Source organism: Struthio camelus, chromosome 8 (assembly GCF_040807025.1).
Source record: "Struthio camelus isolate bStrCam1 chromosome 8, bStrCam1.hap1, whole genome shotgun sequence".
NCBI classification, from domain to species: Eukaryota; Metazoa; Chordata; class Aves; order Struthioniformes; family Struthionidae; genus Struthio; species Struthio camelus.
The window spans coordinates 8,519,977-8,588,516 of record NC_090949.1 but is presented as its reverse complement, the minus strand read 5'-3'; the positions used below and the strand labels follow the sequence as shown (position 1 = coordinate 8,588,516).

The following is a 68,540-nucleotide window of genomic DNA, read 5'->3' as shown; positions in this document are numbered from 1 at the left end:
ACTCCAACCTCAAGCATTGATCTAGCCTACCTTGCATTTGTTCTCCATATAACAGTTGTGTTTGTCCCAGACAGCTTCCCACTGATGACCAAAATAAATATGGATACATGCTTAAAGAAACAGTACCCTGTATGTCTGCTGCCAAACTCAAACAGTAATGACTGACAGGCTAGTAGAGCGGGCTTACAATTCTTTTTAGAGCAAAACATAATTTAGGTTGGGGCACAACAAAACAGCAGTGGAAAAGCAATCTTGTATTCTTATTGATAAATGGATAAAAAGCTTCCAGGTCCTGAAAAGACTACAATTCATATTATATGAGAGGAATACAGTTACCGGACTAAAATTCCACCAGTGGGGTAGAGCAACCACATAAAACATACTATGGCCTTCATTAGTATTACAAGTTTCTAGTTTACTTATTTTTTTCTACATAAACCAGACTAGTGGAAAGACGAACTTAATACAATCACCACAGACATAAAAATGACAAAGATTTATTAGCAATTACTAATTACTGTACTGTATTATCAGAAGTACCCCTTAAAGTATCAGCACATTTTCAAGTTATCAAAACACGTTTAAATAGCTTCTTTGCTAGGGAGGATTTTTCAAGTGATTCCAGTAAAAGAATGGCAGTGCATGCCACACACATTAGAACTAGCACACCTTACGCTCACGCACTAACACAACACAGCTATTCTTGCCACATTCTGATAATCCTAAAAAATAAGTTAGAATAATTTAAATGTCATTTGCAAGACTACTGAATATATTTTACAAAAAAAAAAAAAAGATATGAAATTTCTTTGCCGCTCGCTTTTAAGGCAAGCTATTTTATTCCTAATTAGCCTGACAATTTCTTTCGAGTCTTTCTTTGTCACTAAATATTAAATTTTTTGCAGGACAGGTTTTTGCTTTTCCAGTTTCAAGTGGATGATTAAGAAACTTTTTAACATTGTCAATTTTTAATTGTGGCAGGAGTTTTAAAGTGCTGGAATGAAGCCAGGACCGGTAAACAAAAAAACAACCCTCCCCCCCAACACAACAGCTTCTATACAATTAAAAAGAACATCATAATGAGATACATTCTCATTACTTCAGGGAGCAGAACAACGTTAAGTGCTTTTCAACTTGCAGATGCCAAAGAGATTTTTATTTTCAAGATTTGCAAAAGAGTTTATTAAAGAAATTTCCATTATTTAGAAAAATGAGAAAAACTTCAAACCTCTCAGAACTGAAGCAGTTTTAGAGAAGGGGGGAAAAAAAAAACCTTTTTTCCTGCAAGTTCCTGCAGAAACAAGCCATATACCTGCTATCAAAGAACAGTACTGTATTACCAACTGTAGGCTGGTAGGCAGCACTTTTTCTCTGAATACAGAATCTAATGTGGCCTGTCACATCTATCAGAGCTCCTTAATAAAAAAAATAAAGTTAAACTATTTACTAGGCTTTTCACAAATTAAAGTCAGCTCGTTTATCCTGACTGCCATTGCTCTCTATAAAGGCATCTGTTAACGTCTAAGGCAGCAAACACTTCCTTAAGAAAACAAACAAAAAGAAAAACAAAAGCACTTTGCATGCTGTCACGAATACTACTTTATGTTTCTTGCTCGGCTGCATCATACCATCCAGCAGAAGCAAAGGCAAAGATTAGCATATACCCACTATCCACAAGAACACAGAAAGCTACCTGGAAAGCCTCCTGCTTAGTGCTATCCCGAGCAGTGGTTGCTGTGTCAGCCCTGTTCCTGAGCTGGGAATGGCATGCCTGAGAAGAGAGGTACAAAAGGGAAGTCCACAGCGGGGCCGGTGAAGAAGCTAGGCAACTGATGACATACAGATGTCCCCACATCCATTCAAATGAGCATGCTAAAAGTACTGAAAGGCTGGCATGTCTTTTCGCTTGCAAAGTTTAGACTTGAAAGCACCAAAAACTAGAAAGGATAAGCAGAACTGGTGACACTGGCAGGTGTGAGTACTAGTTTGGAAGAAAGGAAAAATAAAAAACAAAAAAACCAATTTCTTTTACCCTACAGTAAAAAGCAAGAAGTCTCCACATACTACTAGATTCTTTCATGTTTCTAAACATGCAGAAGTAACAGTGAGCAGTGGTTCCATTCCAGCTGCAGTCAGAAAGATCTGACTTCAGATGCAGGCTTAACAGCACTCCAGATCTGTTACTCTTCAGTAGGCTGTGTTCTGTAAGCTACCAGAAACAGCAGCGGGCCTGAACAAGACAGAGTCACACTGTTAGGTATAAAACACTTGTTTTTAGGAAGCTGAGGAAAGATAATCAATAGGTACATGAAAATGGATCAGTTTCCAGAGTCAGAAGAGTAGCAAAAGTAGCAGCAGCTCTAAGTTACCCATCCCTCCACCGTTTTATTTTTTTCTTTCATTTCAATACTCCTAACAGCAAAAGTCCTTGCACTTTATCACAGGCTCTGAAACACCATTACTTAATCTGGTGGTACACTTGGCCTCTCCGGTCTCTCACAACCATTTGTTAGGCTGAAAAGAGAAAGTCCTTGCCCATGATCTTGAAAAGCCAAATTACACCTCCTGCTTATTTCCAACCCCTCCATGCCATGTTGGATTGCACAGTGAAAGAGGGAACAAGAGATTAAGAGACAAACCGAAAAGCAATTCCTTATTGCGAGTAACTCAGCCTAACAACATTTTTCATGACTTCCATTTCCTGTTCCTGCATCACTTAATTTCCAAATCCCACTGTAATAATGAACATTTTTTGACAGAGGAAGAGAAACTCTTGATTTTCAGCCTCCTTCTCAAGGAACCACAACTCACGTTTAGCAGTGGGTTTCTCTCCACATCATACCTTTCTCCTTTGGACCTGCCATACCTTTAAAGGATCCCTGATCTCAGTTGCAAATACAAAAAAACTTGTCACAGTTTGTTTGTTGTTTTTTAAACACAAAACCTGTTTTTTCAAAACCTCTATTCATAAATCATTTCTTAAGTAGTTACATCTAAGGTTCTTGACCTCAGAAAACAGTTAGACACTGCTTTGAAATACTGTTCAGGCAACCTCAAACTCATGAGCACCTTCAGAATATTTTGTAACAATGCAAAAGTAGTACTCTAGGACTATCCTTGCGCATTTTCATACCTCTTTACAACAGATTTGCCAAAATGAATTCCCCTTTGTAGCTATTTGCTAACTTTTCCCTTCACCTTCTCAAGGTATCTTTCCTACTGAAGACTGTAGTCCTAAGATAGCACACTTAGCAACAGTATGAATTTGCAGAATAAACGCGCTTGTAAAAAATTCTGTACGCCCTTAGCATTAGCATCAACACTCCGTTCAAAAACGGTTATTCTAATCACTTATCTAATGACTTAAAGCTAGTTGTCACACTTCCCACCTTGCTTAATACCTGAATTCTGTGTTGCCTGTAAACTCCCACAACATTCCTAACCTGATCCATGCACATCACAAAAATTTCTCTTCTGTATTAAGGAACTTGGATCATATTCACCTTTAAGTACATCTTAGAGATATTCCCACTGTGACAGTTAGAGCCAGGGCTGTCAAGCGTACCATGCTCATACCCCACCATTGACAGCATCAATAAAATTGTTCATTTATGTACAAAGGAAGTAGAATCTGCTCCTTCAGAAACCTTGGTCTGGCCCAACTTGAACTCCCAGGTGTTCATGAACATAGTAACTTCCATAGCTGCCGGTTATTCCCTCGACCCCTGCTTACATGATCATCCCTATTACTTGCAAATTTTTTGGAGCACAAACCATCTCCCTCCTGTATTTGAAAGAGTACTTCGCATAAGAGATGAAACTGCAGAAAACCACACTGATAATAGCATTGGACAAGACTGGCTAATTACAATAAAGGCTAAAAGAGTCAACTTCAGTCATCTGCTTTAGACTGGATTCATCCATGCTTCATTTAAAAAAAAAAAAAATGAAGAACTAAATTAGAAAAACCTTATCAGCATACCCAGCTTCATATATCTGCCTTTCAGTATCATAGAACCCGTTTTACATGGAAGTTACCTTGCATCTGCCACATGGCTACAGATGAAGTTTAATATTTTCAGTTGCTCTTCAATTCTTGTTTATTCTACTTAGAAAAAAACACCTACATAGGCTCAACATGCTATCAAAATTAAGGTTAAGGAATATTTTTATTGAAAATTAAGTGCCTGCTGCCAAGTTTAGTCCATACTGCTAGCTTAATCTGGGGCATGAAAAAAATTCCCCTAATCAAGGGGACTTCAGGAAATGCACTATATAGCTATATAACAAGTCAGCACAGGTAAGTTTCTCTTACTATAGCATATCTTTTCTACAAACTGTTTATTCAATTGACAGGAGAAAATTTGTTATTGCTTCACCTCTCCAGAACTTTTGCGGTACACCTATGCATTTAGATACATCTATATAGAAAGCACACTGTCCTAAACATTATTATAAAACAAGCCCTGTAAATACAACCATTTATTTTGGCAAAATGAAAGCATCAGAGCATTGATCTAGAGAGAGTGAGGTACTTCAGTGGAGTATGGTTTTTTTTCCCCCTTCAAATGGAAAAAAAAAATACAAGTCCTGAAGCATATCAAATCTTAAGTTGGGAGGAAAAAAAAAAGTCAATAGCTTCTTGTTCAAAAATTTATTCTTCTGGAAAATTGAAGACGTTCCTGCAAGTCTACCTTAGCTGATGATTTAATATGGTGAATGAAGACTGAAAGATAGCTTACAAATGTTTCTTTAACAAATAACACCTTAGTTTCACTGTTCCTCCTGCAAACAGCTAGTCTACAGTTCTTTTCCCCTAGAATTTATAAATTCTAAAATCTAGAAACAGTAAGGTCACATGCTTACAAAAATTTTTGATTTTAAAAACAAGCTGTTGCTCTTTACATGATTTAATGAGAACAGCCTGAAAAGGTTTGCTTTTCTAAGCAGGGAAGGTTTGATCTGCTAGCATAAGCAAGCAGTGTGCCAAGAATGGCCAACCTAGCCATTGCTGGTTTTACTATGGAAAATCATTAAGTACCTCAGAGCATGTTCATTCAGTTACATCTTACATCTCAACCATCTCAACATTGAGTAAAGCAGCCCTTTCACACCTAGGAGTCAGTTGTATGCTGAATTAGAGAGTCATTTAAGGGATCTCTTAAGTTACTCAGCCCTGGGTGATTCCATGGTTCTTCAGTCAAAACTTACGTTTGACAGACCCAAATATAAAGTGCAATAATTCCTTGTCCCTGGTGTTTTAAGACTCTGAAAGCATAGCATACTTGCTTTTTCTTTTTGTTTTTAATAATACGTATCAGTTAAAATTTGCCATTGTTATACTACGGATAGGAGACATACAATGCACTTCTGTTCTTACCTTAACCTTATTATTAATCAAGACAGCGTCAGATATATATAAATACGAACGATATGAACGATACAAAGCTTCTCCCTTTAATACACGTTTGCAATCTGTAACAGACTAATTTGTTAGCATTTAGTTAGAATGTTATGTAATGGCTGAAGTATTTGTAATGAAAACAGTCTATTTCTGTTAGCCTGTTCTTCACAGACATAAAAGCTGTCTTCGTCTGATTTTTATTAGGACTCCATCCTCTGCTCTTTATGCATTTTTTTTTTAAAAGACTTCTGTTAATTCCATTTTCATTTCACAAACACATATATTTTTTCCTCCCACCTCCTCACACAAATTTCATCTCTTCTTTTTGCACCTGCCTTCATCCATGGGACATTTCTATGGGGTTTTGTGAAACCAGAGCCTGAAAAAAAAAGGAAAAAAACCCCACAAGGGCAAGAAGCTGAGCGAAGAAAAAATTTGCTACAGGAGATGAACAACTGGTTCTACCAGTAAAACGCCACTGGCAGTCCCGTCATTACAAGTCCAACATCCATCCCCAACTAGTGGAAACGTGGTGCACTTTCAGGGCGGAGTTTTTTCCGCAAACCCTCCATTAATGTATACAGCCTTCAGAGATGTTCCCCTCTTCCCTTCAACAGGGGGACCGTGGAGGAATATTTCTTCTTCACCCACCTCTCCAACATACTATGCAAGGGTTTGCCCCTCTGCAAGAACTACCTTTTTCTTTCTATTTCTACATCTAAATCACCTATCTAGGCTATCGTTATACGGCATTTATGCTACATTTTCCATTCCCTCTCCACTTTCATGTCACTTCCATAGTTAATACAGGAAATATTTTGGAATACGGAACTTGTACTTTCAGTAACCCAGGACATCTGACCAAAGCAAACCCCATACAAAGCACCCATTTCTTTGACTTACGTTCCTTCATTTTATTGACCTACAGCACTCATTCATGCAGGACCAAGCCTGCAAGTAATCTCTCTTCTGAACTGTATCACCTTTTGCCTGTTCCTTGCGGTCTGTTTCACCTTCCCTAGCAGACTTCAAGATGTGAGGAAACGTGCCTAAGGAAGATGCATGACATAAACCTTTACCATTGAACAAGGACTTCAGCAACACAGAAGTTACAGATGTAAACTGAAATAACAATTTTTTTAAAAGGCTTCTCTACAAAAAGCCAAGGCTTCTAGTTATGGAGTCTAAGCAAAGTAAAGAAATTATACATAACTACAGTGATATTAGCAAGGCTCATAGAAATGACTGTGTATTGGTTTATACACATTCGGTAAGTAATAGCTTATAAAAGTGATACTTTCTTGATGTAGAAAACACAAATCTACTAAGGCAGTGTTCCAAGTGACAGACTCAAAGCCACACAAGTCATTACCCTAGTCTCCACACACCAGCAGAGGCCTATATCAATTCTTGCTTCAGCTCAAATGGCCATCTCAAGTGGTCACCTCACATAAGCTAAGTGGTCATACTCTTCACTCACTGAACTCGATCAGAACACATTGCTGAGGACAAACCATCTTTTTATTGAACATACACCAGCTTCAAAGAAATCTCAAACCTTCCCAATTCCTTAGTCGCAAGGAGACCACTGTACGACAGCTGCATTAAAACACCCCAAAATCAATCTTGAAGAAATATTCTCTCCACTATATGATCAAAGAAAATTGAGACCCCTTTAGCTCCTGGTAACCAGTATTAAAAGACAATCCTTTTGTTTCTCACTGATGCACAAATGAGATCACATCCCATTTCCTCCTCCCTTCAAAAGTAACTTCTTGTCTTGGCAGTGCTCTGAGGACCTGACATCTAGTAGGCCTGATGTCCCACCATACAAGAGAAAAAGCTACAAAGAAAAAAAAAAAGTTCCACCTGCCTGAAATAACGCTTACTTTTACTAGTGTACCACTCGACTCCAGTCATTAAAAAGCAACAAGGAAGAACAGTTTTCTACTCAATGAGGAGGAGCAGAAAAGCTTTCACAAAGGGACATGCTTTCAAAACATATGGCTGAGAGACAAAAGGAAAGAAACACAGAAAACATGAAGTGTTCCAGACAACTCCCCACACCATTTCCTCATGCATACTGCTCAGGCCCCCCCGGCCCACAGAAACAACCCGTGTGGGAAACTAGTTGGACCATCTTTGGCTCCAAGATTTTCAATCGCTGCATCCCCAGGCGATGGTTCCCATAATACCTACTGCAGACTGGCGGTGCGATTTTTAGCCATGTCATCTAACCTTGGTCACGCTATGGTTTAAACAGTATCTGTAAGAACACTCCTGGCTGTGCTTACTCCACTTCTCCAAACCTTGTCTCTGCAAGGAGAAATAACAACACCTCCGTGAAAGGAGCTTTACTCAGTCCTGCATCAAATAATCCAGGAACAGCCTTAACCATACATCTCAAGAACTGTGGATGAGTACTGCAGAGTTAGAAAACCAAGACGCAGCGTCCTGCTTGTGCATCCAGCATCCCTTAAGAAAAGCCTCCCTCCTCTTCCCCCCCTCCCCCCAAAAAAAGAGTTTTTGGAGCGAGAATCACAGCTGCAAACTACGCGCAAACGCACGCAGGGGACGGCACGTTTCTCGAGAAGCCTCCCTAGAGAGAAAGAAGAGACCCGAAGCCGCGCGAAGAGAAAGGCGAGGCGGGAGCGGGAAGAAAGCAGCGCCCCGACAGGCCCGCTCCGCGCGCCGCCCCCACCCCGGCAGCGCCCGCCCGCCGCCGCCGGGCGCGGCCGGCCCCAGGGCGCGGCGGCGGGCGGCGATGCGGCGCGGCCCAGCGGCGCGGGGCAGCCCGGCCCGCCCTCCCGCCACGGCGGGCCCAGCGCCCCCCTCCGCCGGGCCGCGAGGGCAGGGGGCCGCGGGCTCCCGGGCGCCTCCCGCCGCCGCCGGGCCCGGGGCTGCACCCGCCGCCAGGCCGGAGCCCGGCGGAAGCCGCCCCCGCCTGGGGCCATGCGGCGCAGGCCGCTCGCCCGCCGCTCCCGGCGCCGGTGCGTTGCGCCCAGCCGGCCGGCCTCAGCGGTTAGGCGGCGGCGCCGCCGCTCACCTGGCGCAGCGGCGCGGCGGGCCGGCGCTCCGGCCTCCCCCGCTCCCGGACTCGGCGAGGCCGCTGCCGCTGCCGCTGCCGCTCCCGGCGCCGCGACGCCGCGCCTCAGCCGCTTCCACACTGGGGCCAAGATGGCGGGCGGCCAAGCCGGCGCCAACGACGTCTGACCTCACCGCGCCGTGCGAGCGCGCGCGCGCCCGCCAGCGCCGCCCCGCCCCGCGCCGCTCACGTGGCCCCGCGGTGCCGCAGTCGGGGCGGCGCGGGCCGGCGGCGCGCGCGGCGCCCCCTGGCGGCGCCCGGCGGAGCGGCCCCGGCGCCGCTGCCTGCGGTGGGCGCTGGGCAGCGCCGTGCACCCCGCGCCAGCACGGGTGCCGCCAGCCCCGTCGGCAGAGCTGCTGTTAGCGCCTTGCACCCTGCCAACCCTGCTGGCGTGGGTGCTCTGACGCTGCGCCCGCCCTCGCTGCCTCCCTTCCCGGGTGGGACCAGGCCGGGCGCACGTCTGCGCGGCCGGCACGCAGTTACTTGAGTCGCGCTGGGAGAGCCGCGCCAGCGTGACGCCCGTGCGGACGCGGGGTCTGCACGCGATCGCGTTGCCGCCGACGGCGCCTTGTGCAAACCTCCAAACCCCCAGGAGAGCCGTTTGGCAGCGCAGGCAGGGATGGGTATGAAGGTTCGGGATGCATCGTGCCTCCTGCTGAGCGATGCTCCGGGAGCGCAGTGAACGCACCCCGAGCACACTCAGCGGTCGTCAGCTGGGCTTGCAACAATACCCCGAGTTTAAAAACCCTGTGTGCGCGTGGGGAGGATCTGCCTAGCTCCCTTTGCTCTTTGCCTTCAGATGTGCCTGCAGCCCTGAGGCTGCTCAGGCAATGGTGGGGACACAGGCCCGCCTGTATCCGTCTCTGTTTCCAAACGTGCCCTGTTGGATATCCTTTTTATTAAGATGGGGTTCTCACCTCAAGCATGACATAAGGTCCACTTGAAAAAACTCCACCCTTCTACCAATAATAAAGCTGTTTGTTAATGAAAACATCAGAGAAGTCCAAATCAGTGAGGTTTATTTCTAGCTCCTTCCTTCATGTCCCAGAAGACACGAGGCAAATAAAAAAAACATTGAGCGTTTCAAAAATCTCATTGATTCGTGGACCTTGCTGAAGATTTATGGAAAGGGCTTGAGCCAAGCAGAGGGCCAAGAAATACTGGCCCAGGCTTAGACCTGTTGCTGAGATCCTGCCTTGAGTTGAGGCACGAGGCCCCCGCACAGATGCGTTGGCCACGCAGACCAGCGCTTCAGGATCTCCCCAAAAGGCCTGTAGAGAGCCAACCCGATGCTTGTGCAAAGCAGCCAGATTTGGGGGCGAGAACAGAGCAGGGGGTTGCAGATGGCTTTCTCCTCGGCAAAGTTCACCTCCGGAGGTGGTGCAGCGAAATGCAAATTGCAAGTGCACCTGGTCTGCCTGGAAGCAGAAGGAGACGGTGGCCGCCGTTTCGGTGGCATGCCCAGGAGCCAGCCCTTATCCTGGCACCCTTGGGGACAGCGTGTGTGACAGTCCCAGACACCACTGAAGCCGCCTTGCAGCAGCACAGCTCTGCACTGTCCCCAGATCATGTTTTGCCGGGTTTCTTCTACAGATGGAAACCTGCCCTGGGGATCCACCATGGCCGGGCATATTTAGAAAAGAGGAAACCCGCCACGAGAACCGCAGGCAGGGCAAGGAGACACAGCCAGGGTAAGCTGGAGGAGCTGTCGGAGGAGTCATCTATGACGCGGGTTCGCAAGGGCTTCAGAGCCCGCTGCCACTGAGTCAGGATGGCGCTTCTGGCCCCGCTCCAGCGGCCCCGTCCCACCAGGCGGTACTGGTAGGGTGAGCAGGGGCCAAAAAACACTGCCAGGCCCAGCCGGGGGTCCGTCAGGAGCAGCCTCAGCACGCTAGGCTTTATGCCGGCACATGACGCAATTTCATCTGTGTAGCTGATAAAACTCATCCACATGTTCACCTCGGCAGGATTCCTTCATTGGGACATAAAACAGACAAGAAAAATCAAACGGCGTCCCAGCGCGTTTCCAGCACCCCGAATGCAGCCAGGCAGCTCCACGCTCCTTCCCACCTCGGTCCCCAGCTCCGTGGGGACCCAGGCAAACGCCTGGGGCTCGGACAAGGCATCGCGTTGCAGGGGACTAACGAAGTGACGAGCACCAGCCGAGCCCAGGGTCTGGGAGGAGCTCCCTTAGCCCATGCTCTGTAGTAAGATAAATAAGCCTAAAGGCACTGAAAGAGCGTTTGTGTGGTCGGTTACTAGCAGTTACCCTGGTGCAGGTGATAGGCTGAAACTTGTTTTGTCTCTATAACCCGACTGTGGCTGAGCCCTGAAAAATGCAGCCAGGGAGGGGGCTGAACTAAGGAATGGTTCTCGCACAACGCTGCCATCATTGTAATGCCACAAATATCGGTGTAATGTCCTTACTCAAGATTCACTGCCTTGAATTTGGCCCTTTTTGAGAGGTGAAGCAGTCTACGTTCACAGCTAAGACTGCCAAATGGACCGGCGAAAGCTAAGAGATGCAGAAAGCTTCCTATGCCAAGAGGCACTGGAAAAGCTCAGCCTCCCACTCCCATTTGTCTGCTTTGTCACCAGCTCATCTGCTATTAGTTCATTAGGAAATTGCGGAGAACTTCAGCTCGTTTCAACAACCAAGCCCGTGGGTAGGTGATGCCTGATCTCTTCCGCTACCCCTGTCCCAGTACTGACCCAGAGGCTAGAGCTAAGCCCCTTAAATAGTGAGGACACGGAACAAATCCAAGCCCTTTCTTCCCGGGGCCTTGTCTTCCCTGCAGAAGAGGTGTGTTTAATCCACTTCAGCAAATCTGAGACAGCTTTATCTCCGTTGCAACTCAGACTCCCGTATTTCCATGTAACAAAATGTGAGGACAGTGTGCATGTCTGGAGTAGATGGGGCTCCTGATGAAAATCCATGTGACTCTGTTTTGGCCCAGATTTTCACTGGTATCCTTGGTTGTATGATCCAGCTCTGCCTCATCGTGAGACCTAACCCAGACTGCATGCCGCCTGGCCCTGAGGTCTCACAACTCGCTCCAGATAGGACAGCCAAGAAAGCTCTTGGTGACTGCGAGACAGCACATCCAGTGCATCTGTCCCATAGCCTTGAGGACTTATGGTAAAATCCCAAGGCAAACAAGGCAGGGCCTTAGTTCCCATATGCGCATTGGATGCATTAGAGCCTTGTCTACTATTCATTTTGACCTGCCAAAAACCATCACCCAAACAACCCACAGCCTGCATTACCCGGCTCCAAGGGGGTGGTGCACGGAGCACTAGAGCTTCCGGTGCCTGGCTTTGGGAGGAAGAAACCACGAGATGGCACTAGTAGTCTGGAGGAAACCTAGTCTCCAGCCTGAGATGCTGGAAATAAGGGCATGACTTAGCAACCTGATGGAGGGGACTACCAGCCTGATCCATCAGGGGTCTTGCTGCAAGCTGCTCCGAAGGTCAATGGTGTCTGGGGCAAGCCTGGGAACAGCACGGTGGAAAGGGTGCCCTGGCCGTTGGAAGCTCTAGCCCGGGGTGCTCCTGCTGTACCTGGACCGGAGCCCGGGAAAGGCATGGGTCAGTGGGAACGCTTCAGCAGAAACGGAGCAGCTCTGCACTGCTCAACCAGGGGAGATATGTCCTTGGTGTCTTGGGTTGTCACCTATTGAAGGGGGTGACAGCATCTCCCCATCTCACTATGGGTGTTGTGGGAGTATCTGCATTCAGGAATAATTAGACGCCCTGGATAGGTCTGTGACATAACCACTATGGGGACCGCCTTCACCCGTGTTGTCCTGGCTGGTGCAGCATGCCCAGAGCATGGGAGCAGCACTCACCTTTTGACCAGCTGCTTCTCCTTCTTTGAAATATCTGCCATCATCCTGCTGACGGGAGGCAGCTTGTTGGAGCCTGAGAAGAAAAAAGAAACTGTGGTCCGTGGGGGCCAGAGGCTAACGCATTCTTAGTGCTGACAGCCCCAAAATGCACAGCTCCATCAAAAGATGGAAAGTGCTCTGCCCGACGCGGCCTGGGCCTTGCAGAGAGCCGGCCAGGCTGTGCTCGACCTCCCTTGCACCAGCTCCCCTTGTCCGGGCACGCCGGCTCCTACCGGCAAAGATTCCCGTCACCCAGCGAGCCTGCATTTCTGCTCCCACCATCACAGAGCCTGTCAGTTGTACTAAGCCGATGAAGGCCAGCGTGGGTTTTTCCAGCTGCGGAGGGAAGATGCATTTATAGAGGGAACAGCTATGTTTGAAGAGGCTGCGAACAGAGTCTTCCAGGAAGGGAAATGAGAATGCGTATCCCGTGGCGAAGAGCACCACGTCGATGTTTTCGGTTGTCCCGTCTTCAAAAACAGCCGAGCTTTCAGTGAACTCCTTCACGGTTGGTTTCAACACGACAGTCCCAGAGAGGAGGCAAAATGGCAGCTCTTCATTTATAATTATGTTAAACTTGGAACTTGCACATGGAGGGAGAAGGAGAGAAGGAGAGTAGCATTAACATCTGGGAGGGTCCTGAAACAGAGCTGGAAAGGGCTTTCATGGCAGGAGTCAAGGAAACTAGTGCTAGGAGGGACCTAGAGGGGCTCAGACTTGTAGCTCTGCCCCCAATAGCAGGATCAGCCATTGTAAACCACCCTGATGTAGGTTTAACCTGCCCTTAAAATGCCAAAGTGGAGGCAACTCCAAGACCTTCCCAAGCTATCTGTGCCTGGTAGATTTTCCTTAATGTCTGATCAATTCTCCAGCTTTTCCTGGAGCGGACTGGAGTAACAGGCTCGCTGTCTCCTCACAGCAGCTGTGGACCTCCTAGCACAGCTTAGAGCTGTGTGAGGCCTGCAGGCTCTGGCCCCAAGGGCCTAAGCTCTGGCTGAGGTGCTGGCGCATCTCACACAGCTGTGGAGGGAGCAGTCACACCACCCTAATGGTGACGCAAAGGAGAACATCTCCCTGCAGGCAGAAAGCCTACATAGAAAAGTCCCCTATAGCCAGACTGTGGGTCCTGAGTCCGCTGTGAACATAGGCACCAAAAGGAAAGTTCCTGATGGTCTCACTTCCGTTGCATGAGAATTTGGTACAAAAAACAGTATGTCATAAAAAGCTACTGATGGAAAAAAGTTAATTCCCCGCTAACAATTTGCTATTCCACAACTATTCCCTGAAATGAACAGTTGGATATTTCAAATCATTAAAAACCACCAATGAACCAACAAAACAATCAGAGAAAATACCTTTTAACAGAAGCCAAGCCATAGTTTGTATGGTTAAACCATGAGTTGAACTTCCAAAACCTGATCCTTTCCATGATGGCTGATGGGAGAAGCCAGTCGAGAAAATGCTTAAAGCGCGTGGTAACAACCATGTCAAAAGGAAAACCATGATCCGAAATACGACTGAACACCCACGTGCTGCTCCTGGCACTGAGAAATACCTGGGAAAGAAGGCAGGATGGCGAATCTCTTGCCAAAGGTCTTCTTTCCATTTTTGCCCCAAATGGCAAATCTTATCTCCTGTGTTTGGTAGCAGGCAGCTGAATGGATTGTCCCGAGGGAGGGAGGTATCTGGATGAACAATCAGCTCACGGTGGCTTTTGCAGACTTCCAAGAGCTGCACACCAGCCCCTCTGTCTGCTTCCTAGATGATCTAAACCCTCCAGGAACTGCAGAGCTTATTTCGATGGCCAACAATTTCGAGGTCCGTTTCTTTAGAAAGCCAGTGGGCAATGCTTTCCCAGGACATACCCACAACAATTACTGGTGCGGACACCCTGCTCTCGTGTCCTTCAGTGTCCCTCATGAGACACAGCTCCTGGGGAGCAAAAGCTCCAGTAACGTGGGCTTCTGTGGGTACTGAGAGGCCAAATACAAAGTTGTATTTGGAAGGTGCAAGGAGGGAAGAAATGCAGGGTCTAGCTAAGGCAGTGCAGGACAGCTGTTAGAGCTGGTGCAGTGCCCTGACTCCCACTTCTGTCACAGGAGGTGCTTTGGCATCTTTTCTGCATACATGGAGGCAGTCTGGGGAGATATCTGGGGATGGGAGATGCTGGGTGCACGTGGCTGAGGTGGAAAAGGAGTGAAGCACCCTTTGTTCAGAGGGCTGGGAGGTGGGAGAGAAGAAAACAGCTGAATGCCAGGACCTGGAAAAGGGTTCAGCAGGGGCCATGCAGAGGAAGGGAAAAGGTGTCCCCAGGGCAGTTCTTGCTAACTTTATCAGTCCCAAATCAACAGCATGGCACATCCGCAAGGGACCCCCACTGGGCAGCAGTGACCGACTGCTGTGGCTGCAGCATGGACCATACTCAGCCTGGTGCCTGTTTCGAGAATAATTCTGTTTTTTCAGCCCGGTTTCTGTTCCTGCCCCACTGTGATACTGTTTTCACAAGGAGCACCAGCTCTGTGCCTAAGGTGCTAATGAGCAGTGGCTTTAAGGGAAGCCATAATTTTAGTTTACTCCTGTCTGCATCTTGTCCCAGGAGGAGCTACTGCACAACCTGGAGGTGTCCAGCGTTGTCAGCTAACGCAGCGCCGAGCCGGGGCTTGGCCATGCTGCCTGACTTGCTGTTGGCAGGAAAGGTTTGCGGCAGCTGCTGTCGGGCTCGGCGCCGTGGTGGAGTCATACCTTTGCAGCCACGCGGCTCAGCTCCACGGAGATGTCGCCGCCGGAGTTCCCGATGCCGACCACGAGGACTCGCTTTCCCTGGAAACCCTCTGCATCTCTGTACTCCCTGCTGTGGAGGTGCCGGCCTTTAAAGCACGTTTCAATACCTAGGCAGAGAGCATCTCTTACCATTAGGTACCTTTACTTGCCGCTGTGACATGCTTTTGACAGCCTCGTTGCTGGTCCCTTTGGCAACCCTCAGACCCTTCCACCCCTTCATCTTGCCTCCATCTCTGTCCTTGCAGCAGAGCCAAGTGCAGTGAAGCCCGTAAGGACTTTGGCTCTGTTGGGTGAGGCCAACAGCAAGAATGCTGTCTGGCATCCCCCGTCTCCTACCACCCTGCATGTGGTAGGAGCTCCTTCCAGCTGCAAAGGCAGGGCTTACCTGGAAAAGAAGCCAAGGGCAAAAGGGGCTCCTGGTAATGGCCAGTGCAAACCATGACAGCGTCGAAGATGTGCGACTCCTGGCCCGCTTCGGTCTCAGTGATGACATCCCACTGGCCCGAGGTGGAGAAATCGGGGCGCTTCCTCACGCTGCAAACTGTTGTCTTGCATCAAAACGCAATAAAAAGGCAGTCAGGAACTGTGCCTCATTCCCAAGAGGTCCTGCCTGAGCAGGCCTGGGGTTTCCGAGGGCAGAGTGGGCCCTCCGGGAGCCTCATTCCACCTCTGAAGCTGTTAAATTGGGCACTGAACCTTTCCTCTGGCAATTGCCAGGGCTGGAAAGGCACGAATGAGGGCTGTCACCAGGCAGCATGTGTTTGAGCAGCCTAATGTGCAGCCTACATTCAGGATGCGAAAGGTGCACAATCGTCGTGGACTTCATGCCCACTGTTATCTCGTCCCCCGGGCAATGCAAACCCAGTAATTGCAGCTACCGATGACCCTGCTCCTCACGGCTCTTGGCGGACCGTCCCTGATGGCTGCGACACACCTGGGCCTTGGCTCACCTTGAAGCGTATGTGCCGCAGGAGGTCGAAGCGCTGAGCGTACATCCGGAAGTACTCCAGGAGTTGGTGGTGGGGAAGGTAGTTGGGGAAGTCTTCTGGGCAGGGGAAGTCACTGAAGCAGGACATCTCCTTGGAGGTGTTGGTGATGACTGACCGGTACACGCTGGTCCTCCCACAGTCCACTGTGTCCTGTGTGAAGCGAGCAGTGCCATTTGCAGAGGGACAAAGAACGACTTTCTTCCTCTGAGTCATCAGAGCAGCTTGGATACGAGGAACAAACTGTGGCTAGCTCCCACCACCTCTACTCGTGGCTCCAGGACAAGGTGAGCAGTGAATTTAAAGTCCCCTCAGCCTTGGTGCCTGTCCCCATGTCACTGCCGAAGGAGGTGTGCACCCCGGGAGCCTGTGGCTTCTGCTCCCCCAGCACCTTCTCCCCTTGGAGCCAGGGGGAGCCCCGTGCCTGGGACAGAGATGGTCCCTGAGCTCACGGTTGCTCCCTCCTCTTCACTGTGGGTGGCGGCAAGTGGGGACAGGGCAAAACTAGGGAAAAACCTCCCCACACAGGCAGAGCCCACTCACAGTAAAGCACCAGAGCCCCCCGATGTCATCGCTCCTCTCAAAGCAGGTGGGCTCCAGCCCTTCATCCAGGCAGCACTTGATGGAGGCCAGCCCACTGGCCCCAGCCCCGATTACAGCCACTCGTCGCACCATGGTGTCCTGCAGGAGGCAAAGCAGGAGCGCCAGGCAAGATATCTTACTCGCTGAAGGGATATAATAAACTGGATATAAAATAGTCCATGCATTAGCAGAAACACTGGTCTTCCCACCCCACGGGAAAGCTCCCCCCAACTTCTCTGGCTGTAACTGTTCCTGAAGGACAACTCCCCTTAGACAAAATCCTCTTCGGTTCCCAGTGCAGGGAATGACACCTAGGCATCCAGGCAGAGCCTGAATGAGCAAGTGAAGGAGGAGGAAGGAGGAGCCGGTCTGCGGTTGTCAGTGGATGCTGCTCATTAGCCTCTGCACTGCACCCAAAAGCTGTTATCAAGAATAATGAGCTGCAAGGCAAAGCAAGCTGAGAGTAACTCCCTGGGAATAAACCACATCTGTCCCAGTGACCTCAGGTCGGTGGGAACTTCTCAGGGATTCAGGTGCTCCTGAGAGTCCAGCGATTACCCTCATGCCGGCCAGGGAAAAGGAGGCACCTTTTCATGTTCACCACATTCCTTTTTCTATTTATTCCCTTTCCTGGTCCAAACCAGTGCATGAAAAGAGGGGGAAGCTCTTCCCAGCTGACCGCTTCGGGATCGCCCTTAGCATGGCCTCGAAGACATTGCCCTGCTTCTGGAGCGTTTCCTTATTAAATCTCATTGACCAAAAAGGGCAAGAGGACTTCTCATTTCTGAAGCCCAGTTGCTGACTCTCTGGAGGAACTGGCGCCCAAATGCCGTCTCAGCTCAGAGACCTTTCTGCATTGCTTTGAATCGCTGCCTGGCCCCAGGTGCTCATCCAGGGCTTCAGACGTGCTCCCGCTGACTCAGTGGGAGCAGAGAGGGGCTGCGATGGCCTGAGATCACTCCCTGGTGCTGGCTTGGTGGGGAGCTGGCCGGGGCACCCAGCTGTGTTCACAGCCATGGGTGCAGGAGGAAGCTCACAGCCACATAGCCGAGGTAGGCTTGCATAGGGAGCGAGCATGCAGCAGGCTTACCAAAAAAATTCAGGCAACAAAACTTCGCCTGAAGTTGTTTCAAAGAAGCTGGAGGACAAGGCAGGGGAAGGAAAACAGCAGATCCATTTTGCAGAAAATATGAAGGTTTTGACATTTGTTTTTCATTCCAGCGCAGAACAAGCCCTCCACCTTTTGCCCCTATTTTTATATTTTATTTTAAGAAGAATGCTGACCCAGACAGGGTGACAGTTTGAAGGCAGCTGCCTCATGAGAGCCAGGAAACTTGGGCTCACATCTCTGATACCAGGTAGAAATAAGGCTTCACCCACATCCCACACAGTCCAGGCAAAGAACCACAGGGCTCACGGGAGGCTGCATGGCCCCATCACTTCTGCCTGTGCAAACTGACCTTCTTGAAACATTGTCAAGAAACATTTTCAGCTAAACTGACCCATTTTCATCCTTTTCTTTCTATTTTCAATTAAATGGCATTTTCTTGGGAAAAAATTGGCTTTTAAAAAAACTTGTAACGCCTGGCTCTGAGTGGGAATGCAGATCAGTGATTTAGAAGCTATGAGCAATCCTGAGAGTGCTGCTCATATTACAAAATACAGGAAAGGAAAAAGAAAAAGAAAAGTTAGAAACCCAGGAATTCAGTGTATAGATGACAGGAACTCAAACGTCAGTACCTCAATGTAAATGGAAAGTTATGCTATGCCTCACTTAACAGTAAAGCAAAGAACTAGAAAAATATTAGCCCAGGTAAAGTTTGATGAGATAGCAAACACTCAAAGTGTAAAGTCTCAAAAAAGGGCTAATTTATAACTGGGTTTCAACTCATGTTATGGCAAACAGTAAGTTAATTTAAGCAAGACTTGGAGGAAACTGCAGAAATCTAGAACCCCCCCCCCCCCCCAAGAAAAGTAGAGAAACTAGAACCATCTCATGAGCTCTCTCAATCCACTGCTCCGCCAGCCACAGCATGAAGTTAGGCTATAGCCTGTTACTTTTCTACGCAGCTAACGGACATTCAAAAAACTGTGTATATAACGCTGAGTAACTTCCAGCCTGGGTCACTCTCGATCTCCAGGAGCAAGGGACGAAATGCTGACGCTCACCCACCTCCCACTCCCCAGGTCCTGTTTCTGAGAGCTTCCCCGTGCCGGGGCACCCAGCTGCCTCCTTTGGGAAAGGGGAGGGGGGGTGCCTCGGGTGATAAGCCTCACCCCTCTTTTTTTAGGGCTGCCTACAGACTGTTTTGCTCGCAGGATGAGCCCTGGAGAGCTGATGCTGCCTGGCTGGCGTGCCAGTGGCACGCGTGCAGCCTGGCCTTGCCTTTCCCACTGCAACTTCATCTCTCCTCCACCGCCGCCCGCATCAGCGCAAAACGTGCAGCTAATGCCGAAACCCCGGGAGAAACTCAAAGGCAACAAAGTGGTAATTGATTTTTTTTTTTTTAAGTACACAAAACGCGGGCAGAAAGAAGTTAGGAACAAACCTTTTCAGGGCAACGCTGCGCCTTTTCCATTCAGGATTCGTCCGTCCTTTGCTTGGAGTTTCTCTAGCCACAAATTTAAATGACAGGCTAAAGTCCGTGCAGCTCTGGTTCGCTGCCATTCCCGGACCTCCAACCTTTACCTTTGCGCTCCCACACTTGCTCACTCTTTCTGTCTGCTATTGAATTTAAATGCATTTACAGAAAGTTTGTTCTCCATCTGGGCGCAGCGACCCGCAGCGCAGGCAGAGCCCGGCTCACCCGAGCCCACCTCCAGGAAGCGTATAAATCAGCTCTGGGCTGATCTCAGCAGGGCTTGAAATGGTGAACTCCCCAGCCCAGGACTGTCACAGAGGGATTTCTGTGCCTATCTTTAACCACCCAGGAGCTGGACATCTAATCTGGCTAATCCTACAGAGTCTGGTCTAGGAGTGGGTGCTTTCCCATCTCTTTTGGGAGGGGAGCAGCCCCTCCTTCCACAGCGGGCAGGGGCTCGGGACTGGTGTGATGGGCAGCTCAGTGTCCAGCTGCACCCCCATACCCCGTAGGGATGTGCTTGCAAAGACTCCCACAGGACCTCCTCTGCTACCGCGACCAGCCGTGATGAAGCTCAGGGCAGCATCCGCACATGAGGGCTGCCCACGTCCTGCTGTGGTCCCAGCCTCCCATGCTGTATCCATGCTGCAAGAGGCCGGTGCCGGACACTCACTTGGTGTCCCCAGGAAATCAGTAAAATGCACTCCTTTTGCATGCACCCCAACAGAGAGCATGAGGGGTACAGGAAAGCCCTCGTGACACCAGGCTGTAGGATGCGAGCTGCCTGCACTCATGGCAGGAGCCAGGAAGTGATCCAGCACGACCCAGCCCTGGGAAGGGTCCAAGTGCCCAGCCAGCGCTCCCAGCAAAGACACGACGAGGCAGCTCCGGCGCTGCTCTCCCGGCACGACTGATAAAGCTTTTATTGTGCGAAAGACTCTCCATACAGAAAGCAACCCCAGTAACTGCACCGTCTGGGAGAGCTGCTGGGGGATCCAGGAGCGCTCAGCTCCGTTCACATGCTAGCTGATGCCTCGATGAGGCGGGCAAGAGATGGCCCCCATCCCACCCCGCTCCTGCCCAGCCCAGCCCCCAGGACAAGAACATGAGGGGAACCTGGCAGTATGGGCATTTCCAGTGCCCTCAACCCCTCAAACAACTGCCCGGAGCAGGAGAGCAGCAACAACTGGGGCCTCGTCACTGAAAAGACACGCCAGTTCGACCCAGCTTAGGTCTTTTGGCTCGTAAGCTCTAAGGCCCTAAGAAGGGACCGTCTGACCTGCGTAACCAGCCCAAGTAGCTTCTTGCTGGACTAAAGCCTCTCTTTGAGAGACACCAATTCCTGGGTGATTTGTGGCAGGTCTGGGCACCTGTTTTCCTTTCTGGCTGTGGGTTCAACAACCAAAGCAGTTCTTGTGGGTCGCATCCCATCTGCCTGTTGGCCAGTCTGGTCTGGACGAGGAGCTTAGCTGGAGCCATGCAGATGTGTTTTGTAGAGTGAGTTAGTGAGCAGTGATCGCACCAGCAGTGATGCCAGCAGGTCAGAGAGGAGCACAGGGGTGAAAAATGCTGGTGGGAGGCTGGCGTCACCAGCTTCATCAGCTAAGCAGGCCTGCAAAGATGTAGCTAGAGGAGAGAGCAAGTTTAGTGCTATGGGTTAAAATTTTAAACTTGTTCTCCTTATCTGTTGAAAGCCCTTTTGTCCTGTCCCATGAGTGCTGTGCCCCTGACACCCTACAGAGCTGTCTATGATCTATGATTACATTCCCCAGGACAAAAACCAGGGTTTTTAATCACAACAGGGCTACTGGAAACCAAAAAACACTGCTGCCATGAGCAGGAGAAATGCAAACACAGCAAGGAAAGAAGGCGCGACGCTGGAAGAGCTACTGGTGACTCGCGTTCTCGTTGGCTTCAGAATCCGGTCCCACTGGGTGAGAATGGCCTGTCGTGCCCCATCCCAGTGCCCAGGACCTCGCAGCCGGAACTGGTAGGGGGTGCAGGGGCCGAAGAATATAGAGAGGGCCAGCTTGGGGTCTCTGAAGAGCAGCGCCAGCACGCTGGGCTTCACGCCAATGAAGGAGGCAATCTCGTCCATGTACACCAGGCAATCGACTTTGAGGACTTCATCGAAGGACAGGCCGAACCTTAATGCATCAGAGAAAAGGAGGTGCGGGAGAGACCGGTGTCAGCAGGGTTGGCAGAGGGAATGGAAGTCAGGTACTCTTCATTTGCATTATTATTACATTTGAACACAACTGGTGTCCTCTTAGTAAAAGACTGGGCATGAAGAGCGCGAATCAGGGGCTGTCCAGGCCCAAATCTTGCCCAAAACAAACAGCTTCTATAAAGTGGTCCTGGTCCTCAACGTACATCTTCCTAGCATGCATCGTTCAGTCACTCGCTTCACAGCCCAGCGGTAGCATCTGGACACTCACGTTCACCTTTTTCCACACGACTTTGTCAAATCAGTTTTTGCTAGTTTTTCCTTTCCTCTCTGCAGTGAAAGTGTATGCTGTGTGAAAAAGGTGGCAACCTTTAGTTTGCCTCAAATTCATTTCCACTGAATTTTGTGAAAATATATGGAGAATTGCTTCCCATTCACTGTCTCTGCAAAAGTCACAGCTTCATGTCCTACCTTTGTCTGGCTGGAAACAGCCATGCCTGTTTAGTCTTATACTGTACAGAAGTTATTCTGTGCAATTGGTGGGAATTCTCTATTTCACTATTCTGTATCTTTTCTACTATAGTGATTGAGGTGAATGATGGATTAATATATCACCTTATTTCATAGTTTCATCTCATTCGTTTCCTAATAATTAGCCTTTGAGTTGATTTTTTGATTGCCTATGAACTACATGTGTTTACAGACCTATCCACAATGATCGAGTTCTCTTTCTTGAGACGCGAGACTTAATTTATTATGTGCATACAGCTCAGGTTAATTTTTTCCTGCTGAATTACCTTGCCTTTACCACCTTTAATTTCTCTATCATTTGTCCCTCAGTCCCTACGGTTCATGGGATACTTTCTCAACTCTCCAAGAAGGCTTTAGTCTTGACTGCCCTGAATTAACAGCTTCTCAACACCAACATGCAAAATGTAGGTGTCAAATTTAAAGGTTTCATCAAATCTCTTCAGTGCAAGCTAGTAAAACACTGGCTGGATCTGGGGGTGCCCAGCTTGCCTCCACTTTAAATATAGGGAACAGCCGCAGAGTTTTTGAGCCTGTGTATTGCTGCCTCCAAAACTCCAGGGGCTTTTCAGTCCACCAGAAGACCTTTGGGGCTGTGAGGACTTGCTTACCATCGGACTTTGTTTTTCTTCTTCTCCATTACTTCATTCTCCATAGTAGACCGAGGAGGCAGCTGACACAAGTCTAGAAAACAGAGGAGAGCACCTTGCAAAGTCTAACTTCTGGGGAGACTTGTGAACTCATTTAATGATGCAAAATATGGGAAGCCCTTCCCCAGAAGGGCAGGAATACTTGATCTCTCTGATTTAGCTCAGCAGTGGAGAATTCTGCCTGGGACCAGCTCTGCACGTTTGTACAAATTCACTAGTGCTTTCTCCTAGTCTTACAGGTTAGTGCTGTCAGGGCATTGGGTGATGATGTGGGGTGAGACGGGCTGCACAAGCCCCAGAGCACTGTCCCTAAGAGGAATCCCAGCACTTTTCGGCACTCTGTGGAAGATCATTGCTGCAGCACCCTGTGCACCAGTCCAGTGGGAATGTGTTTGGTTTTGTATTTTTTTTTTTTTAAAAACTTCTTAAAAACGTCATTCATCTCTGAGCTCTGAGGTATTTAAGCGACAAAATATTTTCTTGGGCAACCTAATTGAGATTGCCAGTTCAGGGATTCAGATAAGTGACTATACATCAGCTGAGTCACGGTAAGTAACTGAGTACACGCTCCCGGCTTCCAGCAGACAGATTATAAAGCATTAGCTTAGCAGGCAACAACAGCAATTTAAGGTAGATCCCATGAACTTGCATGCAGCTTGGACCAAGCGTGCAATCGTATTGCTGTAGCTTAGCTGAAGTGAAATAACTTGGGAAGAGCTTAGTTTAAGCCCTAGAAACAGTCCCTCATCCACTGTGAAGTGAACTATTAGCTGTGATGGCCCCATGGACAGAAGTCCTTCTCGGTGCATGCGGGGGAAAAGATGTGCCCAGTCTAAAGTGCATTTTGGTGCAAAGGAGAGCTCATGTTAACTCTCCTACCTTTGAAGACACGGGTCACCCAGCGAGCTTGCATCTCTGTCACAGGCATGATTGCTCCGAGTGGCTTGATCAGCCCAAGGACAGCCAGGGTGGGCTTCTGCAAATGAGTCGGGAACACGTATTTGTAGAGGGACGCATGCTTGTTTTCCACCTTGATATCTGCTTCTTCAAGGAACGAGAAAGAGACATTGTAGCCCGTGCAGAAAACAACAATATCAATAGGCTCCTCTTCAGGGCAGTTGTAGAAAATGACCGAGTTTTCCTTGAACTCCTTCACGCTTGGCTTTATGGTGATCTTCCCCGTGATGATGTAGCTTGGCAGGTCGTCGTTCAGCACAGGCTCGCGTACCACGCAGCTGCAGAGAGACCGAGAGGCTCTGAACGCTGGGAGACCATGAACAAGCTCTGCTGTGTACCATTTACCCCGACCCTGGGCTCTCCAGCCCCACAACCTCATTTGCTCCAAGGCAAACCGTGCTACCTCCCTCCTCTCCAAATACTAGAGCATTTCAGCCTTTCGATAATGTCAGCCTGTCCCACAGCCCAAGTTACTCATGTGGATGTCTCCTGTGTTCTTCCTCCGTTCATCCCATTATTCTTTAAACCTACTCTTTTCAGAATTGATCCATGCTTTAAACCTCTTTCCTCCTTTTTTTTTCCTGGGGAACCTCTTGGGAAAAAACCCTCTGGCTGTTCCTGGAGCGCTCTTTCTCTGACCACCTAAGAGGGCTAGAGCTCACCTTCTCCAGCTGGGCCAGGAAACCCCTTCCAGGGGTCGTGCCCAGCACTGTAGTCTGGGGTCAGTCTGCATGTTCCCACATTTGCAGCTTTCGTGCCTGTGCTAGTCTGGCTCTGGAAAGGAGCAGAGGGAGCTCTCCATCCCCCTGCAACACAACTCCCCTGAGACCACACTGAAGGGAAGCCACTTGAGAAGTACCTCTTCTCTGGCTGAATGCCATAGTTTTCATGCTTAAACCACTGGTTCACCCGGTAGCTAATCAAGCCCCGTGTGAGGGCTCCTGGGAGGCTGTTCCTAATCATGTTCATAAAGCGAGTGTTGAAAACCATGTCCCATGGGTAGCCATGGTCAAATACGCGGCTGATCAACCAGGCACCTCGGCCAGTGCAAATCATCACCTGGGAGATAACACAGAATCAAGAATTCAGACGATGAATTTGTTTCTTTGCCTTTATAAAGTAACCCCAGACAAAGCACAGCACAAACAGCTAAACAACGAAAAACCTGCGACAGCATCTTTAAGATCTGCTGGTAGCAGAAGATCAAGGTGAAACGAGAGAAGAGAGCAATCACCTTTCTTTCAGGGAAGGTTTCCAACAGAGAAATACAGACCCAGAAATACTGTTTGGACACTGTGCAGGGCAGAATTCAAAGAGAGGTTCCCAGCTTACTTCTCCTGCACTGATGGCTTGCAAAACAGTGCACAGTAAAGCCAACGTTACCTTCCCCTTACACCCCAAAGCAGCTGGCACCAGTACCTTTGCAGCTACACGGCTGGCCTCCACGGCAATGTCCACTCCCGAGTTTCCCATGCCGACCACGAGGACTCTTTTCCCCTGAAACATGTCTGGATGTTTATACTGCCTGCTGTGAAAGTACTGGCCTTGAAATCTCTCGATGCCTTGGGGAAAAGGAAAAAAATCTCTTAATTACTTTAGCAAGCACACATCGGTATTTGCAGTTTTCATAGGGACAAGTGCTATAGAAACAATCCAGATGGCAAGAGCAAGGAATTCCTATTAATGGCCACCAGGGACACAGAGAAGTCCAGCTGTCCATCCTACATGCACAGAACCAGCATTTCCACTCCAAAATAAGGTCTAGGCTTTGAAAAATCTGACATATCAACCCCCAAAATGACCTCTCTGTGGTAACAGAACAAAGAAATCCCCAGCTCCTTGGGGCCTTCCAACTGTCCCGTCCCATACACTGTGCCAACAGCTTCTCCGAGCCGGAGGGCGCCGTCATCCTGCCTCTAAAGCCATCAGCACCCGCAGAAGGGGCTGCTGAGGCACAAGCGCTTATCGCTGTTTGCGCCAGCGGTTGCGAGAGCGGGAGCCGAGTACACAAGAGACAAAGCAGTTTCATCAGGCATCTCTAATCCTTCTCCCCAAAACACGCGGGAGGCCCTAACGGCGAGCAGCAGGCGCCCCGTACCGGGAAAGCAGTGCAGCGGGAGGGAAGGCTCCCAGAAGTTGCCGCTGCAAACCATCACGGCGTCAAAGACGTGCGACGCCCGCGTCCCGTCCGCCTCGGCGACGACGTCCCACTGGCCCGTGGCGGCGAAGTCGGGGCGCCTGCGGACGCTGACGACGGCCGTCTGCAAAGCGGAGCCGGGCGGGAGTCAGCCGGCGGCGCGGGTGCCCCCCGCGGGCCGCCTGCCCCCTCACTCACCCCGAAGCGGATGTGCTGCCGCAGGCCGAAGCGCTCCGCGTAGCGCCGGAGGTACTCCAGGAGGCGAGCGTGGGGCAGGAACACCGGGAAGTCCTCCGGGTAGGGGAAGTCCGAGAAGGCCGACATCTCCTTGGAGGTGTTGCTGACCACCGAGGCGTAGAGGCTGGGCCGACCATCCTCGATGCGCTCCTGGCACCACCGGCGCCGTCAGCCCGGCCCCGCTCCCTGCACCCGGTTTTGGGGGGCTTGGGAGGGGAAGGGGCAGGTCTCACCCCCCCCCCCCATGCACTTCCCCATCCACCATGTCCTCCCGTCCCCCCGCCAGCCCTGCGCCGCCGGCCACCCACCGTGTACCGCCAGAGCCCGCCGATGTCCTGGCTCCTCTCGAAGCAGGTGGGCTCCAGCCCCTCGTCCAGGCAGCACTTGAGGGCGCACAAGCCGCTAACGCCGGCGCCGACGATCGCCACCCGCATGGCCGCGGCGTCGCTGCGAGGAGGGCAGCAGGGGGTCAGCCGCCGCCAGATCCCCCGCAGCCGGCCGGCACCGTTGTTTTTTGTTTTGAATCACCAACGATGGAGAGCGATTAGAAAAAAAAAAACACCCCCAAAAGACACCAGGCTGCAGAGTCCTGCGCTTGCCCCCGAGAGCTGCTTGGTAAAGACGTAGTTAAGCCACGAATTGCTGCCAATTTTGGTTGACAGCTGTGTTTGAACTCTCCTTATCAGTCATGCAAATGTTTATATTTTCATCTTTGGAGACCTGCCAATGCCGTAACGCCTTTCCAAAAAAAAGGAAAAAAAAAATCACGTATTGCAACTTTACGCAGCGCCACTGTCTCCTGCGCCCCAGCAGAAGACAACTGCGTGTTCACCAGGGACGGGGCGGAGGGGGAAATTCAACAGAAAAATGAATGGGGTTGGACACAACTCTTTCTCTCCAGCGTCGAATTCCCCACGAACGATTTCACCTTTCAGGAGAAAGTCAACACCAGAAGAGTACTTTGCTTTCCAGATTCGAAATGAAAATTTGATTTTTAGTTCTTAAGTGCTAATTTAAGCTACTCATTATTTTGCTGGTTTTTGTTTTGCCTTTTTTTTTTTTTGCTGTTTTCTTTTGCAGAGTAGGAATGCAGTTACACTACTAACGTAGCTACACACAGAGCTTAATTTCCTACCCTTCTGCCAAGAAGCTAGAAATGATGTCGAGGAAACACGGTTTCAGCTAACCCTGTGCACGCTGCTGCCGTGCTTTCTCACCCGAGGGGTTGTCACAATTAACCTCGAAAGTCTCTGACATGAATCAAACCATGGGCACGATCAGGCTGGAGATACCAATCGTCAGCATTTATCCTCCTCTTTGCTCTCGGACTGGCCCCCGGCCTGACGTTGCAGGATCACCCCGGGCTTTGCTCACCAACCCCCGGCGGGCCCGCTGGACGCCCGTGGAGCACGTTTGGGGCGCTCGCTGTGTGGCGGCGGGTTTCTTACCGAACGCGAGGGATGCAAACACCTCTCGGCCTCCCACCCGTGCAGAGCTAACGCCGCACGCCCCTTAATGGCATCCTCGACAGGGGACGTGGGCGCTGGCTCCTGCCTTACCTCCCAGCCTTGCCTGCCACGCGTGCCGTCTCTCCGAGAGCGTTTCCCAGTGGACCTGCGTGGGATTTATAGGCGACATGCGGAGCACTTGCGGATGCAGGGGAAGAGGGCAGCTCCCTTGCTGAGCAGCCGCCCCGTGGCTCTTGCACAACCGGAGTTTGCTGTGGGAGGAGCGGCTGGACGGGGGCAGCTGTGCTGCGCATGGGCCAACATCTGTCACCGCGCGAGAGCAGCGAAACGCGAGCTGGGACAAAGCCGACGACCACGACGGCTGCAGGTGACTCAGTAAAAAGGATCATAGCGTTTTTCCTCTGCAAGAAAACTAGAGCTGCATGTGCAGGGACAGCAAACCACGGCTCACGGTGGCCCTAAGGGCTCCTGAGCCCATGGGCTGGCTACCCTCCAGCACTCACTTTGTAGGAAGCTTAGTGAAACCAGAGACTTTTTGGGGTTGTTTTCACTTGCCTGTTGGCTGCCTACCAAAAAGGTAACTGAAGCAGCTAACAGGCAGGAGGGTTTCAGCAGGACTTTGCCCCCAGAGTGTCACGGCCAGCCTGCACCAGCATACGCAGAGGGCTGTGAGGGCAGCTGTCCCCACTCCCTCCTCCACGAGGTCCACCGCACACACACAGGGATGGACGTGCCTGCAGCCGTCCGTGCTGTTAGCAGGGAAAGATCTCCTTCGGGCCAGCGGCTCCCTGCATGAGCAGGGAGTAACCGAAACAGCCAAACAGATGTGTAGCAACGTCATAAATACAACAAAACTGGAAATGAAGGAAGAAATATCAATGCAGAATGTAGCACACAGCAAGACATGCCCCAAAAGTGAACTATCATAGAAAGAAAGTGGGCAAGGGTGACTTAAGAGGAGCCTTTACCCCCAGCTACTCAATATAGTTAGGAATGATTTAAGAGAAAGTATTAAATCCCTGCAAATGAATACAGATGGACACAGAGTCCATGGGGAGAGGTCGGCAGAGGGCCATGCCTTTAGCAACACAGCATTCAGAGAGAGACTTTGCAATGCTTTTGCCATGGACTTGTGGCAAATATCTCACTGACTGCCAGATCCCAGCGTGAGTGCAAGGTTGAAACCTCGTGTTAGACTGTGCAGTGTAAGACCAGGGTACAAGATGAAAGGTGCCAGCCCCATCAAGGTGTTGCATTCCCCCCTGGAGAACGTGCTCTTGGGATGATACACCCATACTTCATATCAGCTCCTTAAGAAGGATGCTTGAATAACTGAGGAAGCTGCAAAGGAGAGAAAACAAAACCAGCTCTGGGAAGCAGAGGGTGGTAAATAAAGCAGTTCCAGCCTCTGTATTTCATCGGAGATGTTCAACCTTTACTACAGCATAAGATGACCAACGCTAGGAAAAGCCAACTTTCACAGTGTGCTTTTAATTCTGCAGACACCAGCCCAAGATGTGCCTGTAACTGGAAGCCGAAACTAGCAGTAGAAATATGATGCACATTGGTAACAGTGAGGGTAACAATCCCCAGCAAAAGCCTACTAAACTTTGAGGTGGACCCCATCATTCGAACAAAACATGAAAACTGGCCTTAAAGCCAAAAGAGGAATTAATAGTTGTACAAAGGTATGCAAGCACAGCAGACTCCTACCTGAGGTTTGCGTGCTGGGCGCAGCTTTGCTCTCTGCAGGCGGAGCTTGTGGGGCGGCACGTGGCTGTGATCAGTGTGGGGGTCCCCAAAGGCTGCCTGGCTGAAGGGCTGGAGCCCACCTGCTTTGCGAGGCCATTGGGGCTGCTGGCACCGCAGGGCGAGTGGGGTTGCCAGCAGCATGAAGGCTGTGCCCGTGGTTAGCACCAAGGCTGTGTCCCTGCTCTGCAATGGGGGAGAGCTTGTTCCCTACCTGGGAAAATGGGCAAGTCCGGCTTGGTTGCAGTAGCAGGGCCAGGCACATCTGCACAGGGACATCTGCACCCAGTGGCACCAGCACCTTCTGGGAGGCCCAGGGAACGTGCTGAGAAGTGCAGCAAACCCCTGGGGAGCTCAGTGCTGCTGGAAGTCCCTTTGGGCTGGTGTGAGAAGGTCCTGCTGGCTCCCCGTCCTGCTCTGGCATTGGGGTTTAGCCACATCCAGTTCGTCTGTGCAGCAGGCCCCCTTTGAAAAGCTGGATCTGGCACCTTCTCAGCTGCTTTACTATAACGGAGGTGGCCAGTGTCTCCTAGCCACACTCGGTAGCAAGACAGCGACATGGGTGTCCTTCCTCCTCCCAGCAGGGGTGTGTGAGAGGACAAGGAAATACCTGCTCTTTTTCTCTCCCCGAACCTACTTCTTGCTGACAGAGACGGAGGACACCTGCCAGGTAGTAATACGCTTAATTGATTCAAATCCCTGTGGGAGAAAAGCAAAGCTGTAACTTCATCCCAGGGTGAACAAAAAAAACAAGCACTAGGAATAGAAAGGGAACAAAGAAAGAACTGCTCGTCTCCTGCAGCATGCGAGGGGACAGGACTTGCCTTCCCGATGCTGCGGCGTTGCTCAGAGCCGGTCAAGGAGGGCAGGTGGCACCGTAAGCTCTCCCAGCACAAGGGTAAAGGAACCATATCCTTCTCCTTAACAGCCCATTTGGTTACTACCCCACGAGAGCACTAACGAATCCCAGCCACGGACAAGGAACAGGATTTAGAGAGCTTTTTCTGCATGTGCATGGCAGACAGAGCTACGGCAGGGTTTTCCCAAGTGCCCGGGCAGCAAACTCCTGCTGTGGTCAGCAGGTACCCAAGTACCATCTACAGCCAAAAGCTCCAGCCTGCCCCAGTGCCATCTGGTGACCAGAATGGCTCTCTGTGCCGAAGACCCTGTGATCCCAAACCGCCTTCTCTCTCCTCCCTGGAGGATGAGCTCTTTCCCAGGCACAGAAAACCTTGCCCCTGCATAGATGCTTTCTGGCCCTTGGCAAAAAGAGGAGGAAATCCTTGAAGAAAAATACTTTGTTCTTTACATGTGCCTGCTTCCCTGGGTTTGCCAACAGGCATCGAAGCATCTCACGCAGTGAGAGAGTCCTGCCCTCACGCAGGCCTGCCGCAGCTGAGGGGAGCTTCCTGGGGGCAGCGCGAGTGCTTTTGGGAGGTCAGCTCAGGGAATTATCTAAAACAAGTTCTGTTTTGGTGTGGGAAAGCCACTGGCATAGAAATGGGGACCGATCCCTTCACTGCAGCCCAGGTGCCTTGGGTGACATTGCAGCTGCCTGCAGCAGCAGTGAATCCAGCCCATGGCTCTAGCCACCCTGATGGGGAATTCAGTCTCTTCAGGAGTTTCTGAAATGCTTTTTGGGAGTTGAGAGAGGGAAAGGCAGACAGTTAACCTGAATCTCTTTTGGTGGCACGGGCAGGCAGAGAGATTTAGGGGCAAGCCACGCTTGCTACCCTCCTCCTTACTGCACCCTAGAGACCAGCGTTAGCCAGGCAGTCCCTTAGAGATTCCCTTGTGGGGTTTAAAAGCTTGGTTTTTGGTTGTGCCATAAGGGATTTTTAAGGTGCAGAGCCTGTCCGGAGGTACAGGAAGGGATGCGATTAGTTATGCTGCATGGGGCAGTGGTAGGAGCATGTCCAAACGCTCAATGCCTGGGGATTAAAATTCACTTTTGTGTAATCTGTCTCAGACCTGTGGGGCTTCCCCTCCATGAAAACTCCTACAATGGCACAGAGCAGGTATACAGAACATTAAAGTACTACTGGAGATGTACAGTGTGATAGCAGGGGTGTAGTTACTGTAATTATGCACACGCACGCACCTGCCTAGGGCACTGGAAAGCCATTGTAAACATGCACTGAAATTCTGGTTGCTTTACTCACTTCTGCTGCTGGCATGGCAGGGGATGGGATCCCTGCCCCTGCTGTGATCCACAGGAAAAGCCAGGATTGGCCTTTCTAGCTTTTCTCCAGAGATGGCCTGTGCGGAGCAGAGAGGAGAGAGCGTGTCAGTGGCTTTTCTACGTTTGCAGGGCTGGAAAAGGCCTTCAAGCCAGAGCATTGCCTTGGTCCACTGCCAATGATCATTAATTCTTTCTTTACTCAAGGGAATTGGTAAATGAATAGATCACACAAATAAAAACTAACCGAGGACCACAGTGAGGCCTACATCCTCACTGGAAAACACCCAACCGCTTCACAGAGGGAACAAGAGGTACCCAAAAGGTCCCACTGAATTTCTCTTTTTGCATAAATGTAATATTTAGGAGCTATCCCCAGCTCTGGTGAAGTTAATCTTGGGAAATATGCTTGCCTGAGCCCCTTTCTTCCCACGCAAGGCTTTGGGAGGCTTCGAGACCAGCACTTGCACAGCAGGCAGTCCATGCACCAGGACACATTTTGAGGGGAGAGCATCCTGGTGGTCAGCCCAGGGAAGTGCCCAGGGAGCAGACACTGCCACGGAGGCCAGCCGCACAGGTGCCCGGCTCTGCTGCTTTTCAAGCAAGTAGGATCTGCTACTGCATCCATCTATTTCAGGGAGGAAATTCAGACCCTGCAACTGCCCTGCTCCTCCCCTCCGCACCAAACTATTGTTGGGAAATAAGCTCTGGTCAAGGTAAAGCAAAAATGGGGGCACGTTAAAGTGATCCATTTCTAGCTTGGGGTCCTATTTTATCCTTTTCCTGCTGCCTAGCCTGAGACAAACAGCTGTGTTTAATCTACTTCCTCATGCAATCCTGTGAGTTTTCCAAAATACTAAAGGTTTGGGCTAGGAAAGCTGCCCAGAGTCACCAATTTGCCTCTAATGCGCAGGCGCTCCCTTGTCTCTCTGCTAGCCCAGGGCTCCTGGGTGCTCTGCCCAGTTTTTGACCACAGTTACCCACGGGATGCTGCGTTCAGCAGCAGGAACTCCCCGCTGCCCCTGCCACGGGCACTGGTTGCCTTCCGGGTGAACCAGTGATTTAGCCACGCCAGCCACCGAGTGCAGCTTGTGGGAAGGTGCTGCCCCACTAGGATGTATTGGGAGACAGGACACGAGTCCAGTGTTGCCGAACGAGGGAGGTGGGGGCTTAGCAGGCTGCTGGCCAGCACTGAGCCAGTCCACAGGGCTGCAACCCCCAAACCTACCTGCCCTCCTCAGGCTGCCGAGAGCAGTGCCTGGAGCAGCTCTTGGGAAAAACAAATCCACAAACATGTCTGCGCAGCAGGGCGGGGAGCAACTTCGCTGCTTAGCTTCAGTAAACAAAGTGCGCTTCACAGGGACAAGCTCTCCTTTCTGTTCCTGGATGAATCTATTGTGAGCATTGAAAACAAGCAGGTGTCCCTCTACTAGTATGCTTTTCCAACCTATCTGCAGAAGCCAACCCTCACCGTCACTGGCTCTCCGGTGCAATCATACCTGTTGCAGAGGTGCAAGCATACTGCATGACATGTCCTCAAGGGCAGGAAAGAGGAACAAGGCATGGGGTGAGATGGAGGAGGGTCCTCAGGCTGTGAATGTCCGAGTGTCACCCCCCAGGTGACAGGGATCTGTTTCCCTGTTGGTACTTCAGGCACCTGGTCACCACGCTCATGCTGAGCGCTGGGCACAGGATGCTGCTCCCATGAGTCCTGCATACTGGGGAGCTCCCTTCTCCCCTTGAGGAGCAAAGCTCACCAGTACCTTGTTAGCATGTCACTGTCATGCAAACCTCAACTCTGCAAAAGGCTTCCCTTCCCCCCCTCCCCACCCCTAAAGCAGAGTGGGCACAAGGAGGGCAAAGAGACCAAAACAACCTATTTGGTCTAAATGAGATGGGAAAGAATTCAGCAGGTTCCTTTCCTCTCCTGGGAAAAGGCACTTTCTCTGCAAAAGTCTGGCACCGGTTTATCACCCCTGTCTGAAGTAACACCTTGAACTGAGGAGGGGCAAAACTACATTTTGACAAGTCTTAGCATGGCCTGCTTTGCTGTTTTCTAGGCTTGTGTCAGCTGCCTTCAGAGCATGTCATTGTGAAGTCAATAAGAAAAACAGGATTCCTAGATAAGGTGGTTCCTTTCTATGTCCACAAGCTCTATGAGATCTGAGAAATGCAGAAAATGGCTCTACATTTTTCACCTTCTCTGGTTATTCACAATATTGGGGTCTAAGGGAATCCAGCGTCCATGACAGGTTTGCACTTAGCCTGCACACAAGGAGAATGAACTGCATCCTTCAGGTTGAACTAATTCAGCTGGGATATTTTGAGCATCTAATCAAAGAGGGATGCTCACAGTCACGCACAATACTTGTTCAGTGAAGGGAAGAAGGCCTAAATTTTAGGAGCATCTCATCTTCTTCAGCAAATGTTTTTTCTTTTTTTCTTGTCCAAATTCATTAAGATTTGGTTTGACCTATGGCATTGTTCTTCACATGGATCCCCTGGTTACACTGACGAAATTACATCCTTCATTGGTGCAAGACCCAACTTTCTGGAGCTCTAAGAACCTTAAACTGGCTCTCTCTATGCTATGACCCATTCATCCCCTTCTGCCAGTCCTACCTGTGAGGTTCTGGGTGCCCAGACAGGGTGCAACAGGCCATCCTCACTGGTGGGACTGGACCCTGAAGTCAACAGAAACACATGCGGTCAAGGGCTCTTTGACCCTCTGTCCACCAATGCTCAAGATCTTTGGCCTTTTCACATACTTTGCTGCAGCACGCTTTGTATTTCTACAGTGCTCTCACACTGCCTTTATTGGGATTTATGAGCCTTTAGACAAGCAGAAAAGCTCCTTACACCAGGCTGGGAGAGCAGCACACACCAAGCAAGTCTTTGTGAATAGGGGGAGTTCAGTGGGTAAAGGAATAAAACAAAACAAACCAAAAAGAAAAAAGAAGTGTAATCGGAGACATTGAAATATCCCCCATCAGTATCTGTACTCCACAGCCCAGGCTTGAGTTATCACAACTTAATTACTGACACATGCTCAATAGCTGATGTGACATGGGGCCTTTGCTCATCAGGGAAGTGAGCAGAAAGACTGAGCATCTTCATATCACCACACACGAGGCTCACAGTGGTCACCTCTTCCCACAGCATGGGCAGTTTTCTTATGCGGACCAGGGCTAAGCAAGGCCAGATAAGAGCTTCTCTTGCACTGCTAACATTTGCCATGTAAAGGAAGGGTCAACTGTAACGCAAACCCTCTGCGTTTCAGGATTTGTAATGAAGCACTGTCTATTTTCCCTTATCCAAGGACATCATTGTCTCACACTAATTTTTTGCCAGAAGGCAAAAAATCCCACATCATTTCCTTATTGCACATGGACACGAGGCTGCCCCAGCAAAGGCCGTTGTAACCCCTCCCGCCGCTTCCCATGGGATGATACAGGGGGCAAAAGGAGGTTGTGAGAAGCTGCTGATGGGAAAAATATTTTTCCCCCTGTTTCTGAGAGCCCAGATTTTATCCTGGAAGTCTTTGCTTGTGCTTTGGAATACAGGTGATTTCTCCAAGGCAAAAAGGTAATTCCCTGCTTCACAGAAGACAAAAACCCTGCCCCAAACAGCAATTTTTTCCCCCGACTTCTCCAAAAAGAAATACTTGCTTTATTACTCCCAATACATAGAAGACAACTCAAGCATTGCAGTAAGAGATAGACATTTGTGTTTCTTTTTTGTCAAACTTAAGTACGAAATATCTTGAACTTTTCCTAAAAATCTCTTGAGGAACATCACTGTAAAGGAGACCCAAAGGACTTGCAGAGTCCTTGAGTGACAGGCATGGGCAGTAGCCAGTAGTACGGGAGAGGGATCCAGTGACCAGGCGAGGAAGGCCCTGGGGGGAGGGCAGCATGTTTCACTCACGTATCCTTAGCAAAACTTAACCTGATTTAGTAATAAGTCACAGCGCTTCCCATGCATGTAATCTGTGGACTCTGACAAGGAAAAGCTACTGACCTTGTTAAACCTGTTGTCTCCTATTGCATTGAAAAAGCTAAGACAAACACAGTTCTTAATTACTTAGCTTTGAAGTTTTTAAAAATGTAGAGTCATGAGCTCCTCTGGACAGCTACTAAAAAAAAAAAAAAAAAAAGAGAAGTCTTTAGAAGAACAACGCTAACAGACATGTGTCTACTACCTTGCTCTCCATGCCTTTGTACCAGAACCCAAAGCAGGTAACCATGTATAAACTTCCAAGGGCCATGAGAGACGTACCCAAATGACAAGTAGGACTAGGAAGGGCTTTAGATCCTCCTCCTCTCTTTTGGGGCTCTTGTGAGCTAAGCCTGTGGTCTGTCTCTGTCATTTCACATGTAATAAAAGACAGCTTCTAAAGAGACTGCCAGAGCCAACAGTATTTGCACTTAAGGATAGCACTTGTAAGCAAATAATAATAAAGAGCAACCCTCTGGGAAGCACATGGTTAAAATATGCACACACAGGCCAGAAGGCACCTTCCTACCACTATCAAATGAAGCCATCAGTCAGCCTTCAAGAGTTTTTAAAAAGTTAATCAGCCAGTTGACACCCTTTTAAGCAAACATTGACCACAATTCTAACCCCTTGCATTTAAAGTGCTTTTAATTCCTGCAGTCTCTGTAAGAGCCTCTTGAATTGAAGTGCTCCATACTTGACATTCCTGCTCCAGAGAGCATGGCCAGGGCAACACTCTTCTTTCTTGCAAACATACATTTCTACCTTATGCTAGGACATCCCTGACTCCCACCCAGAAGGGGTGCCTTTTATATATTTATTACTAGAAATAATAGTTTAGAGGAAAAACCCCAATACCAAACAATCTACTATTCTCACATCACTCATACTTGCCTTGCAGAGGAGCAGCCAGCGTGGCCACTGGGGGAATCACGCCAGTTTGTGTCAGAGTTCTCAAAAGACTCTCAGAGCTTCACCAGCCCACAGGAACAGGGTAGGAAAGGATCTCAGGAGCATCTGATCCATCTTCTCCAGAGCAATGCTAACTGACCACTTCCCTGTTTGCCTCACCTGTTTTCAAAACCTCTAATGATAGGTGCTCCAGCACCTCCTACACAACCTTGTCCTTTTCTTCTGAGTAGCTGTCAAGTCTTCTCTTATCTTCACAACGCGGTCAAGCTGACCAGTACATAGCTAATAGCATTTGACTATATTTGAGGAGATTTTGCAGCATTGCCTCTCTAGAAATTTAAATGGGAGTTTCTAGCTTAAATTGATAAATGACTGTCTCATGCCCTTGATTGGCTCACTAATAGGTCTAAAAAGCTGCCAAGCACTCACAGGTGGTCCTGGGGGTTTGTAGCTGCTCAGCACTTGTGTAGATTAGCCACACTGCCTGGTGAATGTTATTTCTCTGTTAGAAGTTATTTCTAAGAGGAAATCATCCTACACCTATCAGAGCACTGGGCTATTTCTCCACAAGCGTAGCACGCACCTTAGGAGGTTAGGGCTGGGAGAGGTTAAAGACCACCATAGCCAAGGCAGCCAGACTGCAAATAGGCAAACATGAGCTGGAGCAACGGTTTAGGGAGTTTCCCACCAGTAGTGCCATGGTGTGCTGGGTGATTCTCCCCTCTGAGTCAGGATGGCATTTCAGGCTCCCTCCCGTTTCCCCAGCCTGGCCAGGCAGAGCTGCAAGGTCCTGCAAGAGCCAAAGAAAATGTCCGGGGCCAGCTTGGGATCTGTCAGGAGCAGCCGTGGATGCCATGGCTCTTCTGCTGTGGCCTTCCTGACCCACAGGGGCACAACCCCTGCTTTCAGCCGTTTGTTTAAATTCCAGGCTTTATCTTTGAGTGAGCCTTTGTTTCTATGGCGATGGCAAAAAAACATCTTTCTATTTAATGCAACGTGGAAAAAAGGAGGCAAGAGAATTCCTAAAATTCTTGTCTGAACTGCAATCTTTTTAGCTTTTTCATATCTGTAGATGTTCGTTTAAGCATTTTGCTTTTAACACCAAAATTAGGGGTTGATGCATTTCCTATACTAGGTCTGAAGCTAGGTCCAGCTTTTAGCTTATAACATGTTGGTCACAAAACGCAACAAAATTGACACGGGTAAACATGTAATAAAAACATTTTTCTTCTTATCAGAAAAAAAGGTGTGGCCTGAAACAGAACTGGCATTGGTCTGCAGGACGCGTAAGCCAGGATTTTCGTGCTCTGTGTTTCACCATCTTATTCTGATAATCACCATTGTATCTTTTTGCCCTAGAGACTTTTGAAAGACTGCAGCATTGCATAACAGAGCTTTGGTCCTGAGGGCACATGGAGAAGCATTCGTCAGCGATGACCACCCTGGTGGAGACCTCTCCTGCTCTGGAGAGGCTCCACAAAGGTGCGGGACACAGCACACCCACCCACTTGGCCTCTGAGGAGAGCTCCACTGCTACACCCAACCCCAGATTCCCAGCCCAACCACCAAAGTAGTCTTCCCTTCAAATCTGTCAGGGTGTCTCGTACTGCTGGCTGTGGAAATACCAGCCCTTGAACCCCCTCAAAATGTACAAGGAGAAGGGAAGGAAGGAAAGAGGGAAGGAATATTCAGGGCATTTGGAGCAACTTAAAACCCTGGATATCAGGATCCAGACTTGATGTGCTAACCAGGCCAATCATACACTGGGTCAGGAGATGGTGGAAAGGTGGTGAACCCTGGTGGGCAGCTGGGCTCAGGGGTCCATTTCATTCCTTGCTTCAGGCCCACTGCATTGCAGACCCACCTTTGCCTGAGCTGTCATGGTTCATAACAAACACATCCATTCTTGCAAAACACCTAACTGCAATATGACTTCAGCCAAGAAGGAAAAAGAATGTAATAAGTGAGTTTTCCTGGAAATCATGGAAGTGACGTATGAGCACTGCTGAAGCACTGTCTTGCTGCTGCTGAGGCAGCAGAAGTGGGAGCCACTATTCTCTAAATATTGCAAAAGAGACCCGTTATTTTTTGCCAGCCATTTTAAGATGACTGGAGTGTTTATAACACACAATGCTTCTGCAAAACACAGTCACACAGAGACAAGACCGTCTCAGAAACACATCACTCCTCACCAGTCCCCTCTCCCCCTAAAAAAGTGCAATGCACAGACCTAAAGCGCAGAAACCACATCTCAGTGCCCCATTTCTCAATGCCATGCCCAGGATGTGTACAACGCTGCTGCTGATGGCAGGGATACATGGGGAAAAATTTTGGTTTGTTTTGCCCAACTGGGCAGGATTTTGCAGGAGAACAACATGCAACTTGGGAGACAAGGAAGTCCCCAAATCACTAGGAAGGAAATAGGACATGAGAATTGAGCACCCACGTGCTCATGAACGACTTCCAATTTCTTTGAGGATGTTCTCAGAGTGGATTCCAGTCCACCTTGATTTTCTAACATTGCATTTAAGACCTTTTCAATGCAAATCCTACCCTTGAAAACCACACTAGCTTCTTCAGCATAGTTTGTACTATGCCAAATCACAGCTTTGCTCCAAAGGAGTTTTCTGACAGGGTGATGGGACTGGTGTGAGTGCCGGTCTGTGCCCTGCAGCCAGCAAGATCAGTTTGCTAATACAAGGCGACCTCCCAGCACAGGGCTCCCATGATAATAGATCGGTCTCCTGGTACGCAAGGCATTGTTTCAGTGGCAAGGGAAGCCGTGATTACCAAACATCCCTCCGTGTGCAGGGGACAAGCTCCTGCTGCTTCTGACGGGGCTAAAACCGCCACACGGAAGGGTCAGGCAGGATGGCAAGAAAAAGCCAAGGGCAGTAGGTTTTTGTGAAACTGCAGCATTCATTGTTGTTTTTTTAAAGTATTGTGTGGCTTTCACCAAAATTTAATGTGGGAGCCTAGCCTGCAAGTGATTTGTAGCTATGCCTTTGTTGTGAAATAGCCTAAAAGCTGTCCTGACAAAATCTTAGCCTCGCTGCTGTCTTTACTGAACGATCACTATCAGCATCAGGTCCCCAGATCAAACCTCTGTGATGTATTTTAAAAGGTATGAAGCCTCCTTCTGTGAAGGATAAGGGAGGAATGACCCAATACTGGCAAATCATTCAACTCTGGCCATGTGGCATTTGTGCCAAGAGCCAGATACAGCCGCTGCATGCCCAGCCTAGCCCCGCAGCGCAGGATGCAGGACCAGCACACGCAGAGAGGACGGTGCTGGCTGGGTCGTTTGGGCTGCTCCTCTTCCCCTGGCTATGCGGGATGGTGCCTTTCCACCCTCTTAGTGAATCTCCATTTGCCTCCAGCCATAGACAGGCTGAAGGATTTGGGTTTCGGCCTCTCTGAACGAGGCGTAGCCTCCTCTAGTCTACGGCCCAGCCGCCAGCAGCCCTGGCCAACTGCATACAAGCCAGCCACCCTCTCATCTTCCTGCTGTACAGCTGTTTGGCTGTTATTCGCCTGGAAACAGCCTCCCCATCTGGCACATATGCAACTTGTTAACCCTATTCCTAGACAAGTGCTTGTAGCAGCACTCTGTAAACAGCTTTACCTCAAACACGCTCCGGTGGGACATTCATCTACACAGTGACCAGCACAAACCATTACAGTGTCAAAAATGGCCAGTTCCTGCTTCCTGTTAGTCTCGGTGACCACTCATTGACCAGTGGTTGAGAAGTCCTGTTTTTTTTTTTTTTTTATGCTGGTGACTGTAGTCAGAAAGGAAACCATAGGAAATGCAGCAGTATGTGGTCCCTGCATGCTGCATGATGGCAGTGCCAAACAAGCCAGTTTCAGAGCTCAAGAACCATCTGGTGGCTCTGCTTCACACCCTAACTTGCCTTAAAATAGCCATCCCAGTCGCGAATAACGAGCCAGCCTGGGCCCAGCTGGCTCATCCTCCTCAAACCGATGGGCATTTCTGGGAAGCAAGCTTTTCTGATCCACAAAGAGAGCAAGAGGCGTCAGGTCAGGGTGAGCAGCTCCCCTCCACCCTGGGTGTCGATGATGTGTTGCCTCTTGCCGTGAAAGCAGCTCTGGGCTGTGAGAGGCAGCCCGGACTAGCAAACCGGCACACGCTAGGTAAAGCACTTGCTCCAGCAGAGCCAAAACAATTGCCTTGGCATTTGGTTTGCAGGACACCGTGCAGATTTGCTTTCTTTTCACCCTGCAGCTGGCCTTAGTGTTGGCACCCTAAAGCCCTCCAGCAACAGCAATATCAATAACATTCTGGCTTGAAAAGTCCCTTTTTGGAGCAGATTGGTGATAGGTGAGAGTACCACGTGCAGTTACTGCTTCTACACATGTGAAATAATTCTTTGCATGTGCAAATAACAGAATGAGGTAGAAGCTGATGTAAAAGAAAACATGGGGCACGCGTCTCTGTTCTGCAAAACACTAACCAGCAAGTGTCACGTGGTGGGGGATGCCTTTCACATCAAGGTTTTGGCCCCAGGGTAGAGTTGCAGAGCTGCTGTGGACACACCTCTCCTGTCATTACCAGGCGACAGGTTTGCACACTACATAGACCAACTTGAGCTTAAAAAAAAACGCCCTCAAATGTCTTTTTAGCTCTGGCTTTTTTTTTTTTTTTTCAGTGTGACTCACCTTAAACCTGGTGTGCTTCAGCAGGCTGAATGCCTCGCATACCTCTCCAGGCACGCAGTCTTGTGCAAGAATATGGAAAGAGTTTTCCTGGGCGCAGGAAAGTCACTGAAGCATGACATTTCTTTGAAGAAGTTGATGGTGATTGACTTGTAAACAGTGGCCTTCTGCTCCTCTACCATTTTCTAGGAAAGAACAGGTCAGTGGGTGCGAAAGCATGCCGGTGGTGGGGACAAACCCATGGTGACAAACAGGGTCAGCAGGGAACAGCGATGGGGATGGTACTACCGGCTTGCTGCCCCTGCCCCAGGGGCTCTCTGTCATCCGTCAGCCACTGAGTGCCTCCTGCGAGCACCCTGCAGCCGAGCATGAAGCAAGCAGCAGCATTCCCCACCGCTGCAACTTACGTTCTGGCTAGTGATGAGGCTGCAAGCCATCAGCTAGCATAAAAACCGCACTGATACACCATGCCCTATTTGCTAATTGTGGAAGAAAAAGAGTCAGAAAGACTAATTGGAAGAGTCTAGCATGTTTTTATTTGTGTTTGTATTTGTTTTTGGGATAGACAGTACATTCAAGCTCTCTTGACTTGGATCACAGTCAAAAGAACTGCTTCCTACCATGAGCATGCATAACTTGTTGGGAGAAATAAGAGCAGCCATAAACCTTCTCCTGGCACCAGGAAGTTTAATAGCAGAGTGCTCAGCCAGAAGTAGGAGGCACCGAAAAGGGAACATCAGGCTGTCCTTTAATCTCATTTTGAGATCTAAGCTTAGGATAATAATGCTATTCTGCACTTATATAGTGCCTCATAAAACCGTAAAGCATTTTGCAAAGCTGGCTAAAATGATTGCTTCATGGAGGCAGAAAGCCAAGATAGCCTAAGTGTGTCCTGCAGCCGCAGGCTGCCCCGTGTATTAGCAGGGGGTGGCAACGACAGCCCATGCTCCTGGGAAACATCTTTCCTTCCAGGGAAGAGCTCTAATGGTCTCGGTGAACTGCTTGTCTAATACCAAGGTGCTTGCAGAGGATTTGACCCCACCGCAGCGCCCACTCGTGTTGAGCCACGACCGACAGCAGGCAGAGCACTGATGTCCTTCTAAGGGCCCTGCAGCCGCCGCTTTCGGTTATGCAACCAGAGTTTGGCTGATTTTTTTGGCTATTGGACACAGTTCATCCCAGCTTTTGAAAGCTCACATGTTCCAGCAAAGTCCAGATGTTGCTCTGAGAGCTGGCAGGTAACTTATTTATTTTTATTTTTTAAGCAGGGTGAGGAGGTTTATTTTTCAAAGGAAACCTACCTTTTACACCAAAGTATTCTTTCAGTATTTTTATTTTCATCTGAAAGTTTTTGTTTGGATGTCTTTCTGTGCTGGAGGAAAAACCATAGATATTGGTATTTGTTTACTATGAAAATGATTTTTTCAGAAGTGCCAGTTAAAGTAAGCTAGTTTTACCCAAGGCACAAACTTTACAGCAAAACAAACACGTTGGCTCCAGTTTTCCACTAGGAAACGAGACGGTAGCCGGGGAGATTTAAAAACCATGTACCTGTGAACTATTTTTGACTGCATTTTGAGGGATAAAATAAGCAGCATTACTAGGCTCAGTATTTACACTCTGCCATACACCCAACCGAGAAGGCTCCCAAGTTTAAACAGTGCAGAGATTGCATCTTTTTTAGTCAGTGCCATTGGCCATGACCCTCATGGATTATTTTGGGGTAACACACATTTCCCCCTCCCACCTCACCGCTCCCCACCAAGCCTCCCCTAGCAGTAAAGGGTGGCGAGGACGGCTGCGAGGAGCAGCGGGAGGAAGAGGATCCTCAGCATCTCTGGGACAGGGAAAGCCAGGGTGGTGGTGGGGGCCACCCGCGTCCGCGTGGCCCCCAGTGTCCGGTCCCACTGGGTGAGGATGGCTGTCCGGGCACCGCTCCACTTCCCAGGGCCCATAAGCCGAAACTGGTACGGGGTGCAGGGGCCGAAGAAGACCTCCAGTGCCAGGCGTGGGTCCGTCAACAGCAGCTTGAGCAGGCTGGGCCTCACGCCGATGGCGGTGGCCAGCTCGTCCATGTAGGTGATATAATCAGTCTGCAGTGTGTTGCTGCTCCCGTACCTTCAGGGAGAGAGGAGAGGACAAGGCTCCTTTGGCCATGTTTTTCCCCTTTTTTGCCCACCGCAGCCCCAGGCTCCTCCTGCAGCCTGTGATGGCAGGGAGAATAGGAGGTGCAGGAGCTCAGCTCCCTGTGCTGGGGCTGGAAATCAGCTCCGGTCACCTGGCCGTCTCACTCCGCAGCCTCCATCTCTGCGCCACTCCGCAGCCTCCATCTCTGCGCTCTGTCCAATGGGGTGCCCTTGCATGGGAAGCCACTCCCATGGTGATCCTTTTATTTTGCACTTCCCAGCTCTGTAGTGGGATCTAGCTTGAACAGGGAGCCTAAATTGCATAAGGATGCTAAGGTATGCTGCTACATCTTGCTAAAGGAGAAAACCTGCTCTTGCCACTCTACATGTGCCAGCAGCGTTCATCACTGACTGTCTCCTTTCCTTGTATTTTAAAGGCTACATAAGCCAGAGCAGAGGAATAAAATCCAAACACTCTTTCCACTCAAATGCCTCACTCAGGCTTAGCAGAAAAGAGAAAAACACAGTGCAGGGTCAAATTAGTGCAGGGACTTGGCAAGAAAAAACAAGAGCCGAGCCCGCTCTAATTTGCAGCCTCTCTTTTTCCGTGTGCCCCAGCAGACCACTGAGGCAGGGGTCAGAGAACCTACTCCCACCAGGAGCCCCCAAAAGAGGGGATGGGACGCATCCCCCATTGGAGCAGAGGGGACAGTGTCCGTCCCCTGCTCTTCCCATCCTCAAGCTGGCAGGGAGCACAGCTACATGGGACTAGTCATTACTATCATTAATGAGGTCTAGATCACAATACAATGCTGGGTGTTGAAACTTCCTACAACACGATGCTTTCTAAAAACAAAATAAAACATTGTTTGGACCAGTCTCAGTTTTGACTGCTTATATTCTTATTTTCACTTTGTATATTTTAAAAATATTACTTTGCTGTAACATGTGATATACTCAGAGCAGGGCAAAGCAAGGCATTTTAATGTAATTGATGAAACCAAAAAGTCAATTTGAAGAATATTGATGGAAGCGTTCTAATTTTTGATGAGGCTTCACTCTCACTGCATGTGAACACTAAATGATTTTTCAAATTGATGTACTCTGTGATAGCAAACAAGCATTTTTGAACAGGAAGTCTTTCCATCAGAAATTTTCCACCCAAATTTGCCTGATTCAGGCCCTACTAGGGCCAGTAGAAATACATCCACCAACACCAGTGAGAGCTGGGTCAGGTTTCCTCCATTGCTGAGGGGCAACCTGCAGATTAACATATTCAAGACCTGAATGGGGCGTTGCAGAGTCCCCCCCCCCCCACCCCCTGGAAGGGACTGTCTTCCCCTTGTTCACCAGGTACCCTCCCCTGGCTCCCCTGTCCTTGCACCTGTGGGTGGCTGATACAAAGCTTTGATCCCCCCCTCTGCAGAGAGTCCCTGTGAGCTGCACCTACCACTTGAGCTTCTTCCCCATCTTCTCATCAATGTCATCCATCATCTCGCTCACTGAGGGAAGCTTGCACAGCCCTGGGAAGAACAGAAGGACTGTCGGCAAAGAGAGAAGGTGCCTGGGAGATCCCTCCCAAAGCCTACAGGATTTGCATGTATTAGCTGAGTCCTTGGGTGCTTCTCTGCCCTTTGGCGTGAAGTTCTGGGCTCAGGTCAGTCTTGGGTGTTGCAGACAAGACAAAAATGAGAGACCACAGAAGCTGTTGCTGTAGAACCCTGACCGCAGCTAGCCTCCCTGCAGCCCCCCCCTCCATCCTTTAGGGCGTGCAGTGATGCCCAATCAGCTCTTCTGCCCCACCATGAGGACCTCATTGCCGTCAGCAGCAGGCTGAAGGGTGACCTGCTCCCATGGGGCAGGGCACCCCATCACATGGAGACTGGCAATGTGGCTTTATAACTACGAAATAATAATTGCTGTGGTGAACATCAGTCTTTCCTTGGAACCTAAACTTCCACCGGGCCTCTTCTCTCCCTCCACCATTACCCTGTAGTCATGCAAGACATTGGGTCAGGTTTTGGCACAATGATACCTCTAGCAGGGAAGTAGAAATGATCACCCAAGGACAGGGAAGGATTAAGAACCTTCTCCACAAAATTGATAACCACAGACTGTTTAACAGGTCTGCGCACACCCTCTGTCAGACCAGGCCATCCCCAGATAACAGGCTGGCCAAATCCCATTATGTTCTTTAATATTCAGACTTTGTCTTGATCTTCAGTGTGAACCTGCACACCACTACTGCTAAAAGCTAGTTCCCATTAGCAGGAAATAGACCCTATGCCCAGTACACACCCTTCTACCCACCCTGAAACACCTTAACCGCCCATCGACATTGGAGCTCCGACGTTGGGATGATGGGTCCAAGAGACTGGACCAGCCCAATGACCACCATGGTCGGCTTTTCCAGCTGAGGAGGGAGGATGTCTTTGTAGAGGGTGACCTCGTTGTCCCTGCTTTTGATGATGGAGTCATCCTCCATGAAAGGGTAGGAGTAGCTGTAGCCAGTAGCAAAGATGACCACATCAACGTCTTCCTGCACAGTCCCATCTTGGAACAAGATAGACGTTTCTCTGAATTCCTTCACGTTAGGCTTCACCACCACCACGCCACATGCAATGCGGCTCGGGAGGTCATCGTTGAACACTGGCTCTTTGCGGAGAGTCCTGCAAGGAAACGGACAGTGGGGCTGTCGTACACAAGGGGCTCCTGCAGCTGGCTGGAACAGACCAACTGGGATAGGTACCCCGAGCCCTGTAAGCAGCACCCACTGTAAAGAAGAGTGCTAAACCCAGCAGCAGCCTTGCTGTTTGTGGTGCCGCTACTTTCCTTAGCCCTTAGAATAACGTGTGTGCAACACAATAGGTGCCATACAAATGCTGGGTTGGTATGAAATACTTTGGAACAGCTACTCGGGGCTGCAACCGTAACAGAAAGGGGAATTAAAAAGGCTGACGGGAATAGTTAAGGTTGCAAACTGATTGTTTGACTATCAGAAAAAGCAAAACAGGCAGGGTTTGCCTCCCCAGAGGCAAGCTGAGTGCAGGGGCCTTTCCCGTGCTCCATCTGTGGGGGATGGATACTGGTACCTCGGGGGGTACCTGGCCATCCTGCGAGACAGGTCCGACACCTGGGCTGACCTACCACCCCCAGCAGCACTGCTCCTCCCCCCTGGTTTGGCCACTTCCCGGACACCTAACAAAGCCTAGGACAACCTCACCCCGTGCACCTGGAAGCTTATGAAACAAAGGAGAAAAGGCAAAGAAACTTGGTGCTGTGGTCAACCTGTCCCCATGAGGACACGCGCCCCCAAGCTCTCCCCTCTGCAGGCAGTTTGTGGACAGCCCGCCTGCGCTCACCCATTCACTGGCATGAGGCCAAAGTTCTCGTGCTTGAACGGTCGGTTCATGCTCCTCACATACAGCCAGTCACTGAACGCCCTGGGAAGGATGTTCCCCAGCCAGGTCCGAAAGCGAGTGATGATCATCATGTCCCATGGGTAACCGTGCTCCCAGATGCGACTCATCACCCATGAACCACTTCTGGAGCTCAGGTAGACCTGAGGAACAGCTAGGCAGGCATAAGCAACCCCTTGATTACCATGAGCATCCCCACATGGTCAGAGCCAGCTCTCAGAGGCCACGGCAAGGAGCGTGGGCGTATGTTGGAGTAGGCGGGAACGGGCTCTCCCAGTCTCCCAGCCTTGCTGTGACCCCTCTTGGCTCAGACTTTCCTCTCCCCCATCGCAGGTACCACGAACCCCATACCTGCGATGCCACGGTGCTGAGCTCCACAGCAATGTCGCAACCTGAGTTGCCTAAGCCTATCACCAGCACTTTCTTCCCTCTGAATTTTTCTGGTTCTTTGTACTCTCGGCTGTGAAAGTAGCAGCCTTTAAACTTCTGTATTCCTGCGTGGAAGAACAGAAAGGGAGTTAATTCACCCAGGAATGAAAAGGAGAGGCTGCACTGAGCCTTGGGCTCTCCCCTTCCCTTACTACTGCTGTAGTACAGTCTCTTTGAGGTTTTATTGTGGGAGCTTCCTCCTTAACACAGAGGGATGCTGCATCCTACAGTCCAACAGGTTATTGGCTCTGCATTCATTCAGTGTTCAAACAGAAGGAGAGGAACCCTGGAGATCAGCACCTCCAGCACCTGCTGCTGCTCCATCCTCCAAAGAGCCCCCAAGCCCAATGCGTTCACCACAAGAGAGTTTTTCCCAAAAGTGTGACTGGCTGCTGAGAAGCAAAGGCTCTCTGCTAATATGTGTGACATCTGCGCTAAAAGTCATGAGAAAATGCCAAAAATAAAGTGCTTTAAAAAAATCATTGCAGGAAGTCTTCTGTTAAAGGAAACACCCTGATTTTTTTTTTCAAGGAAAAATTATAAACGTCTCCAGTAAAAGTGTCCTTACTTTGACACAATTTAAATATTGAGGTTTTTTTCCTCCTTTAAAAAACTTTTTTTCCATTAAGGAAATGGAAACCTATGTCGATCATGACAACAACATTCTCTTTAAAGCTGAGCAGGCTTTTTTTTTTTTTTTCAGGAAAAAATATTTTGATGGCAGACATTTGCCTGGCTGTGTCAGAGCGGGTGAACCGTATATGTGCATCTTACCTGGGAAGTGGGCAGCAGGGAGGTTTGGGTAGACGTGATGGCCAGAACAAATCATAACAGCATCAAAGACCTCAGTCTCTTCCTTCCCTTCCTTTTCCGTGACGACATCCCATTGTCCCGTAACAGAAAAGTCAGGGCGTTTTTTTATCTTGGTGACCAGGGTCTTAAATAAAACAAACAGTTCCATGCATGTTTGTGGTGCAGATAAAGTCTGCAAAAGTTAATGCTCTCGTGGGATTCAGGGGTCCTGGGGAAGCCAGGGGACGTTTGCCCCTGTGATTTTGTGCTGGCAGCTCTGGGGGAGCGCACAGCCCCCTTCGGGAGAGCAGCTGTGAGCTCAGCACAAACCAGGCCAGGGATAGAAATGGCTGCTTCTTGGAAAATGGTCATAAAAGATTAAAAAAACTCTGACAATAACAACAAAAGCCACCCCTAAAACTTGCTAGAAGTGTGTGCCCTTTTTAAAGGAGTGTTTTTGTAAGTTTGCTTTGCTTTTAACTGTGTTTCTAGTTCGTTATAGTTTTTGTAACTGGGATCCTTAATAGAGATCAGAAAACACCACCACCAAAACAACAAAAACACAAAAACCACACAAACAGGAGAAAACTCCCTGGGTTTGACTCTGCTGCCGCCTGATGCGTCTTGCCTCCCACTCAAATGAAAGGTCGCAGAGCTGGCCAAACGTTTTGGAGGGAGCAGTCTGGCAGCTCCCCAGTGCCTCCTGGCACCTCCTGTACTCTCGGGCAGAAGGGTTTTCAACCCGCTCCAACAACAGCGGTTATTAAATAACTTGGAGCAGGCTCCTCCTGCCCTCTCTGTGTGCTGCGGAGCAAACAAAGCCTGGCACCGCTTGTGTGGGGTCTGCTGTCTCACTGTCAAGTATCCCCCTGCAAAAAATGCATGGAGAAGATGGCGCAGAAGTGGCTTTTTTCCTACGTCAGCTGGTTATTTAGTGCTACTCACTGAAGAGGCCCCATCTCACAAAGCAAACCCTGGCAGGATATTTTCCCCCGGGAGTTTTTCCCCTAGGATTTTTCCCCTGTGCCAGGGAGACCCAAACTGACATCCCCCCTACCCAGGCACACCGGCTACTCGCTGCCCTCGCTCCTCCGCCCTCCAGGCTTTTCACCTTGAAGCGGATGTGCCGGAGCAGATCGAAGTGCTTGGCATACTTGCAGATGTACTCCTGCAGCTTCGAGTTGTGCATGTAATTGGGGTGATCGTCAGGGAAAGGGAAGTCGGGGTAGCACATCATCTCTTTGCAGGAGTTGGTGAAGACGGTGCGGTAGATGCTGGCTCTGCCCTCCTCGGCACGCTCCTGAGGAAGGAGGTGTGGTAGGACGGAGGGGAGACGGGTGAGACCCAGAGGGACCAAGCTTTGCAGGCTGGTCCTAACAAATCACGTGTGGTAGGTCCCCCTAATAACCTCAGATACCGCTATTTATCAGGTTAGTGCAATGTAATCTGCATTTACTTGGCAGGAACATGAATTATGATATTGTCTCTACTTAAACCTTGCACACACACAGCAACTATTTTAAAGCTGAAACACCTCTTCTCATAAACAGATGCAGAGTTTAAGGTAATTTTTCTTTCTACTGAGCTGGAACACACGCAGGCCATCACAGGTGTATTGCCCCAGTGCATAATAACGAAATCCAAACACTTGCCATGTTAAAGGGAAACACACTTCATCTATCATCCTACCCTAAACTCACTGTCCAGGCCTCCGGTCCTCAAGGCCAATGGCTCACAGTAACAAGAAGATCAAACTGAAAGACATTTCAGAGAAAAAAGCTGCTTAAAAAAACCCACTTATAAGTTGTCCAAATGAGGGTCTAGTGGAGTGGTTCACTTTGCTGGTTTTCCTCAAAATGTGCAGGTGACTGCTTTGCTGAGCCTCCTGAATCCATGTTTTTCCACCCTAAGTGTTTTGGGTTATAAACTACACCAGCTCTTCCAGAAGCCATCGCCCTCCCGCCCCTGCTTGCAGTCTGGAACACCAGGAAAAAGCACAGAGCCACCAAGGGGAAAAAGTCAAATAACACCTGATGGGCCCTGGGGGTACAGGTGACAGGCAGCGGCTGCCTCGCCTGCTGAGTGCTGCCACTCGCAGCAGTAGGGTTGACACCATGCCGGGGCACACGAGACTGGCAGGCACTGCAGGGGGACGAGGAAGGGAGAAGACGGGGCCATTCCCAAAAGCACTGTGGCACCCCTGGGATCTGGCCACCGCAGAGAGCCTTTGAAACGCTCCGAGCTGTTGATCCCTGGCACACGTTTTGTTTTCCTGATTGCACAAGGACGGCGAGATGCCCCGCAGAGCACGTTTGCTTTGGCCCAGCTACAAGGCTGGCAAAGAGCTCAGCTGAGTTTTAGGCAGTGAAACCCCCAAATGTGGGCCCCTCTCAGGTCTAGGCTGGCCTCTACCGGAAATGGGACACCGCAGGACCTTGTCTCTGCAGGGGCAGCACCCGTGATGTCTGTGCTACGGGTGACAAGTCTTGGGACGAAAGAGAGTGAGTGCATTTCCCCTCCCTCGGGGCTTTGATGCCAGAGGCATAGCAGAGCTGGGAAAAATGCAGCAAGGTCTACATGCTGGAAAATTCACGTGAGGGCTGGCCAAAATAGTCAGCTTCTTGACAATTAAAAAAAAAAAAAAACACACACACACACCACAAAACATACAGATAAGGAATATTTTTGACTTTTTACTTTTGTGGTGATATTCTGCTTGGAAATCCTCCATTTCTAAGCATTACTAAAAAGCATTGCCAGCTTTTCCGGAGGGATGCTCAGGAGCCCAGGAGGCCCCAGGATGCGGCGGCCAGCAAAGGGGCAAGGAACGCACGGCAGCAGCAGGGCTGCGGTGGGGCAGGAGCCAGGATGCTTGGTGCGAGCGAGACATGCAAAAGGCACCAGCTGGCACATGTGGTCTCAGCCCCCAGCCTGCCCCCGCGGGCTCGGCGGCACACGGGGCGAGAGGGCTCTCAGTCCTACCCACCGACTAGCCAGCTTTGAAGTTGCGCAGTGAAAATTCCCGGCTCACCGTGTACCGCCAGAGCCCCCCGATGTCCTGGCTCCTCTCGAAGCAGGTGGGCTCCAGCCCCTCTTCCCAGCAGCACTTGATGGCGGCCAGCCCGCTGACGCCAGCGCCGATGATCGCCACCCGCCGCACCATCGCGCCCTGCACCGGGGCGAGAAAGCGGCTGTCGAGCCCGTAGGGTGGCACCCGTGCCGGGCGCACGGGGCTGCATACATGCCGAGCCACGCTGTCACCTGCAGGGACAGGGCCACCTGCCTCCTCCTCCTTCCCAAGCTCAGCTGGCCAGGCTCCTCAGTAACCTCGGAGTTGCCCTCTGATCCGAGCTTACCTGCTTCCCACAGCCTCCAGACACGTACGCGAGAGTTTCAGGCAGGGAGGAAAACCTGCTGCTTCCCTGGTACCTCCAGGCACTCGGAGAAGAGATCGACGTGCAGGAGGAGTTTCCCTTCTAGAAGAAAGGTCTTTTATGCACCGCAACACAGGAGGCAGGGCCAGAGCCAGGAGGTTGTTTCAGCGAGTAATTTGTGCTGTTTGGACTTTAGCAACCCTGCAGGTGTAACATGAGCAGGGCCCGTGGGCTCCAAGTGCTGAAATTAGGAAACGGAGCATCGGAGTGAAGTTATTCCAAGATTGCGCCCAGAGTCACAGAGCAGCAGCAGCCTCTGGCCAGTCGGACTAGCGGTGCCCACACGCTCAGACCCCATCCGAAATCACACCACGGTGCCCAGGGCGTCAAGAGCAGCGGGTAGAGCCAGGCTACGCGATCTCCCTAGCTCCCCTCCCAGTGCTGTGTTTACTCCCTGGCAAAGAGAGGAGCTGGTGGTGCCCACCGTGACAATCCAGTGGTGCTGGCGAGTCCCACACCACCCTGTTTGCCCTCTGCTCCCCCCTCACCTCGGGCAGGTATTCAAAAATTCCTAAGTAAAATTAGAAATATTAAAGTTTCTAATGACACTAAAGGCAGTTCTGGCCAACATCTGCAAAATTACACTTTGCTTTTCATCGTATGCTACAGAAAAACAGCAACAGGAGGGAGCTTTCAACCTCTGAAAGAACAATCAAGAAAAAGTGGCTTTGCCTACAAGACACTTCTTCCAGCCTGAAACACTGTGCTGGGTAGTCAGCAATTCTGACCCATCAGTGCACCTGATCAGTCAAAGAGGACATTTGCCCAGCAACCAGCAGCTCCCCTGTACCTGGAGGTGACACTAGAGCAGCCGCTTGTCATGATCACACAACACTGGCAGTCTTGGTGCCTGCATGGGATGGTGTGGGACAAGCAGGCATGCAGATAGTCTCCTCTGGTGACAGATGTGCTGGAATCAACACAGGGCAACAGCCACTGGGGCTAGAAGTGGCTCTGACTTGGGCCAGACACAATTTACAGGGCCATGTGGTGCCTGTCCAGATTGTGGCCAAGATTTCGGCAGTAGCTGGGTGTAGCTTTACACCATGGCAACAGCAGGGTCTTTTCCTGACTGGGATAATTGTGATAGCATTTCTGAAAAGTCATGGCACGCTTCATATATCAAGGAAGAGTTTGCCTCATCTCCACACATCAGTGATGTGAATCTCTTGGGAACTCTAGCACAAATGGCTCCACCAGCTCTTACTCAATACAAGATAGTCTTTGCTCCAGTGACAGCTGGCATAGCGTTTCCTCAGTTCTGAATTCCCCATCTTTTTTGTAGGTCTCACAGGGTGATTAGGGCATGACGACATGAATCTTACTGGTGACAACTTGCAAGGACAGGAAACATAAGAGCTTTACAACACATTTTCCATTTTTGAGGGGGGAGCCATTGTTCTCATCTCCTGAGCTGTGGCAGTACCTGTTCACAGCAGTAAGAGCAGCCCCATGAAGAGAGCAGCAAAAGATCATCCCTTCCTTGGTCATGACAGTTATCACCAGCAGCCTGTTCAGAACCTCTGGAAGGTCCCTTTTGCCATGGGCTCTCTCAGCTCATTGAGGCTCCTCAGGAGCACCTCCTGGCATGGGGATGTACCAAAAGGCCTTGGCACTACAGCAGCCCTCAGCATCTTTGGCCTTTGGAGCCCCCCAGCACTGTAATCAGCCTTGGGACACAAGTGCTTCATGAGAAGTTATCTCCCTGCCAACAGCATATGGTAAGAATCTTCCATCTATTCCAGCTGCCTGCTACCTCACATGCATGCTCATTGTAACCCTGAACCTGGGCACACATGTGCGACAGCAGCACTGTTTGTCCTGGTTGCCCCCGAGGGTTGCTGGCTCTGGAGCCGAGCTCAGAGTGGGTATTCATTAACCAGAGGGCAAGGGTTGTCAGAGGATGCTGGCTGAAACCATGGAGACCTCACTGGAGAGGCCAAACCGTGAAAGCTGAATCCACAGATGGGAACAAGTCAGTGAGGGACAAACTATAGCTAATGCAGGGCAAAGCTGAGCAAGCCTGGCAGGAGAAAATACACAACTCTGCCACAGGGCTCACCCCCGGCCACCTGGGGTGCTTTCCCAGGGCTGCTTCCCCTTCTTCATTGGCCCCAACAACAAGAGATTCTTGGACCAACCAGCAAGGCCAGTGCCCTCCCACATCAGTGACCCAGGTGGAGCCTGGCAATGGGTCCCTCGTCCCATGCAGGACACACTGACAGCCTGTCAGTTGCGGTGCTGCTCTCCCAAGATGCCTGGTCCTGGGCTCAAATGCAGTCAGACCTTCCTAGGAAGCACCATATCCTCGAGGGGTTGGGGCAAATTGAGGAACATCAAGGAAAAATGCAAGCCATGACCATGGCAGATCCTGGTGCATCCTGTTAGCTCTTCCCTGGGCTGGAGCAGAACAGCAGCACAGGGCAGCCCTCCACAACTGACGCTCCTCTTAATCTTCCTACTTGTAGCAGCAGCAAAGAAGAAAAATCCTCCAAACTGCCAATTTTAGTCCCATCTAGGCTTTTGGCAAAGGCTCCCCTAAACACCATGCTGACCAGCCATAGCAATGAGAAACGCTTGCCAGTAAAACAGCACTGTGACCCAGGCAGCAGCTGGGGGAGGACTGCTCAGCACAGTCCCTGGCTCCCTCCAGGGATGTAGAGCTATTTCGGATGCTGGAAGAGGCACTAAACTCACTGGGAAGGGCTGTGGTGGAGCAGATTGGCTCAAGTGTTCCTCTAGGCTTCCTGATAGGTTGGGCAATAAACATATCCTGTACAGCACTACTTGTCCTTCAGCTGCTGGATGCAGCACAAGGCACGCAGCAAGAGCCAGATGTTTCCCCAAGGAGCATTTCAGTCTAAACAGCTGGGAGGAAGATAATCTTTCAGTATACCAATGGGAATAAGTCCCAGCATAGCACCTCGATCACAATCATCAGCCCCCCCAGCCAGCCAGGAGATGCGCCCAGTCAGCCCTGAGCAGCCTTCAGCCTCAGCACCTCCTCGCTCTGGCTGCTGAGCCGCCTGCGGGAGGACGAGTGCCCAGGAGCCCACTCTGAGCGCCAGCTCCTCGTGCCAGGAGGCTCCGCTCTGATCTCCGCCGAAGCACAAAATCCAGCGAAACCGCAACATGGCATCCCAGCTGCAGCTGGGGTCCAACTCCGTTCACAGCAAAACATGAACAAAACTTCCCACAGGCGCCGTTGCCTCGCTGGGGGAATCGATGGGCTCAGCAGCCCCAATGCACAAAGGCGCTCCAGCGGGACAAACAATTGTCCTCTCCTCCAGCATCCCTCTGGCTCCATCAACTCCTCTGATGTGCAGTTGCATTGTTCGAGCCTCTTTGAAGTGTCAAATAAGAAACATCCTGCGTGGCTCAGCTGAACCCTGCAGAAACCCCAGCAGCATCCTGCCAGCCAGGATTCACTGTCAGGCAATAAATCAGCAACTGGAGTTACAAACATCCAGTAAACAAGAGCATTCACCTCACATTTGCTCTACGGTAATTATGTGTGAGTACTTCCCAGGCCAGCTCTTTTGCTTTTCTTGAACATGGCTAAAGATATTTTTCATTTCCTTTCTCCACCCCCACCATTTTTGTTTGTAAGCAGAATCCTTCCAGGAAAGATCTGCAAGACAATTCCTGTCAGGCTTGGGTCGATAGATAAAGCACCCCAGGGAGACTAATGCTTTGCAATTATAAGAGCAAAGATAACAGCATCACTTTGCTCTCCTTAACCCCTGTGAATCAGTTCAGACTTGAGGGCAGCTCCTCTCCAGAAACCCCTGTGATCTTTCATCTCTGGTGTGAGCATGGCCAAAAGCATTTATTTATTGGCAAGTCATCAGCAGTGACCTGTCACCACTGCCTCCTGTCCCTGCTGCTATCAGGCTGCCAGAAGATCCCCATAGAGCACAGCACTATAACCCTTTCACCACAGGCCTCAAGGAACACATTTCCCCTATATCCCCTGAACACTAGCCCCCCTGGGGTCCTGGAGAACAAGCCAAGCAAAGAGAGTAGTCTCTCAGCCAGGCTGGCATGCAGCCTTACCACCTCTCCCCCAATGAGACGCAGAGAAAGTCCTCCTGCCTTGACCCTGCCCATGCAAAACCCAGGCTGCACAAGGCTCCAGGGCAACAGGGGTGCAGAAGATGCTGCGTGGCATCCCAGGATCACTGCCCATCCACACGCTGGTGGCCTCACCAGCCTCCTCTACCCTGTGAGCAGGAGGATGTGCAAAGGAAGGGCCTCTCCACCCCAGAGGGCAAGTACACGGGTTTGGATAAGGCCACAGGCCAGTAGATTTGCCCTGAGCAGAAAGTTCCCTTTCCTGGTGTCTGTCCCAGAGTACTAAAACCTCAGCGCAGGCATGTGGGCATGCACACACGGTTGCATTTACCCTCAGGACGAGGGAGTGGTACACATTAACAGCCCAAACAAAAGAGCTTAATTCTCTGCTTTGCAAGGAAGCAACTCCCTGCTGACCTGCATGAAAAGCAGGGGGAAGGTAAATAGGAGACATGAAAGTCAAACAGAGAAGGGTTTTGTTACACAACACCTAGCTGGAAGGGGGAGATGCAGCCGCAGCGTGACACAGTAGCCAAGAGCAAGCCAAGGCTCTGAGGAATCAGGTACATTGAGGGATAACAGGTCCATGGTGGCCTATTAAAGTCACACGCATAACCAACTGAGCCAAGCCCTCCTGTGCTGGGGTGGTATGCACCAGAAAAGGCTTTGTTTCATGTGCTCTTTTTTCCTACCACCTTTACTAAATATATATTGCCCAAGGCAGGCAAGCTGCTAAATGGACCTCAGGAATGACATGATAGCTGGTTTCATCTCAAGGCTTGCCTGGACATGGTCAAACACTGGGTTCACCACTGCCCATAGAGCCATTCTCGTGGTCAACTTTTTTTTTTTTTTGGGGGGGGGGGAGGGAGAGAAGGAAGGGAGCTGACCTTAGGATGTGGATCTCACTCATGTTCACGGGTCAGCACAGTCACCTTTCCAGACAAGGCCAAACCATCTGAAAAACCTCACCATGCCTTCCATAAAAATCTTCCTTAGCTATAGTGATTGCAATAGGAGAAACACCTCTCACTGCATCCATGCTAAAGGCAACTCTTTCCAAGAGAAAAGCTCTCCTTAGATCCCCATCTCTCACCACCCCCCAGTTATCTCATACTGGGTAACTTGTAGACCTCCTATGGAGGCAGGCCAGTTCTCAAGAGCACCCCAAAAGAGCCAAGAGCATCAGGTGAGACACCGCTGGAAACCCCCAGCTGCCTGACTCCCTCTCTCATACTTAAAGCCCCATCTCCAAAGCAGCCGCCCCCCCCCCCCCCCCCCAAGGCAGCTCAGTTTAGGACAGCAGCACAGCACCCGAGACTACCTGGGTTTGTTCTTCTCTTGGGCAACCACCTGGCACAAATGCAACTGAGTATTTACCTGGCCTCTGTTCTAGCTCTTGCATAACCTGGCAGGTGTAAAGGCACACAAGGACACATATGTCAGACACCTTGGCTACTCCACAGGCAAAGACGCCCCAGCCCGTGCTGCAGGGCCTCAGTGCAGCAGAGGGCTGCCACCAGCTCTCATAGCCCCTGCTGCACCTCTGCAGAGGCTGGAGGCGCTACAGATATAGACAGTAAACATCTAGTCTCAAATGCAGCTGTCCTGGGATTGTTTCATGTCTTACTCTTCCCTGACAAATGATCTTAAGATAACCTCCTCCTGCTGGCTGCTTCTCTACCCTTACCCTGCCCTTATTTTGTCAGGAACCTCTGGAAGAAGGGCTCTCCTCCATCACCTGTGTGCAAGGCCAGCCTTGCTTGGAGCCCCAAGCCTTGGTGAGATCCCAAGCTGGGAGCGCAGGATTTGAGCTGCTTTTCTCCCCACCCCCATAAGCTTCACCTTTCAAACTGGGAAGCAGCAGCAGAAGGAACAAGTACAAGTTCAGCAAACAGGACACAGTCAAGCTCAGCTAGCACAAAAACTGCTATGTGACACTTTGTGGCCACACCTATCTGGAACAGGTTTTGTTGATTTAAACATACAATTCCTGCTAATTAAGCATGTTTTTTCCTCTTTTGTCCATGGGAGCAACATACCTATGCAGCAGGTGGCTGGTATGACTACCCTGGAGCAGGATGCTAGTGACAAACCAGGCAGAGAAACCTTTGAGATATGCCTGTCCTCACCTCTCATGCCTTCCAGCCCCAGGAAGGCTTGGCAGCATGGACAAAGTTGCCATCCGTGACTTGAACCAGTGCATTTTGCTCGAGTGCCTAGTGGAGGGACAAGGAACTCCTTGCTGCTTTGGTGGATAAGTTTTCCTAAGGGTTTAGGAGCAAGTTCTGCTGCCTTTCAATGGGATGAAGGCTCCAAAAAAGGCTAATCAAGCCTGGGACCACCAGTACTACTTTTGCACATGGGCAATTGTTCCCCCTCTCCCATCTCTTCCAGTCCCTCACAAAAAAGTCACATATAGCAATTTCCCAGCTGTGCCAAGACCCAGGTAGAGGTCTGTGCAAATAGGGGGTTTGCAAGCCCTCCTCACAGCCCCACTGTCCACCAAGGCCCAGCTGCCACGTACTTACCAGGATGAGACAGTTCCCAGGAGCCAGACAAGGGGGACTCTTGCAAGCAGACTGTTTCAGTTCTGGGTCAGCTGCTTTTTCAAGAGCAGAGCAGGAATAAAATACACAGCCAGGCCCTTGTGCTCAGCTTTCCCAGGGCCTCACTACTCCAAGCCCTGGGAGCTCAGGCTGCCTGAGCTCCCATTTCTCTTGTAGGCCACAGCTGATCCCCAGCAGCGAGGAATCAGGTTGCATCATCATGGCCTTAGGGCTGTTAATTGCTATGAGAAACCCACCTGAAGACCACAATGTCCCTTTTCTTTGAAGGGCTATTCCATCCCCAAGGACAGGCTCAGAGGATGGTCTCCAGGTGCTGCTAGGGACAAAACCACAGCTCTGCTAGCAGTGGCTGTCGACAGCAGAGGCCAGAGCTCCAGCTGAGGGGTTTTACTGAGTTCTCCTCTCTGCACAGAAATTTGTTACCGACACTATCATTCGCCAGGGACGCCAAGAGTGAAATTATGCAAGCCCTTGTGGAGGTGACCAGCCTGCAGCCCACTCGTAGCAGCACGCAAGCACAGCAGGCAGAGGGGGGCTGGGCAGACCCCACAGGCACTCCTCATTTCTCAGAGGGCTGAGGTGGCTTGGGGATCATATCCCTGTCTGTCCATCCCCAGCCTGGAGATGGACCAAGGGTGCTAGCATCTCCTGGAGGACTCAGGCTTGCTCACCCCAAGGATTCAAGATCATACAGACAGCACAACATTAAAATATATATCTATATCTATCTCCTTCACACCCCACCCCCAACTGCAGGAAAAGGGCAAAGACTGCACCCAGAGCTGCCTGCAGTGGGAGCCAGCAAAAGCCAACTGCCTTCAGGCCATTAAAAGCAAACCCACACATTTCAGTGTTGGCAAATGGGTACTTAATGCTTCATTTGCAGGTGATTTTGGACCAAAGAGAGGAGAGAACCTCAAACAATGGAAAATGGTCCAGCACCGGGGAGAGGTGCCCCCCACCCCAGCCTTCAGCACAGCTGCTCAAAGGATACTTCAGGCCCAGACTTGTGGGGTCAAGTTGTCAAGAGAACTATCAACTTTCTCTAAAATGTAAAATTTTAGCCTTCATACCTATTGTAGGGAAAGCTGGAAAGCTTGACCTACCTACACCTTAAAGAAAAGCCTGAAGTTCCAATTTCCCACCAACTATCTTTCCCACCCGCACACAGGCTACTGTAAAGCTGGCTTGGATAAAGCTTTACTAAGGCAGCAGTATCCTCCTGTCAGGAGGAAAAGATTTACAGCTTCCACATACCCAAATTAACACATATAAAACAAAAAGTGTCCAGCTGCTTAAAATGGCACCGGTTTCAGATGTACAAACCAGTTTATCTCACTTCTGTGCCAGGCAACCTAGGAGAAACTCTGAGTCAACAGGTACCTTGGAGATCCCGGCACCCTTCAGGGCGGAAAACAGTCGCCAGGCAGGGCAAGCGGAGAGCTGCCTTTGTGCATTGCTCAGAGCTGCACGCCTCCGACTTGCTTTCAAAAGTGGCTCTGCTCTCATTCCCATTTCATACTCTAATGACACAGGTGGAGGAGAAAGCACCCAGCACCGAGCCCAGGGGTCCTGAGTGCCAGGGCTGCCTGCTTCGGCCTCCAGACCATGAGCACCCAGAGCCTCACAAGCTGCTGGGTAGCTGGGCTGAAAAACCTGATGCCTCGCTCAGCTTCACCATACCACATATTCAGATCAATGTCCCTCTTGCCACAGTATCTTTATGCTCCTATTATCTATTCTGCTTACCTTTGTGCCTGCAACCCTTTTGTATTCCCCACGCCCTGTTCTGAAGCAGTCCTGGCGATCGGGCTGTTTTCAAAATGAATGCACCAAACTTTCTGGTGCGCGGTGAAATGCAAACTGCCTCTCAGCAGTGGGTGCAATGCACCCCCTCTCCCAGCACCCTTGTCCTTTCTAGCCTACACACCTCCACGTCACATGCAAAAGCCATGCAGCTACATACTTATTCCCCCTCCCCCTCACACACTGTACATCTGCAGAATAGGAGTTAGCAGCTTTTGGGTGGAGGACTCTTCCCTTCCTTCACGCCGTCCAGCAGGCAGGTCTCTTCCATGCATGCTCAAGCTGCTGGCCAGCAGGGAAACTAGAGAAAAGAGAAGTCTTTGGTCATCAGTCACCCAGGCTGTTTCCTCGCCCTGAGAGCTCCCCAGGCTCAGGTGATGAGCTATTCTGCTCACTTACCCATCCCAGGCACCCAGACTAATAGGGTTCTAATGAGACTAATGAGATTTCTGCTCATGCCAATGCCCTTTTCCACTGTCTGCTTGCTGTTGCTCTGCCTGTTGTGTAAAGCCTGCAGAAACAATCTCAGAAGAGTCTCTGGCCCTCTTGCTGCAGGGATATTGCTAAATCATGTTATTCTTGCTGTCATGCCAGAAAAAAAGAAGTCTAGTTCAGGACAGCTATTAACCATAATTAGTGCTCCATCACATAGACGGTCTGGGACAGGGGAATCTGATCCTCTGCTACTAGTCAGTAAATCTCTCCAAGTGCACAGGGAGCAGACAGCAGAGTGAACAATCACTCATTTCTGCTCTTGCAGCTACTCTTAATTGCCCCAGCAAGCAATAAACAAGAAGAACATTTCTCCCACACAGGCAACCTCCGTACCAGCTCCTGCATCAGTCCATGTTCATGCCCATCACAGCCTGGGGTTTCCATGGCATGGTGTGTGTAGTAGCCATACCACTGCCTTGCACACAAGCTGTCTTGGGGCTCCAGGGTGACCTATAAGCACAGAAGCTGGGACAGCCTCCAGCAACTGCCCAAATTATGCAGGAGCAGAAACTCCCCAGCACCCTGGGGAGCAGAGCCACAGCAGCAGGGCACTGAGGAAGCCCCAGCAGAGGTAGCCCCAGGACATGTTGAACTGCAGCTACCCAGGGCTAGGAAGTCCCAGGTGCATAGCACAGCTGCTCCACCACCACAGCATCCAGCCCAAACCCCTGGCTGTTCCTGTTGGGGAGCTGAGCAAGGCCCCCAAGCAGGGAATTTCTGGGGGATCATCTACTCTGGCCCCAAGGTTGCCATCTCCCCAGCCCACCAGGGTGACTGTGCTAAGCCAGACCTCTTATACGCACTGGCTCCTCAGCAGCCAGCCAAAGAAAGCCACGAGTCCGTCATGCCACTGAGAGACACTGCCCATGCTGCAGTCTCAAAGTGCCCTGCCAGAGCACTTGGCTCTCCCCTGTAAAGCCTGGTTTCCTCAGCTTTGCAGACAGGTTAACTGAGCTGCACCATCAGTAAGTCATACTGCAGGGTCCCACAGTTGTGCTCTACAAAGGTTTTAAGGAGCTGATGGAAGATGCTGCCTCCAGGACAGAGTTCATTTGGACTAAAACATCAATTAACTTACCCGTTGGACCTGCTTCTGGACTGTGAAACAGCCCAGAGCCCGCCACAAGCAGGGCAGAGCTCAGCCCTCAGGGCTCAGTTTTCCCACCACAGCCTCCCCCTGGGGTCAGTCCAGGATGTTTCTGCCGCCTGACACAACAGCAGCACTCACTGGCTGGCTTGCACATCAGTACAGCTCTTGCTTGGTGCCTCCTGGCATTCAGAGCCACCCTGGAGCACTGTAATAGCAGAATTTGCTCTTGCTATTGAACTGCAGAATCTGCATTCACCTTCTCCTTTGCTTCTGAGCATGTTTTTATCTTCCTGTGCTGTTTGGCAAATTTCTTCACAGTGACTCAAGCTCAGCTCACAGAGGGTTACCTTCCAGTGTCGCAGGAGGCCTGAATCACAGCAGAGCAGCAAACAGCTCTGCTTGACGAGGCAGGAGCAGCAAAGCCCAACACCTACCATTACCACTTGCAGCTTTCTTGGCTCATTTACAACTCTTGTCCTGGCACTGGTACCCAGGGATAAAGCTGAATTTGCAGCAGGAACCCACACAACAATCACACACTCAGCTACACACTGACCAGCCACTGAGAAAGCCAGAGCAGCACCCCTGCCTGAGCTTAAATCTGAGCTTAAATGGGGCTACAGGGCCCATGGCAATGGGTGCATGGGTGGGGGGCCCAGGAGAGGCTGGTTGGGGCAATTAAGGCCCATTAGGGCATGGGGCTGAGACCACCAGGAGTCCTGGCAGCTCTCCTCAAACACCTCTCCCTGTGTACAGCAGGGACGCCCTGTGCTGGGGTGCCAGTGGGTTGCAGCCAGTGGCAGAGGTGGAAAGTGCAGGGAGCCTGCTGAACCCTCTTTTCCCCTTTCTCCTTCCCCCGGGTGTGCTGGAGAGCTCTGCCTCCTCAATGCTTCCCTGCTTTGGGAGCAAAAGTAGATGCATTTTTGCGGATACCATTTCCTCCCATCCCACCAGCCTGAAAGTGCGACATCTTCTGCAGCAACAGTCTGGCATTCCTGATTGTCCCATCTTTGTGATGCTGATTAGTCAGGCCTTTAACCCCTGGATGTCTTCTGGATTGCTGTTCCCCCAGCAGTACCGTACACAGATTTAATGGACAAAGCATCCTGCAAGAGCACAAGCTTTCACCTCCGCTGCTCGCCGGGAGATGCTTTCCAGGGCAGCATCTTCCCCAATACTATTTCTCTCCCCCGCACTCCTTTCTCACAGCCTTGGTGGGCACCTAGGTTTTCTCCCTTATTGTGCTGGGAGCAGTTCACAGGGGCTGGTCTAAACCAGAGCTGCTCTGGCTTTTCATGTGGAGCTGCTTTCCACAGGTGTCACGGTCCATGCTACCATCTCCTCCAGCAGCAGTGCAAATCCTTTTGATGTAGCACCACAGCCAAAGCCACAATGGTGCACGAGCATCCAATGTCCCCTGAAAACCACACGGGTAATCTGACCTTTTGCAGCTCAGACTGTTTTGTTACTCAAAAACTTCCAAACACCTTACGGCAAACCCAGCCTTCCTCTCCCTCTTGCTCCAACAGTTTTAAACCAGCTGATGGGGATGGTGCAGGATTTTTTAGCAGCCTGCCCTGCCCGCAGTCCCTCACCTTTGCAATGGCGGGAAGGTCTGGCAACGGGCAAATGTGGGGAAATGCTTTCCTGGGCACGTTGCAATTACACAAAACAGAGGCGTAAATCACCCCCACGTCTCTCTCCTTCTTCATCTCCAAATGCAGGTGCCTCTGGCTGCTCTCCCCGTGCCAGGCGAGCTCCAGGGGTGCCCTGGCCCGGAGCCCAGGTGGCGCAGGGCAATGCCGAGCCCTCACGCTGGCCAGAGGCTGCCGATGCAGCAGGCCTGGGGGATGCGGCGCGGCTTCTGCAGGCTTTCAGCTCCCTCTGGTGGGCTTCGGGCCCTCGAAGGAAATCCTCTACTTCCTCTGGCTTCCTGGAAATCTTCTCCATCCTCTGGCTTCCCTGGTGGGGAAGGGTATGGTGCCCCAGGTACCAGCGAGTGTGGATGCCTTGCTGCTGAAAGTTCCCCTTCCCCAGGCACGTTTCCCTTCTCCAGCCCAAGATTAGTCATGTTTTTGCAACCTGGAGCGATGAAAGGCAACTGTTTCCAGCATCGATACCCTGATGGTCCCCGGGCTGCGATGCCTGGGGGTGAGTGGGAGGCAGGCGGGCAGGAGGGCATGGCAGGGACTTGCCCCAGGGGCTGAGCGACTGCTTCCCAGCAAGGTCTTCCCTTCTTGCTCTGTTGGTTTGTTTTTTTAAATCACTTGCTCACAGCTAAGCTCTGACCTGCGACTCCCTGAGCTTGAGCTGACAGGTCAGGGTTAGGCCATGCATGCAGCTGGCACACCTCTCCCACGCTGCTAGCTGCTTGCAGACTGGACATTTGTAACTGAAACCTTCACCCTGTAACACAGGGACCAACCCCACACCTGTGGGGCAACAGCAGCTCATGGCCTGTTCCCCGTCTTCCCAAAAACAAAGGGACAAAAATCCTGAGATTTAAGTCCCCTGCCCAAGTGCTGAGATGCTCTTTATGTTAACTACGGATGCTGCAGCTGCTGGGCTTTGCTTCGACTCTGCATTATAACCTCGCTCCTACTGGGTCATGTTTTGCAGTCTGGGGCTTCATGCCCTGACCTGCTCTTGCTGGTACTGCTCCGGCTCATGTGTGCAGTGTCTCAGCTGCTCTGCTGCATCTTAGCAGCTCCTCCAAGCTTCCTACCTGGAAAACTCCCTTGCTTAAAGGTTGGTTGCCCACCTACAGAAGGTGATGGCTCCGGTTAAGGTCTCATTTTGCTAGGAGGGACTTTGAAATTGCTTTCTCTTTGTGATATCACGAGCGAAAGCTTTTAAAAACACTCTTTCCTGCCCCAGGTCCTTGTACGGTAGCTCCATCCTGCGCCAAGAAAAAAACTACCTCTCAACCAGCTCAAACAGCCTGTAAAGTCCTGACCTTTTGCTTCAGAAGAGGGTCTCTTTTCCTCTTGCACCCGGCTGTGATTTTGCAGTCCTGATCAGCTCCCGCTGACAGGCTTGGCTGTGACCGCATTTCCCTCCCCAGCCTTGCACTCTCCTGGAGGATGCTTGGGCTGTACAAGCAAGGCCCGAACCGGTGGCTGTCCCCTGGAGAGGACGGGCTGGCACAGCCCGGGGCCAGCCGTCTCCCACCAGCCTGCCTTGGATGCCTATCAACTTGGATGTGGGAGAAGAAATCGCAAAAAGATGTTTCTGGAATGATTAAAGTTAATTAGCTCAAATGATGCCTCTGAAGGGAAATGTTTCTTATTTCAGTTCCATTCGACTTGGTCCCAAGCCTGTTTTTCATAAGATCAGTAACTGCAAACAGATAGGGCCCTTTCATTGGAAACAGACAGCACAGGATATAATTAAAGAAGTATGCACTGGCATTTCAAAGAACCGTTTTCAATTACTGCTATTTCCAGAGTATTAAGGGGAAATATTTTAAACAAGACCACTGCAAAAATAGATTTTGTTTGTCATTAACTTTGAAATAATATTTGACTTAAGGGCTGAAATTTCCATATGCCAGGTCTGCCTCTCCCTGCACTTTCCCCATTGGCTGGGAGGAGGGTGATTCATTGCGGCATGGTAGCTCAGAGCAGATCTTCCTATATAAGGGTTTATTTTCATATGGGAAATACCCTCCTTTTTCTTTGGCCAGGTTTCTCTCCGTGTCAGCCTGGAACTGAATCACGGGGCTGTCTCAGCCGTGAGGAACGCACCGCAGGGGACTTGTTTGGTTACGAAACTGCACCCTGAGTACCTTGGGGGCACAAGCTGCCACTGCCTTGGATGGCAATGCCCTCCCGCAGAGATTTGGGCTGTGCTTTCCTTGGCCAAGCCAGTGTCCCTTCTGTAGGGATGGAGAGCACTAAGAGCAGAGGTGCCTGTGAGGATGGTGATGGTGCACCTGTAGTGTGTGTGAGCCCTGGTTCATTAAGGCAGGCAAAACGCTTTGAGTTTTCAGTTGCAATTTGCCGCTGTATATCTGTACAGTATGAGTTCATGATTATCAATTTGTTTGGCCTGTTCTGCCGGTGGCTGGATGGGTGGCCTGGAAGATGCCGCTTTGTGGTCGTCACCCCAAGGGTATGGGGTGACAACACTGGTTTCCTTTGCAAAGCTCTTGGAGATTACTAGGTAGAGATGCTATTTAAGAGCTGATCTCTTAATTGTCCAGATGCATGTCTTTATAAGCATGTGAGCATGGAGCCACGGCTACCCCTTTCCCCTTTGTTTTTCCCAGCATTTTGTCTGTTCGTTAGTGTCACCCAGGCAATCAGAGAGATCAGCCCCCTCCACCTCTTCCTCTACCACCTCCCTCCTACCACCTCCAGCCTCTGCCCCTGCATCTCTGCCACTCCTGCTCAGGCTCTACCTTCAGAGATGGGACGGGTTGGGAAACTCCTTCGCGCTGTGACTGAGGGGGCTTTTTGATCCTGGTCTCATGGGGAAGCTCCCTCCTCCACAGATCTGGGTGATGCCGATGACCTGGGGTCCAAGGCGATCTGCATGCCCAGTACAGGTCTGAGGCAGGGACACACTTCCCCCTTTTATTTAAAGGCATAGATTAGAGCAACATATAGAGGATGTGGATTTTCTGCAGAAATTTCTAGGACTTTCGGTAGAAGGTCTAATATACAATCAGAAAAATAAGTAAGCGTATGTTCACTAAAAGCGTAAATTCACTAAGGGAGGTTGTGTTCACACCTTCAGCCAACGGAGAAGAGCCTTGGAAGAGGTTTCCAGAAGGTGAATGCTCACACTCTGAGGAACCAACATCTTGCAGGTTATTCACACTGAGCCCCTGGAATCAGTAGGGATTTGGAGAAACTGTGCATGTTTGCGGGTAGAGCTTCTGGACAAGACTAGAAAGGGAGCTAGAAAGGACAAGAAAGATTTGCTCTCGTCTCCCTCTACATCGTGTGGCCAGGGCACTTGCCTGGGGTATGAGAAAGCCATGCTTGTGTGGCACAGAAGCAAACAGCAGTCCTACTGCAAGCACTGTGAAAATCCCAAGGAGGACAGGGTCCAGTCACCCAACCACAGACATCAAGGTGCCAATATTTGTTAAATGTCTTTAGGGATGTCTGTTGTGGCACCGACAGTCACTGTTTAGTGAGAAGGTGCTTTCTCTCCATATAAAAGGATCCCAGACCAATATCTGAGAGTTCAACATGTAATTATGAGGCAACTCAAGTTCAATGAGTCTCTCCAAGCTGTTGCACCATTTGCGAAGTGGGGACATCCATCTTTCCTTTGCGCGGCCAGAGTTCCCAGAGGAAAGGGCCGTTTCTCACAGCACCTAGGATGGTAGGGCTCCAGCCTCCCAAGGGGTCCCTAATGGTCTGGGTGAAGTTAATAGCATGGGAAGGGACCAGCCCATGGGGCGACCAGAAGGGCTCTCCACCGAGATTTACCCAGTGAGCTTATGAGGCTCAAGCAATAGAAACACTGGTTCTAGCAGGACCATGAGAAATTGATTTTCTGCGCTATTTACAGCAAGCAAGGACATATTTTTATTTTGGAAACACCACAAGGAGGATGTTTCTCAGGGCTATTGAGAAAGAGGGGTCCGCCTAAGGGAATAGCATGGGTTGGGGTGCGTAAGCTCGGAGCAGCAAGACAGCACATCAAAGAGAGCTAAGCATGCCAAAACCAGAGTTTGGCCATTTCCGTGTCAGAGTGCACCACTGTTGGCATCAGCTCAGACTTTTGTATGTGAGATGACAGTCAGCAGGCTGCAGAGATGTCTAATGAGCAGAGGCATCGAAAGACACATTATTGTGTCCTCTGGCGGGGCAGGAGCTGTCAGCACCAGCTGAGCCCATGGCAAATGTGATTGCTTCAGCCTCCAGTGATGCAACCGATGAGCACCCCTAGCACTATGTCCTTCCCACCCGGCTCTGCCCATCACCTCAAAAGATATTTCCCTGAGGTAGGGCATCTCCTAGCAGCCCACGGGTGCTTGTTGGGAACTGATTTCCCATTTACTGGCTCCTCAAATCTCACTCATTTCAGGGCATGCCATGGGAGCCAAAATGATTTTGTAGGTGCTCTCAGTTATCAGGGAGGATTGGCTGAGAAGCTTACCCTGAACTGCTGCACCATCACCATCCAGTGCCCTGTGCCCTGGACACAGCATCTGCTGCAGGGCTGCAGGGATGCTCCCCACGAGTGGCAATGAAAAGGCCCTAAGGGAAGGGCTCCTTACTGTGTTGGCGGAATTAAATAACCCACAGGGAGAAACAGGCCTCTGTTAGCTGCCAAGGGGGGCATCTGATAGCACCCAAGTGCAAGCTGGGCAGTTCCTCCAAGATGCAGGATAATCCCAGCGTCAGAAGGGAGATGGGGCAGCAGACAGCAAGAGGCACCGAGAGTCAGACAAGACACCGCAGATGTCCCTGAACCTGGTGTTATAATAGATTTCAACCCTTTTACTGTCTCTAGCTTACAGATCCCACCACGTTCATGTGATACCATAAACACATTGAAAAAACAATCCAGTTGCCATTTGTGTAAGTAATCCCAGCTTTCCTGCGGGGAACAGCCCTGTGCCTCTGGTTCTAACCCAGTGTCATACATTGGTTGGAAATCCTGCCTTCGACACTGTGATTGGAGACAAGAATGGGAAAAATGTGGGGTTCCTGTAATACTGAGCCCTGTGGTATTCCAGTTAGAGCCAAAACTTCCTCCCGCTGGCAGGAGAGGTTTCCACTCCTTGCCTCTTCCTGCTGCTCGCCTTCAGCAGCTCACACTCCTCTCTTGCAGGCAACAAGTTTTGCCCTTTGCAAAGCCCCTGCTTCTGTCCACAGCTTTCCACTGAGATACTCTGAAGAGGAGAGGAGCTGCTCAGCCAGGCTCCTCCCTGCTTTCCCGAGTGCCTCCAGCCAGTCCCACTACCCGGGTCCAGCCTTTCACCACGTTTTTGGGGAGCCTGTGGTGACGCAGAGCCAGAGGCAACATGGCTGGTGCGCAGATACTGCACCAAGATCGTGCATTAAATCCCAAAAGGACGTGACAGCAGAGGGGGGGGAGGAGACACGTTAGCGCCCATTACCCCATGCTCACCTTCCTCCCCTCTCATGCCAGCCTTGCTGTAAGCTTTATGGGCCCAGCACCGCCTCCTGGGGAAAAGGGATAAACTGTCTGCTATACCTGGCATCAGGCATTGATCCCTTGGTGGATGTGCTCTGTAATTTCCCTGGCATGGGGCTGAGTTGGTCTCGGTGCCTTCCAACTGTTTATAAGGCCAGGAAGCATCACCAGGATTCCTTCCGGCCAGGAGAGCCTCCTGCACCGCTTTCCGTGTTGCC

General features: G+C 50.5%; 4 protein-coding genes and 1 long non-coding RNA gene across 32 annotated transcripts in view; all 5 read right to left on the bottom strand.

The window, feature by feature from the left end:
- PRRC2C (proline rich coiled-coil 2C) overlaps positions 1-8,677 on the bottom strand; it is a 75,314-nt gene extending 66,637 nt beyond the window's left edge. For 18 of the 23 annotated variants that reach the window (XM_068951906.1, XM_068951917.1, XM_068951908.1 and 15 more), the window contains exon 1: positions 8,451-8,615. The gene's annotated coding sequence lies outside the window, so the exon portion shown is untranslated. Of the gene's footprint in view, positions 1-8,450 lie in introns of all 23 variants that reach the window. The other 5 variants (XM_068951907.1, XM_068951928.1, XM_068951929.1 and 2 more) reach the window with 3 other exon arrangements.
- Positions 8,678-9,485: 808 nt separating this feature from the next.
- Positions 9,486-19,704, bottom strand: LOC104142690 (dimethylaniline monooxygenase [N-oxide-forming] 4). 2 transcript variants are annotated; one of them, XM_009672794.2, is made up of 9 exons: positions 19,275-19,704; positions 16,687-16,824; positions 16,108-16,296; positions 15,543-15,705; positions 15,119-15,264; positions 13,732-13,931; positions 12,610-12,959; positions 12,338-12,410; positions 9,486-10,461 (listed from the first exon to the last, which is right to left on the bottom strand). In XM_009672794.2, the coding sequence occupies exons 1-9, from the start codon at positions 19,302-19,304 to the stop codon at positions 10,077-10,079; spliced, it is 1,674 nt and encodes a 557-aa protein (XP_009671089.2). In that variant the 5' UTR covers positions 19,305-19,704; the 3' UTR covers positions 9,486-10,076. The 2 variants fall into 2 exon arrangements, with proteins under 2 accessions (XP_009671089.2, XP_068808036.1); XM_068951935.1 differs by having other exon boundaries at positions 9,488-10,461; positions 16,687-16,868; positions 19,275-19,698.
- Positions 19,705-21,061: 1,357 nt separating this feature from the next.
- On the bottom strand, positions 21,062-27,942 carry LOC104142741 (flavin-containing monooxygenase 1-like). 4 transcript variants are annotated; one of them, XM_068951930.1, is made up of 9 exons: positions 27,543-27,942; positions 26,292-26,430; positions 25,945-26,133; positions 25,708-25,870; positions 25,029-25,171; positions 24,469-24,668; positions 23,532-23,887; positions 22,614-22,686; positions 21,062-21,454 (listed from the first exon to the last, which is right to left on the bottom strand). In XM_068951930.1, the coding sequence occupies exons 1-9, from the start codon at positions 27,839-27,841 to the stop codon at positions 21,112-21,114; spliced, it is 1,905 nt and encodes a 634-aa protein (XP_068808031.1). In that variant the 5' UTR covers positions 27,842-27,942; the 3' UTR covers positions 21,062-21,111. The 4 variants fall into 4 exon arrangements, with proteins under 4 accessions (XP_068808031.1, XP_068808034.1, XP_068808032.1 ...); XM_068951933.1 differs by having other exon boundaries at positions 26,292-26,721; positions 27,543-27,702; XM_068951931.1 differs by having other exon boundaries at positions 26,292-26,911; positions 27,543-27,695.
- A 4,743-nt stretch (positions 27,943-32,685) lies between these two features.
- LOC138067969 (uncharacterized) lies at positions 32,686-41,058 on the bottom strand. The gene is made up of 3 exons (XR_011142429.1): positions 40,969-41,058; positions 34,003-34,064; positions 32,686-32,772 (listed from the first exon to the last, which is right to left on the bottom strand). It is a non-coding gene; the product is annotated as an uncharacterized lncRNA (long non-coding RNA).
- Positions 41,059-41,478: 420 nt separating this feature from the next.
- LOC104142689 (flavin-containing monooxygenase 3) lies at positions 41,479-51,299 on the bottom strand. 2 transcript variants are annotated; one of them, XM_068951936.1, is made up of 9 exons: positions 51,088-51,294; positions 50,763-50,900; positions 48,843-49,031; positions 47,714-47,876; positions 46,862-47,004; positions 46,454-46,653; positions 45,402-45,760; positions 44,542-44,614; positions 41,479-43,083 (listed from the first exon to the last, which is right to left on the bottom strand). In XM_068951936.1, exons 2-9 carry the CDS (start codon positions 50,892-50,894, stop codon positions 42,738-42,740), a joined length of 1,605 nt encoding a protein of 534 aa, XP_068808037.1. In that variant the 5' UTR covers positions 50,895-50,900; positions 51,088-51,294; the 3' UTR covers positions 41,479-42,737. The 2 variants fall into 2 exon arrangements, with proteins under 2 accessions (XP_068808037.1, XP_068808038.1); XM_068951937.1 differs by lacking the exon at positions 41,479-43,083 and adding an exon at positions 44,044-44,351 and having other exon boundaries at positions 51,088-51,299.
- Between the last annotated feature and the right edge of the window lie 17,241 nt (positions 51,300-68,540).

Bases quoted from the DNA above. Each gene is read 5' to 3' on its own strand.
- LOC104142690 (XM_009672794.2), bottom strand. From the start codon at position 19,304: ATGGAAAAGGCGCAGCGTTGCCCTGAAAAG. The intron at 15,706-16,107 runs GTGAGCCAAGGC...TTTTGATGCAAG, and splicing joins TGCGGCACATACGCTTCAAG to ACAACAGTTTGCAGCGTGAG. The intron at 12,411-12,609 runs GTAGGAGCCGGC...TTTTCTTCTCAG, and splicing joins GGTGACGGGAATCTTTGCCG to GCTCCAACAAGCTGCCTCCC.
- LOC104142741 (XM_068951930.1), bottom strand. From the start codon at position 27,841: ATGATCCTTTTTACTGAGTCACCTGCAGCCGTCGTGGTCGTCGGCTTT. The intron at 25,172-25,707 runs GTACGGGGCGCC...CTTTTCCCCAAG, and splicing joins CCCGCTGCACTGCTTTCCCG to GCATCGAGAGATTTCAAGGC. The intron at 21,455-22,613 runs GTAAGCAAGTCC...TGATGCATTAAG, and splicing joins AAGAAAAACAAAGTCCGATG to GTTCGGCCTGTCCTTCGATG.
- LOC104142689 (XM_068951936.1), bottom strand. From the start codon at position 50,894: ATGGTGCGGCGGGTGGCGATCATCGGCGCTGGCGTCAGCGGGCTGGCC. The intron at 47,877-48,842 runs GTGAAAAGCCTG...GTTTTATTTAAG, and splicing joins TCCGGCACATCCGCTTCAAG to ACCCTGGTCACCAAGATAAA. The intron at 47,005-47,713 runs GTAAGATGCACA...TCTTCCACGCAG, and splicing joins CCCTGCTGCCCACTTCCCAG to GAATACAGAAGTTTAAAGGC.